Source organism: Bufo bufo, chromosome 10 (assembly GCF_905171765.1).
Source record: "Bufo bufo chromosome 10, aBufBuf1.1, whole genome shotgun sequence".
Taxonomy (NCBI): Eukaryota; Metazoa; Chordata; class Amphibia; order Anura; family Bufonidae; genus Bufo; species Bufo bufo.
This window is the reverse complement of record NC_053398.1, coordinates 25,597,344-25,669,432: the sequence shown is the minus strand read 5'-3', so window position 1 is coordinate 25,669,432 and position 72,089 is coordinate 25,597,344. Positions and strand designations below refer to the sequence as shown.

The 72,089-nt window shown below is 44.3% G+C and overlaps 1 protein-coding gene across 3 annotated transcripts; it reads left to right on the top strand.

Moving 5' to 3' along the window:
* The first annotated feature begins 16,374 nt into the window (after window positions 1–16,374).
* RCN1 (reticulocalbin 1) lies at window positions 16,375–40,102 on the top strand. Of its 3 annotated transcripts, none has more exons than XM_040410107.1 (7): window positions 16,375–16,451; window positions 18,085–18,333; window positions 22,532–22,725; window positions 23,950–24,128; window positions 26,161–26,221; window positions 37,543–37,742; window positions 39,906–40,102. In XM_040410107.1, the coding sequence occupies exons 2-7, from the start codon at window positions 18,113–18,115 to the stop codon at window positions 40,011–40,013; spliced, it is 963 nt and encodes a 320-aa protein (XP_040266041.1). In that variant the 5' UTR covers window positions 16,375–16,451; window positions 18,085–18,112; the 3' UTR covers window positions 40,014–40,102. The 3 variants fall into 3 exon arrangements, with proteins under 3 accessions (XP_040266041.1, XP_040266042.1, XP_040266043.1); XM_040410108.1 differs by lacking the exon at window positions 16,375–16,451 and adding an exon at window positions 16,481–16,502; XM_040410109.1 differs by lacking the exon at window positions 16,375–16,451 and adding an exon at window positions 16,492–16,509.
* Window positions 40,103–72,089: the final 31,987 nt, after the last annotated feature.

Genomic DNA, 72,089 nt, shown 5'->3' with positions numbered 1-72,089 from the left:
AAGACGGTCGTGCCGGAGGTCAGATACCAAAGACAGCCCCTGCAGCTGTCCGGCCAGTGCAGCAATAGGATCCATGGCTGTACTGAAACAGGCAAAAATGACGGTTTTGGCGGTTTATAATGTCACGCTCGTGTGTGGGAGGAAAACACCACACCGAACATAGGAGGGAAAGGGGATACCGGAATAAGGCCTGGAAACTAGGGACGGAAGATGGACACCTCCGAGAGAAAACCCTAACTCCAGTCCTGACAGACTACCAGTATGAACAGGCCCCAAAGGTAGGCAAGTTCATACACCGGAATACCTAGAATCCGAACTCACCCTGGAACTAAGGTCAGGACTGAGTCTACCTGTTCCTCCAAAGGGAAGGACGAACAGGAGTCTCCCTTAGTCCTAATGACAAACAAGAGGGAAAGGCAACACACACATATATATAAACAAAATACAAAAGGGAAAGGAATCACTTATCTTCAATGAAGCTTTGGTAGCACCAGGAACTCAGCCAAGAACCAAACACAAGCTAACCACAAGAAGCTATAAATCGCATAGCATAGTGGGAGGAACAACAATAAATAGAGAAGGTTAATCCCTTAAGGACCCTGCCATATTTCACCTCAAGGACCAGGCCATTTTTTGCAAATCTGACATGTGTCAGTATTATGTGGTGATAACTTAAAAACACTTTTAATTATCCAGGCCATTCTGAGATTGTTTTTCTCGTCACATATTGTACTTCATGGCAGTGGTAAAATTGAGTCAAAATATTTCATTTTTATTTATAAAAAAATACCAAATTTACCAAAAATTTAGAAAAATTAGCAAATTTCCAAATTTCAATTTCTCTACATTTATAATAGAAAGTAATACTTCCAAAAATAGTTATTACTTTACATTACCCATATGTCTACTTCATGTTTGGATCATTTTGTGAATGCCATTTTATTTTTCGGGGACGTTAGAAGGCTTAGAAGTTTAGAAGCAAATCTTGAAATTTTTCAGAAACCCATTTTTTAAGGACCAGTTCAGGTCTGAAGTCACTTTGTGAGGCTTACATAATAGAAACCACCCAAAAATAACCCCATTTTAGAAACTACACCCCTCGAAGTATTCAAAAATGATTTTACAAACTTTGTTTACCCTTTACCCTCAGTTCAGACCTGAGCGTTTTACAGCGCGTTCCTACGCGCTGTAAAACGCTCAACAAGGAAAAAACCAATGCTTCCCTATGGGAATGGTTCTCACCTGGGCGTTTTACAGCGCGTACGATCGCGCTGTAAAACGCCTGACGCTCAAACAAGTACATGAGCGTTTTTTTGGGCGTTTGTCGCGCGTTCCCGTACATAGACTTTCGGGAACGCGCGACAATGTGTGTTGACTTGTCTCTGTATGCGCGCTTGTAAACGCCCGTACAATCGCGCATACAGAGCGCTCCTTTCAGAACGCTCTGGTGTGAACCCAGCGTAATGTGTTCCACAAGAATTAATGGAAAATGGAGATCAGAATTTCACTTTTTTGGCAGATTTTCCATTTTAATCCATTTTTTCCCTTTTAACAAAGCAAGGGTTTATAGCCAAACAAAACTCAATATTTATTGCCCTGATTCTGTAGTTTACAGAAACACCCATATGTGGTCGTAAACTGCTGTATGGGCACACAGCAGGGCGCAGAAGGAAAGGAATGCCATATGGTTTTTGGAAGGCAGATTTTGCTGGACTGTTTTTTTGACACCATGTCCCATTTGAAGCCCCCCTGATGCAACTCTAGAGTATAAACTCTAAAAAAGTGACACCATTTTGGAAACTACGGGATAAAGTGGCAGTTTTGTTGGTACTATTTTAGGGTACATATGATTTTTAGTTGCTCTATATTACACTTTTTGTGAGGCAAGGTAACAAAAAATAGCTGTTTTGGCTATTTTTTATTATTTACAACATTCATCTGACAGGTTAGATCATGTGCTATTTTTATAGAGCAGGTTGTTAAGGACGTGACAATACCAAATATGACTACTTTTTTGTTATTTGTTTTAGTTTTACATAATAAAGCATTTTTGAAAAAAAAACTTTTTTTAGTGTCTCCATATTCTGAAAGCCGTAGTTTAAAATTTTTTTGGTTTGATTGGTACTATTTTAGGGTGCATATGACTTTTTGATCGCTTGGTATTTTGTAAGGTGACAAAAAATAGCTTTTTTGACACACTTTTTATTTTTTTATTTTTTTCACCTGAGGGGTTAGGTCATGTAATATCTTTATACAGCAGGTTCTTATGGAAGCGGCGATACCTAATATGTAAACTTTTTGTTATTTAAGTTTTACACAATAATATCATTTTTGAAACAAAAAATAATAATTTTACTGTCTCCATAGTCTGAGAGTCATAGTTTTTTTAAATATTTTGGGCGATTGTCTTAGGTAGGGTATCATTTTTGCGGGATGAGATGACGGTTAGATTGGTACTATTTTGGGGGGCATATGCCTTTTTGATCGCTTTTTTTAGCACAGTTTTTGTTATTATTTTGACGGTGTTCATCTAAGGGGTTAGGTCATGTGATATTTTTATAGAGCCGGTCGATACAGAAACAGCGATACGTAATATGTCTACTTTTCTTTTTTGTCCTATTTTTTACAAAAAATGCTTTACTTTATTTTGGGAAAAGGACGCTTTTTTTTCACATGAAACTTTTATTTTTTTGTAAAACTTTTTTTTTCACTTTATTTTTTGTCCCACTCTGGGACTTCACCTTTTGGGGGTCTAATCCCCTTTACAATGCTTTACAATACTTCTGTATTGTCATGCATTGGCTGTAAGTGTATTACACACTGTAATACACTTACAGCCTGTTTGCCTGTGAGATCCAGGGGGCTGGATCTCACAGGCTCTCCCGGAAGGTAGCCACGATGCCTAAGAAAGGCATTGGGCTGCCTTCCCTGCTAACGGGTCCCCGTCATAGCAGCGAGGGGACCCGATGGCAGCTCCGATCCCCGCAAGTACATCGCACGTGCCGCGGTCAGGGATGACCGCGGCACATCAAGGGTTAATGCGCAGATGTCTGTGACTTAAGGACCAGCGCCGCACATGTACGGTGATCGGGCGGGTGTAGAAGATGCGCCTGCCCGATCCGCGGCAGGGGTCCGGCAGTCACTGATAGCCAGATTCTGGCGCATCTGGGGATAGAAGGTGTGGCAAGCACTACAAACAACACAGACGTCATTTGATCCAAAAGGAAAACATGTCAGATCAAACCACGTGTTGCCAGTCTCAACACTCTCCTGCCACCTGTCACGGGAACGTCCATATGTCTCGGTACGTCCGTGACATCAAGTTAGCAGTTCCTAGAAGCATATTTTTTAGAGCCCAAAGAATGCCAGCACCAAAGCTTTGTGCGAAAGAAGCCCGTAGGCTCCTTTCACACGAGCGAGTTTTCCTTGCGGGTGCAATGCGTGAAGTGAACGCATAGCACCCGCACTGAATCCTGACCCATTCATTTAAATGGGTCTGTGTACATGAGCGTTTCTTTTCACGCATCAGTTCTACGTTGCGTGAGAATCGCAGCATGTTCTATATTCTGCGTTTTTCACAGAGGCCTGGCCCCATAGAAGTGAATGATAGGATCCCGAAATTCCTATATGGAGGGATCCTCGTGGGATTTTGATCATCCCATGTCATTTTGTGGTGGTTTTGGAGGGGGGGTTTTCCCGCCAAAAGTGGTGGTCAGGCTGGCTAAAATTAGCCATGTCTCTGGGTAGAGGGTAGAGGATTAGATATTCAGGTCACCTATGGAGGGTCGTTGCTGGACAGATTAAATGTTGATGCCCAGCAACAGTTAGGGCATTGGGCGATGTGTTATTGGGAGGGAGATCAATTTGTGTATATATTGCGGCAGCTGACAGTGATATTGCTGTCAGTCAAGCTGCAAGTGAGGAGCTGCACTCTGCCCGTTTCCTTGTGACGTCTTGCCTGCGTTCCGCGGTCTGGCCCGGTTTTCTTACCTGATGGAAGATCTCATCTCTGCCCTACGGTGACGTGCCGAGGATGAAGGAGCGTCCGCCTGGTTGGAGGCTTGCCTGTCGGATCTGACGTCTTCTATGCCGGTGTTGCCTGGAGTTGTCGGAGCCATGGATGTCGGGACATCTTTCTGCGCTGGGACGGAGTCTGCGAGCCCTCCTGATGCCTTACCTGCGCTGCGCTCTTCTCAGCATGAGAGGAGGCAGCGCACCCGTTTCTCCCCTTCTCCTCCTAGGTCTTCCACGGAGCGGCGAAGAGCGGAGAAGCGCCATGCACCTGATTTAAGATCCAGAAGTAGCGGGGCGGGAGTGACGTCACATGCGGTTGTACGGCAGCTTTCTGTGTCCCCCGGGAACTAGGACATCTTTAATGGTTCCGGCAGTCCCTCTCAGCCTGTGAGCTCTTTGGAGGAAAGACAGGTGGGGGATTCTTTATCTTCTCGCCGCGGAAGTGGACGAAGGCTCAGGACTCGTGGACAGCAGGGGCAGCGTTCAGCCCAGCAGCTCCACTCTGGTGTTGAGCAGCGGGCGGGTGCGTGCCAGGAGGGTCCCTCTTTGCCACCGGAGGTGACAGTGTCTTCCCTTCCTCGCAGGACTGGGGCAGCGGCTGATGGTGAGTGCCTTAGTGGCTTGGCACCGGTTCTTAAGTCATTGTCCTCTGTCCTTTCTTCTCTACCAGGTATGATGCCTCCTGATTCTCCACCTGCTGGGCCGACAGCTTTGGTGGATGATGTTGCTTCTGTGTGGCGGTCGGTCGGGCAGAGGGAGGATCGGGATTCTGACAGTAAGGGTTCCCTCCCTCTTCCGTTATTCTGTAAGCGAAAGGGGGTGGTGACTTGCTATAAGGAGGCTCTCCCTTGCGAGATATCTCCTTTAGGTTTTCATTTGTCCATGTCCGTAAAATAGAAGATATGGAGAAATGAATTTGTTTGTCCTTAAAATGTCCACTTGTGGTTAAGCTACTGCGTCATTTAGTTCTTCTCTGTTTAAAATTGAATATTTGGTTAAAAGCACGTCATATTCCAGGCATAGATAACTCGATTGCTGATGCCCTTTCCCGCTTTCAGTTTCAGAGATTTCGCACGTTGGCGAGTGGGGCCGATATGGAAGGGGAGGTGTGCCCTCCACATCTGTGGAACCTGATTTGGTCTTAGGTATGTCTTATCTGCAATCGTCAGTAGCCCCATCCACGTAGTCCGATTATGTCCGTTCGTGGAGTCGTTGGTGTAAATTCTGGAATGTAGAGGTTGGTGTCTTTTTGTCAGTAGCGAGGTCTCTGCTTTGGCATTTTGTCTGTCACTTTTTAAGGTTCATTTGGCTCATGCAACTGTTTTATCGGGTGTGTCCTTTTTTCTTAAGGTTCTGGGTGTTCCTTCTTTCCTGGATTATTTCACGGTGAAGCAAATTTTAAACGGTTCTAAGAGAGGTAGCTGTTCCTCCAATAGTAGATGTCCTATCTCACCTGGTTTATTGGCTGCTTTGTGTAAAGCTACAGCTGCAGTTTGCGTGAGTGATTATGAGGCTCTGCTTTTCTCTACTGTCTTTTTGTGCATGTTTTTGGTGCTTTTAGGATTAGTGAGTTGTTGCCAAAGAGCGGTAGGCCTGGCCTAGGGTTAATGCTTAAAAATGTACAGTCGTGGGCAAAAGTTTTGAGAATGACACAAATATTAGTTTTCACAGAGTTTGCTGCTAAACTGCTTTTAGATCTTTGTTTCAGTTGTTTCTGTGATGTAGTGAAATATAATTACACGCACTTCATACGTTTCAAAGGCTTTTATCGACAATTACATGACATTTATGCAGAGTCAGTATTTGCAGTGTTGGCCCTTCTTTTTCAGGACCTCTGCAATTCGACTGGGCATGCTCTCAATCAACTTCTGGGCCAATTCCTGACTGATAGCAACCCATTCTTTCATAATCACTTCTTGGAGTTTGTCAGAATTAGTGGGTTTTTGTTTGTCCACCTGCCTCTTGAGGATTGACCACAAGTTCTCAATGGGATTAAGATCTGGGGAGTTTCCAGGCCATGGACCCAAAATGTCAACGTTTTGGTCCCCGAGCCACTTAGTTATCACTTTTGCCTTATGGCACGGTGCTCCATCGTGCTGGAAAATGCATTGTTCTTCACCAAACTGTTGTTGGATTGTTGGAAGAAGTTGCTATTGGAGAGTGTTTTGGTACCATTCTTTATTCATGGCTGTGTTTTTGGGCAAAATTGTGAGTGAGCCCACTCCCTTGGATGAGAAGCAACCCCACACATGAATGGTCTCAGAATGCTTTACTGTTGGCATGACACAGGACTGATGGTAGCGCTCACCTTTTCTTCTCCGGACAAGCCTTTTTCCAGATGCCCCAAACAATCGGAAAGAGGCTTCATCGGAGAATATGACTTTGCCCCAGTCCTCAGCAGTCCATTCACCATACTTTCTGCAGAAGATCAATCTGTCCCTGATGTTTTTTTTGGAGAGAAGTGGCTTCTTTGCTGCCCTTCTTGACACCAGGCCATCTTCCAAAAGTCTTCGCCTCACTGTGCGTGCAGATGCGCTCACACCTGCCTGCTGCCATTCCTGAGCAAGATCTGCACTGGTGGCACTCCGATCCCGCAGCTGAATCCTCTTTAGGAGACGATCCTGGCGCTTGCTGGACTTTCTTGGATGCCCTGAAGCCTTCTTAACAAGAATTGAACCTCTTTCCTTGAAGTTCTTGATGATCCTATAAATTGTTGATTGAGGTGCAATCTTAGTAGCCACAATATCCTTGCCTGTAAAGCCATTTTTATGCAACGCAATGATGGCTGCACACGTTTCTTTGCAGGTCACCATGGTTAACAATGGAAGAACAATGATTTCAAGCATCACCCTTTTTTTAACATGTCAAGTCTGCCATTTTAACCCAATCAGCCTGACATAATGATCTCCAGCCTTGTGCTCGTCAACATTCTCACCTGAGTTAACAAGACGATTAATGAAATGATCTCAGCAGGTCCTTTAATGACAGCAATGAAATGCAGTGGAAAGGTTTTTTTGGGATTAAGTTAATTTTCATGGCAAAGAAGGACTATGCAATTCATCTGATCACTCTTCATAACATTCTGGAGTATATGCAAATTGCTATTATAAAAACTTAAGCAGCAACTTTTCCAATTTCCAATATTTATGTAATTCTCAAAACTTTTGGCCACGACTGTACACATTCATTCTAATTATGTTCTGTTTTTCCTTCCTAATTCTAAGATAGAACAGGCTGGAAGGGGTTCTTGGATTCGGGTGGGCAGAATCAGGTCAGGTGATCTCTGCCCGGTGAGTATGTTATCACGTTTCTGGTATTGCAGACCAGCGGGTGGTACATTGTTTTTTATTCATCTGGATCTTTCTCTGTTAACCCAATATCAATTTCGGACGGTTTTGTATAGATGTTTTAGGGAGTTGGGTTTAGAAGGTTTTCGCTTTACTTCACATTCCTTCAGAATCGGAGTTGCAACTACAGCAGTTCGATTCGGGTTGGGTGCGTCATTGATTAAAAGGATTGGTAGGTGGTCCTCTAATCGCTTTAAGTTGTATGTTCGTCCGTTTCCTGATGTCATCTAATGCTGTTTGTTTTTCTTAGGTTTCCAAGGAATCACCGTATGGATCGTCGGCCATTCTTTCGTTCATTGGGCCCAGCGGAGAGCATCAGAAAGATCATACGGTGATAACCTTGCATGGTCAACAGATGATGTCAAAGTTTATTGGAATGGAGTTAGAGGACTTCGTTGGGAGGGTGTTATTGATGTCATCTTGGAAATGTGTTCGCTGTATCCGGACCCTGATGTTATTATCTTTCATGCTGGCGGCAATGACGTGGGTAAGCTTGGTACCATGGAGTTGGCCTTCGGCATGAAACGCACTTTGGTTCGGGTGCGACAATTGTTTCCTGATTCCCGTCTTATCTTTTCTGAAATGGTTCCGCGATTATTGTGGCTGTCCTATGCGAATCTTAAATATCTAGATAGAATTAGGATCCGCATAAACAGAGTAATGGCGAGATTTATGGCCTTAGTTTGGCGATTTTTATATAGGCACGTGGACTTGGAGGGAGGTTTGCCCGGCCTTTATTTCTCTGATGGTATTCACCTGTCGGACATTAGCCTTGATATTTTTAATTTGGACTTTCACGCAATGATCGCGATAGCTATGGTTTTATTCTGGTATTTAGGCTGGTCAAATATGTGGTTATTAAGTTATATGGTCCGAGCTTATGGCTGGTCCAATCTGTGGTTATTTACTTAAATGGTTCATGGTTTTAATGTTCTAATTGGTTTAAGCTGTTCTTTAATAAAGCTGGTCGTGGCCAAATCTTTCCACCATGTCAAGTGTCCACGTGTCTTATTTTTTTTTATATTTATTGACGGTTAGAGAATAATGCTTTATACACTGATGACTATGATCTATAATCCCATTATGGGATCACGAAATTCCAATATGGAGGGATCCTCATGGGATTTTGATCATCCCATGTTGTTTTGTGGTGGTTTTGGCAGGAGTTTTTTCTGCCAAAAGTGGTGCTGTCTCTGGGTAGAGGATTAGGGGTTGGATATTCAGGTCACCTATGGAGGGTCGTTGCTGGGCAGATTAATGTTGATGCCCAGCAACAGTTAAGGCATTGGGTGATGTGTTATTGGGAGGGAGATCAATTTGTGTATATATTGCGGCAGCTGACGGTGATATTGCTGTCAGCCAAGCCGCAAGTGAGGAGCTGCACCTGCCCGCCCGCCACTTTTTTATCCGTATTGTCACGACTGCTTTATTAGAAATAGGGGTAAAGTCGCTTACTGAAATGGTGAGCGGACGAGTTTTATTCTGGTATTTAGGCCGAGCTTATGGCTGGTCCAATCTGTGGTCATTAAGTTATATGGTTCATGGTTTTAATGTTCTACTTGGTTTAAACTGAATTTCTCCTCCATTTCATGCACCATACCCACCTGGCCTGCTGCAATCCTTCCCATCCAGATGCACCAGAGTACTGGGAGGAAGTGGCTTTAAACTTTCTCCCAGTGCTAGGCAACCGCATGGGACTTGGGAGCCGCCGCACAGAAGTCCCGCCTCCACGCCGATCAGCTGGGACACGTTGCCGTCCCCACGCTGATCGGCTGGGAGCAGCGGCACCGCCCGGAAGTGAAGATTGGACACTCCGCTGCCCGGAAGAGAAGATGGGACCCGCCGCCGCTAATCTGGGACGCGGGACCCGCTGCATGACCATGAGGTATCGGCGACATTTGCACGAATACAAATGTCCGGTATCGGGACATCCCTAGTATCAAGGTTTTTCCCCTATAGACCATCAGCCTCTTAAAATACACTCGAAAAAATCTGGAGCGGATTTTGATGTGTTTACACAGCGAAGCCGAACTAAAAACCGTGCATATTTAGGGCCCGTTCACACAGTGGGTTTTACAGTGTAAAACTTTTGTGTCTACGGCCCCTTATGTGTGGCTTTTATAGCATTTTACGTGTGGATTTTGCACATACAAATCCACACCGTGTGCATATTTTCCTTTAGTTTATGCAAATTTTCGTGTGTTTTTCACAGTATTTCCACTCCAAATCTACACCAAAATTCGCATGTGTTACTTGCGGATTTAGTTTCATTTTTTTTTTTTTACGCAGTTTCGCCCCCGGATGCAGATCCTTTCACTTCAATGGGTCCTTAACCACCTCCGGACCGCCTAACGCAGGATCGCGTTCCGGAGGTGGCAGCGCTGCGCACAGTCACGCATATACGCGTCATCTCGCGAGACGCGAGATTTCCTGTGAACGCGCGCACACAGGCGCGCGCGCTCACAGGAACGGAAGGTAAGAGAGTTGATCTCCAGCCTGCCAGCGGCGATCGTTCGCTGGCAGGCTGGAGATGTGTTTTTTTTAACCCCTAACAGGTATATTAGACGCTGTTTTGATAACAGCGTCTAATATACCTGCTACCTGGTCCTCTGGTGGTCCCCTTTGTTTGGATCGACCACCAGAGGACACAGGTAGCTCAGTAAAGTAGCACCAAGCACCACTACACTACACTACACCCCCCCCCCATCACTTATTAACCCCTTATTAGCCCCTGATCACCACTAATCACCCCTGATCACCCCATATAGACTCCCTGATCACCCCCCTGTCATTGATTACCCCCCTGTCATTGATCAACCCCCTGTAAAGCTCCATTCAGACGTCCGCATGATTTTTACGGATCCACTGATAGATGGATCGGATCCGCAAAACGCATCCGGACGTCTGAATGAAGCCTTACAGGGGCATGATCAATGACTGTGGTGATCACCCCATATAGACTCCCTGATCACCCCCCTGTCATTGATTACCCCCCTGTCATTGATTACCCCCCTGTAAAGCTCCATTCAGATGTCCGCATGATTTTTACGGATGCACTGATACATGGATCGGATCCGCAAAACGCATCCGGTCGTCTGAATGAAGCCTTACAGGGGCATGATCAATGACTGTGGTGATCACCCCCCTGTCATTGATTACCCCCCTGTAAAGCTCCATTCAGATGTCCGCATGATTTTTACGGATGCACTGATAGATGGATCGGATCCGCAAAACGCATCCGGACGTCTGAATGAAGCCTTACAGGGGCATGATCAATGACTGTGGTGATCACCCCATATAGACTCCCTGATCACCCCCCTGTCATTGATTACCCCCCTGTCATTGATTACCCCCCTGTAAAGCTCCATTCAGATGTCCGCCTGATTTTTACGGATGCACTGATAGATGGATCCGATCCGCAAAACGCATCCGGACGTCTGAATGAAGCCTTACAGGGGCATGATCAATGACTGTGGTGATCACCCCATATAGACTCCCTGATCACCCCCCTGTAAAGCTCCATTCAGATGTCCGCATGATTTTTACGGATGCACTGATACATGGATCGGATCCGCAAAACGCATCCGGTCGTCTGAATGAAGCCTTACAGGGGCATGATCAATGACTGTGGTGATCACCCCCCTGTCATTGATTACCCCCCTGTAAAGCTCCATTCAGATGTCCGCATGATTTTTACGGATGCACTGATAGATGGATCCGATCCGCAAAACGCATCCGGACGTCTGAATGAAGCCTTACAGGGGCATGATCAATGACTGTGGTGATCACCCCATATAGACTCCCTGATCACCCCCCTGTCATTGATCACCCCCCTGTCATTGATTACCCCCCTGTAAAGCTCCATTCAGATGTCCGCATGATTTTTACGGATGCACTGATAGATGGATCGGATCCGCAAAACGCATCCGGACGTCTGAATGAAGCCTTACAGGGGCATGATCAATGACTGTGGTGATCACCCCATATAGACTCCCTGATCACCCCCCTGTCATTGATCACCCCCCTGTCATTGATTACCCCCCTGTAAAGCTCCATTCAGATGTCCGCATGATTTTTACGGATGCACTGATAGATGGATCGGATCCGCAAAACGCATCCGGACGTCTGAATGAAGCCTTACACGGGCGTGATCAATGACTGTGGTTATCACCCCATATAGACTCCCTGATCACCCCCCTGTCATTGATCACCCCCCTGTCATTGATCACCCCCCTGTCATTGATCACCCCCCTGTCATTTATCACCCCCCTGTCATTTAGCACCCCTCTGTAAGGCTCCATTCAGATATTTTTTTGGCCCAAGTTAGCAGAATTTTTTTTTTTTTTTCCTTACAAAGTCTCATATTCCACTAACTTGTGTCAAAAAATAAAATCTCACATGAACTCACCATACCCCTCACGGAATCCAAATGCGTAAAATTTTTTAGACATTTATATTCCAGACTTCTTCTCACGCTTTAGGGCCCCTAGAATGCCAGGGCAGTATAAATACCCCACATGTGACCCCATTTCGGAAAGAAGACACCTCCAGGTATTCCGTGAGGGGCATATTGAGTCCATGAAAGATTGAAATTTTTGTCCCAAGTTAGCGGAACGGGAGACTTTGTGAGAAAAAAATTAAAAATATCAATTTCCGCTAACTTGTGCCAAAAAAAAAAATTTCTATGAACTCGCCATGCCCCTCATTGAATACCTTGGGGTGTCTTCTTTCCAAAATGGGGTCACATGTGGGGTATTTATACTGCTCTGGCATTCTAGGGGCCCCAAAGCGTGAGAAGAAGTCTGGTATCCAAATGTCTAAAAATGCCCTCCTAAAAGGAATTTGGGCACCTTTGCGCATCTAGGCTGCAAAAAAGTGTCACACATCTGGTATCGCCGTACTCAGGAGAAGTTGGGGAATGTGTTTTGGGGTGTCATTTTACATATACCCATGCTGGGTGAGAGAAATATCTTGGTCAAATGCCAACTTTGTATAAAAAAAATGGGAAAAGTTGTCTTTTGCCAAGATATTTCTCTCACCCAGCATGGGTATATGTAAAATGACACCCCAAAACACATTCCCCAACTTCTCCTGAATACGGCGATACCACATGTGTGACACTTTTTTGCAGCCTAGGTGGGCAAAGGGGCCCATATTCCAAAGAGCACCTTTAGGATTTCACAGGTCATTTACCTACTTACCACACATTAGGGCCCCTGGAAAATGCCAGGGCAGTATAACTACCCCACAAGTGACCCCATTTTGGAAAGAAGACACCCCAAGGTATTCCGTGAGGGGCATGGCGAGTTCCTAGAATTTTTTATTTTTTGTCACAAGTTAGTGGAAAATGCTTATTTTTTTTTTTTTTTTTTTTTTTCATACAAAGTCTCATATTCCACTAACTTGTGACAAAAAATAAAAACTTCCATGAACTCACTTTGCCCATCAGCGAATACCTTGGGGTCTCTTCTTTCCAAAATGGGGTCACTTGTGGGGTAGTTATACTGCCCTGGCATTCTAGGGGCCCAAATGTGTGGTAAGGAGTTTGAAATCAAATTCTGTAAAAAATGACCTGTGAAATCCGAAAGGTGCTCTTTTGAATATGGGCCCCTTTGCCCACCTCGGCTGCAAAAAAGTGTCACACATCTGGTATCTCCGTAATCGGGAGAAGTTGGGGAATGTGTTTTGGGGTGTCATTTTACATATACCCATGCTGGGTGAGAGAAATATCTTGGCAAAAGACAACTTTTCCCATTTTTTTTATACAAAGTTGGCATTTGACCAAGATATTTATCTCACCCAGCATGGGTATATGTAAAAAGACACCCCAAAACACATTCCTCAACTTCTCCTGAATACAGAGATACCAGATGTGTGACACTTTTTTGCAGCCTAGGTGGGCAAAGGGGCCCACATTCCAAAGAGCACCTTTCGGATTTCACAGGTCATTTACCTACTTACCACACATTTGGGCCCCTAGAATGCCAGGGCAGTATAACTACCCCACAAGTGACCCCATTTTGGAAAGAAGAGACCCCAAGGTATTCGCTGATGGGCATAGTGAGTTAATGGAAGTTTTTATTTTTTGTCACAAGTTTGTGGAATATGAGACTTTGTATGAAAAAAAAAAAAAAAAAAAAAAATCATCATTTTCCACTAACTTGTGACAAAAAATAAAAAATTCTAGGAACTCGCCATGCCCCTCACGGAATACCTTGGGGTGTCTTCTTTCCAAAATGGGGTCACTTGTGGGGTAGTTATACTGCCCTGGTATTCTAGGGGCCCAAATGTGTGGTAAGGAGTTTGAAATCAAATTCAGGAAAAAATGAGGAGTGAAATCCGAAAGGTGCTCTTTGGAATATGGGCCCCTTTGCCCACCTAGGCTGCAAAAAAGTGTCACACATCTGGTATCCCCGTACTCAGGAGAAGTTGAGGAATGTGTTTTGGGGTGTCTTTTTACATATACCCATGCTGGGTGAGATAAATATCTTGGTCAAATGACAACTTTGTATAAAAAAATGGGAAAAAGTTGTCTTTTGCCAAGATATTTCTCTCACCCAGCATGGGTATATATAAAATGACACCCCAAAACACATTCCCCACCTTCTCCTGAGTACGGAGATACCAGATGTGTGACACTTTTTTGCAGCCTAGGTGGGCAAAGGGGCCCATATTCCAAAGAGCACCTTTCGGATTTCACAGGTCATTTTTTACAGAATTTGATTTCAAACTCCTTACCACACATTTGAGCCCCTAGAATGCCAGGGCAGTATAACTACCCCACAAGTGACCCCATTTTGGAAAGAAGAGACCCCAAGGTATTCGCTGATGGGCATAGTGAGTTCATAGAAGTTTTTATTTTTTGTCACAAGTTAGTGGAATATGAGACTTTGTAAGAAAAAAAAAAAAAAAAAAAAAAATCATCATTTTCCGCTAACTTGTGACAAAAAATAAAAAGTTCTATGAACTCACTATGCCCATCAGCGAATACCTTAGGGTGTGTACTTTCAGAAATGGGGTCATTTGTGGGGTGTTTGTACTGTCTGGGCATTGTAGAACCTCAGGAAACATGACAGGTGCTCAGAAAGTCAGAGCTGCTTCAAAAAGCGGAAATTCACATTTTTGTACCATAGTTTGTAAATGCTATAACTTTTACCCAAACCATTTTTTTTTTACCCAAACATTTTTTTTTTATCAAAGACATGTAGAACTATAAATTTAGAGCAAAATTTCTATATGGATGTCGTTTTTTTTGCAAAATTTTACAACTGAAAGTGAAAAATGTCATTTTTTTGCAAAAAAATCGTTAAATTTCGATTAATAACAAAAAAAGTAAAAATGTCAGCAGCAATGAAATACCACCAAATGAAAGCTCTATTAGTGAGAAGAAAAGGAGGTAAAATTCATTTGGGTGGTAAGTTGCATGACCGAGCAATAAACGGTGAAAGTAGTGTAGGTCAGAAGTGTAAAAAGTGGCCTGGTCTTTCAGGGTGTTTAAGCACTGGGGGCTGAGGTGGTTAAAGGGTTTCTATCACTTGGTATGACATAATTAGCTGTCAGACACTAGCGATCTGCTAGTGTCTGCTCTGGCCAACCATCCTACTATAATCACTTGTGGGGCAGCGGTTTTGCTAAAAAACTAACTTTTATAAATATGCTAATGAGCCTCTAGGTGCTATGTGGGCGTCATTAGCACCTAGAGGCTCCGTCTACCTTCATACACAGCCGCCGCCCAGCGCGTCCCTCCAGCCCGCCCATGTCCTCCTCCGTGTGACGCAGCGGCCGAATTCTCGCGCATGCGCCGTGCGCGGCTGTATTCGGCGCATTAGAGATGTCTGAGCTCGGAGCGGTCAGACATTCAATGCGCATGCGCCGCTGTATTCGGCGCATGCGCATTGAATGTCTGACCGCTCCGAGCTCAGACATCTCTAATGCGCCGAATACAGCCGCGCACGGCGCATGCGCGAGAATTCGGCCGCTGCGTCACACGGAGGAGGACATGGGCGGGCTGGAGGGACGTGCTGGGCGGCCGCTGTGTATGAAGGTAGACGGAGCCTCTAGGTGCTAATGACGCCCACATAGCACCTAGAGGCTCATTAGCATATTTATAAAAGTTAGTTTTTTAGCTAAACCGCTGCCCCACAAGTGATTATAGTAGGATGGTTGGCCAGAGCAGACACTAGCGGATCGCTAGTGTCTGCCAGCTAATTATGTCATATAAAGTGATAGAAACCCTTTAAATATGCGGACACACTTCGTGTGCTGCCTGCATCCGCAGTCCTGCCAAAATAGAACGTCCTGTTCTTGTCTGTTTTGCGGACATGGATACGACATTTCTACAGAAGTTAAAAAGTAAATGGCAGTATGCACCCAGCCAGGATCCGTGTTTTGCGGACCACAAAACACTTACGGCCGCGTGCATGAAAGTGACTGCAGTATTTTATACCGTATTTACGTACTGCCGAAGAAAACTGCACAGACCAATGAATGCATTTTTAAAAATCCACAGCCTTTTCATTATAACCATGGATTCTGCGCACAAAAGCTGCAGATCAGCTCCAGTGAATTACAATGGCGCTATAATACGGCGCATGATTCCGTGGGCAAAACCGCAGCAAAGACCCTATTTTTGTAAAAAATAAAAAAACACTGAGTAATTGCTAAAGGGCATAACTACTGTGACCTGCTGTTCAGGAGTCTAGAAATGCTGACAGGGCAGAATTGTTATGGGTAAATACCCTCAAAATGTCCACACAACCCACTGCAGTCTGGGCACTGCCGGCTGCATATAAACACCCGGGAAGCTGTATTATAGAACACAGCAGTCTGTTATTTGTGCGCCCTGTGATGTAAGACACGTGTGGTATTTGTCAGGGGGTGACCGGGGCCCCAGTGACCCGTGTGGCCCCCGCCAGTACTAGGCAGACACTACAGTTACTATCTCCAGGCTCCATTGCAACGTGGCGCGCTGGCCCCTCCCAGTCATTGAGTCTATCCTGACCAATCAGAAGCTGCGGAACAGCGGCGGCGGCTGAATGTGTCCTGGGACGCTATTGGCTGAGAGCGGGTTCCCATCCCTGCCCGGATCAAGTAAGTGCAAAGCTTGAAATGCTCAGTGTAGGTGTCTGGGTGCCCGGCCGGGTGAGCGGTGGGTGCGGGGAGGGGGTCTGAGGGCATGTCGCTTCAGCAGGGCAGGGTGCGTGCTGGAGTTCTGGTAGGGACTGCAGGGGTCTCCACCTGTAATGCTGCCTGGTGTACATCTGCATGTACTCACATAGGGAGTGTTCATGAATTTACCTGGTGGTCTGCACCTGAGTGTGCCCATCCTGGTCTGTGCCAAGTTGTGTCTGGTGGTCTGTGCCTCAGGTGGTCTGCATCCATGGTAGTTTGTGGCAAGTTCTCTGGTGGTCTTCAGTGGAATGTGCCCGTGGTGGTTTGGGCCAAGGTGTGTATGGTGGGCTGTGCTCGTGGTGGTCTTCAGCAGAGTGTGCCTGTGGTGGTTTTTAACGGAGCGTGTCGGTGGTGGTTTGTGCCAAGTTGTGTCTGGTACTCTACAGAGGAGCACTGCTCTGCGGTGGACTTCAGTGGAGCGTGCCTGTGGTGGGCTGTGTCTCAGGTGGTCTTCAGCGGAGAGTGCACGCGGTGGTCTTCAGCGGAGAGTGCACGCGGTGGTCTTCAGCGGAGAGTGCACGCGGTGGTCTTCAGCGGAGAGTGCACGCGGTGGTCTTCAGCGGAGAGTGCACGCGGTGGTCTTCAGCGGAGAGTGCACGCGGTGGTCTTCAGCGGAGAGTGCACGCGGTGGTCTTCAGCGGAGAGTGCACGCGGTGGTCTTCAGCGGAGAGTGCACGCGGTGGTCTTCAGCGGAGAGTGCACGCGGTGGTCTTCAGCGGAGAGTGCACGCGGTGGTCTTCAACGGAGTGTGCTCGTTGTGGTCTGCAGAGGAGTGTACCTGTGGTGGTGGTGTGTGCCAAGTTGTGTCTGGTGGTTAGGCCATGAATGTGGTCTGCAAATGGTTGTGTAGGTGGGTTGCACTTCACCTCGTCGGGTGGTCTGTGCCAGAGTTTTCTTTTAAAGTCTACATCTGGGCATGGTGGTCTACAGCTGGTTGCTTGCTAGTCTGCACCAGAGTATGCCCATTGTTAGTCTTGGTGGCCTGGTCTGGTGATGATGTGTCACCAGTGGTCTTCTGGTATTTTGTGCCCAATGCTGTGCCAGTGTTCTACACCTGGATGCGCCCGTTTTAGACACCTGGTTGCTTTTGACAGTATACTGTGTTGGAGTGTACCCGGCGGTTTGCCCCTGTGTTTGTCTGGCAGCCGGCATCGGAGTGTGCCAGTGATCGGTTTGTATGCTGTGGGGTCAAGCAGCATTGTAGAGGTGGCATCTCTGTGCTGCTCCCGAGGTTGCACACGTCATTTAGGGTTAGGACGAGATGTGAAGGAGAACATAAGCAAGTACAGACAGAAGTCCTGTGTGGTGATGCTGGTATGTGGGTGTGGATGGAAGCATGCAGACGTTGCAGGCTGATGAAGGAAACCCTTGCAGGTCCTAACCATGTATAGGATGTTCTATGAAGGTGCGGTTAGTAGATGTCTATGTATATAAGACCAGAAGATGCATAGTCCCAAATCAGGTTTTGACCTTCTTCTTGATCCACTAGGATCCTGTCTTCTCCGTTCCCCTTTCTCCTATATATAACGTATACCTGTATGTGCTCTTCCAGTTCCTGTGCTGCTGTGAGGAGGAGGGAGATGGAGCCTCCTAGACTTTTGTACCTCTTACTACTTTGTGCTGGAGAGATCCTCACCAAACCCACGTTCCGCAAGGAGAGGATCCGCCTGGACCCTGAACTCAACGCACAGATCCATGAAGAGAACCAGAGCTTCCAGATGGATCACGAGGCCTTCCTGGGGAAAGATGAGGCAAAGTCTTTCGACCAACTCACTACGGAGGAAAGCAAAGAAAGACTGGGGTGAGACTCAAAAGGCCGTGTTATAGAGAAGAGGATGTAAATTGCGCACAAAAATCTGGGCGGCAATCGTTGCGGCCGCTATTACAGCTCTGCAGGGATTGTCGCTTGGCTTTTTGTCCTAAGTTGCAAATGTGTCTTGCGTCTTAAAGGGGTGTCCCCGACTGGGACATTTCCGATAAGTGCAGGTCCCTCTTCTGAGACTCTCTTATCTCAAGAATATGAACAGAGAGCGCACTGCGCATGCGTAGGGTCTTCTACATTCATTGCTATTCAGATGGATTCCCGCTTTAATAAAGAAGCATGTCTGCCCAGATATAGGGTAAGCCATTCAGGAGACTGGAAAAGCTGGGTGAGAGTTCTTCGGGGGTAGACCTGTAGCATATCCACTGCGTGTGAACATATCCTGACTGTTTAGGTCATTTCTTAAAGGACAATTCCTTATCACGCTGTTCACATTGTTTGCAGTTTACAGCTTCCCTGTAATGTGATGCCCTGGAATTGCTATTCAAGCAGTTTCCTAGTACAGTATCCTCATGTACCATGTTATAGCCGTTCCATAGTTAGAACTTCCCTTTTCTCTGCATCCAAGTATTGGATTGGTTTTGCCTCTCTGCATAGTTGTGCTCTGTCCAGTGTAGTAAGAGTCAGAAGGGGCGTTAGGACAAGGCCCTGTGTGTCCACCCTCGGAAGTTCCTCTTCGGTGAGGTGTCAGATGATCAGAGGAGCGTCTCTTGCCATGCTGATAACGTGGCACATGCTCTTGTGAAGCTGTCAGTATTGGCTCCGCATCAGTGAACACCTCTCAATGGGAGGATTGAAGAGGGGACTTGGTGAGATGGTATCTGCAGGGCGGGCACCGCAGCGCTGCCAGCCATTCATTGTCCTCCAAGTTGAACGGTTCCTGCTACAGTCCATCATTTCATAATTGCAGAAGAAAATGTTCTCTTTCTCTCCTGAGTAGTTTTTTTTTTTTTTTGCTTTATAGTTTATGCAGAATAGCTGGCTGCAAAAAGGGAAGAAGAGCTTGCAATCCAAAAAGACACATGGCGCCATATCGTGCGTTCAGAGGGGAACGTTGCTTTTCTACAGCCATGTATTTGCTTGTATGTTTAAAATATCCTAAACTTCTCATGTTATCCAGTAAAATATAGAAACTGAGGGATTCAGTAAAGGGGACCTCTGCCTGAGGACATTGTAATAAGCAAATGTAAAATCTAGCATGTCAGGAATACATCTTCGTGACCTTCTTTAGATACCTTACCTTAAGATATTATTTCTACACTGCACACAGCAAAACCAGTTTATTCCTGGAGACCATTTTATTTATTTTTATTTTTTGTCATTAAATACTCCAAGGGGTTGTCCCATTACGGACACTTAGGGGGGTCATTTATTAAGACCGGCGTTTTAGACTTAATAAGCCCTTTAGCTGGCAGTGCATCCGCCAAACTTATATAGAGGCGCCAACCTCTACATAACTTTGGCGCATCCACCGGTGGTCTAAATGTAAGACGACTTCCTTGCTGGCTTAAATTTAGACCATTTTCTATGCCTAAAACAGGTGTACAACATGATGAACGAGACAAGCCTGCCGGCCCTTCCCATGCCCACTTTTTTTAGACCTGGCGTGAGCGGGGAAAAGTCACAGATTGCAGCGCAACTATCCTTTGCGCCGTAATCTGCGCCAGAAATGCGCCTAATATAAGCTTTTTTTCTGATAGTAGATGACCCCCTTAGACTCTATCCACTGATCTTCAGAGGTCTGACTGCTGACTGAGGATTGGGACCCTGTGTTCCCCCATTTTTAATGGAGCTAGGGCCATTGAACTAGGGCTAAAACGATTCATCGATGTAATCGAGGCAAAAAAATCCTCGATGCAGCTTTTCTGCATCGAGTATTCGGTTAAATCACATGACCACGGAGCGTGAGTGAAATTAAGCTTCTCACTCGCCGCTCCGTGGCCTCCCGTCGGCACCGCGCTGCAGGACCTTGCATTCACACATCGTCAGCGCGCTGGCTGACGCTGTGTGTGCCCTCAGGTCCCCAGTGCATGCTGCGATCAAGACGCGTCTCCTGCGGACTCCATGTGTCGGTGCACTCTGCACTGAAAGGTAAGTATAAAGTTAGCAGAGGCAGCAGGGGGGACGGGGGAAATGGTGGCACCTGTGATTTGGCATGTATAACGTTATTGGCGGGGGGAGAGGGGTTAATGGGGGCACCTGTGATTAGGCATGTATAACGTTATGGGGGGAGGGGTTAATGGGGCACCTGTGATTTGGCATGTATAACGTTATGGGGGGAGGGGTTAATGGGGCACCTGTGATTTGGCATGTATAACGTTATGGGGGGAGGGGTTAATGGGGCACCTGTGATTTGGCATGTATAATGTTATGGGGGGAGGGGTTAATGGGGCACCTGTGATTAGGCATGTATAACGTTATGGGGGGAGGGGTTAATGGGGCACCTGTGATTTGGCATGTATAACGTTATGGGGGGAGGGGTTAATGGGGCACCTGTGATTTGGCATGTATAACGTTATGGGGGAGGGGTTAATGGGGCACCTGTGATTTGGCATGTATAACGTTATGGGGGAGGGGTTAATGGGGCACCTGTGATTTGGCATGTATAAAGTTATGGGGGAGGGGTTAATGGGGGCACCTGTGATTTTGGCATGTATAAAGTTATGGGGGAGGGGTTAATGGGGGCACCTGTGATTTGGCATGTATAAAGTTATGGGGGAGGGGTTAATGGGGGCACCTGTGATTTGGCATGTATAAAGTTATGGGGGAGGGGTTAATGGGGGCACCTGTGATTTGGCATGTATAACGTTATGGGGGGAGGGGTTAATGGGGGCACCTGTGATTTGACACATTGAGGGGCTGATCTGGGGGAGTGGGGGACATGGTGGATGGCATGGAGGCAAAGGGGAAGGGGGACATCATGGCAATCTTGATGGAGGGGCTGATGGCAATGCCATCATGGGGGCACTGGGGGACATGGCATGGAGGGGCTGCTGATCTGATGACACTGGGGGAGTGGAGGACATGGTGGATGGCATAGGAGGCACTGGGAAAGCAATACGTTATTTTAAGAAGGTTTTTCTTGTTAGATTAATTATACAAAAATAATCGCTAGAATACTCGATTACTTAAATAATCGTTTACTGCAGCCCTACATTGAACTGTATCGTCCTATGGATTTGAGTGGCGTGGCAGTGTGGGGCAACTCAGCTGCCCTGTTCTCGTATTTGGCAGGGGCCTTCCGCGGTCGCACCTCCGCTGATTAGACACTGTGGATAGGGGATGTCTATGTAATGGGGGCAACATTTATTACCGTTACACTGTATAGTTGATGTATCTGAATGCCAGGACCCTCACCGATTATGACAACGGGGGTCCTGTGTCCTCCATTATTCCTCACCGAACCCCCTGCAGTTGGAGAAGCGTCAATGTTGGGGTAGTTGAGCATGGGCCCAAGTATATGGGATTGGCAGAGATTAGATAAGTGTACAGCGCTCAGCTGTTTCCATCAGGTCAAGAAACACATGGCAGAAGACCACAGGCCACATTGTCCATTCAAACTCAGCCTCACTGTAGTTGTGCATTGATAAGGGGCACAGACGCTCATCCTCGTCTTTCATGGCGCCCAGATTGTTGGGCCCCTGCCCTCGTGATCATGGCGGGTCCCAGCAGTTGGATACCCAGAAATCAAATACTTACTTATATGCTCTGGATAGATGATAAATGTCGATTCTGGCAAAACCCTACTGTCCGGGTCCTGATTTGATAAAAAAAAAAAAAGTGCTGGTGCCCTCCCTTCTCTTAGGGTCCTCTTACATTGGCAGATTCTCTGCCCATGACAAGCACCGGTTGACGACCTCTCATATACGTTACATTGGCAGCATACCCCTGATTACATGGGGGGGACTCGCTGCCGACAAGTTGGCATTTTTGCAGCCGGATGAAAGATGCAATGAGCTGGTAAACGAGTGGTGGACTGTTTACTCCTACGAACGTTAATTTGGTCGATTACCGGCCCCTTTGAAAGGCCCTTTAGATTGGTGCCAGCGCTGCTTCCCCATATTGCCACTGGGGGAGGAAGTCTGAAAGACGTGGCCGAGTTCACCCATCGCTATAACTACCACCTGTTGTCATATCCCAAGTATATTCCATTTATAATGTAATATGTTCTTCCTAGCAAAATAGTGGACAGGATAGACAGTGACAGCAATGGACTAATTAGCACCGAGGAGCTGACGGCGTGGATTAAGCGGGTCCAGAAAAGATACGTCTATGAAAATGTGGCCCGAGTTTGGAAGGACTATGACGTCAATAAGGACAACCATATATCATGGGAAGAGTACAAGCAAGCCACGTATGGATATTACCTGGGTGAGTTAACTATTGTGTCCATACTGTTGACGATCTGCTCATATATTAGGAATTTTCTTAAAGGGTTTGTGCCCCTTTTGGGCTCATGCATACGACCGTATGCCCTCCGAGACATACAGTCCGTGAGCGGGCCATATGTCCCGGAGCGGCATACATCGTGCGCACAGGAGCGCGCAGCATCATAGGTTACTATGATGCTGTGCGCACCGCGCCGCCCGCGAGACTATTGTCCCACACTCATATGATGTTATGAGTGCGGGACAATAGCCCCGCGGGCGGCCCAATGCGCACAGCATCATAGTAACCTATAATGCTGTGCGCTCCCGTGTGCGCGATGTATGCCGCTTCGGGACATATGGCCCGCTCACGGGACCGTATGTCTCGGAGGGCATACGGTCGTGTTCGTGAGCCCTTTAGACAAACATGCACTACATGGTTAGTCCATTAATTTCAGTGGGGTTTGTGTAATGCTTCATTTCTCCTGCAGTGGCGCTGCAGGGCAAATGAACACCTGCTGCCAGGTTCCCCACTTATTACAGCTGATCGCTGGGGGTCCCAGCAGTGTGATCAGCTTTACATCAGGTGGGGCGCTGCAAGAAATAGATATACGGGTGCCTTCCTCTTCTGCTCATTGCATTTTAATGTTTTCAACATTGCTGCTTGCACTCAGTAAATAGAAACACACTTATTTCCATAACATGCCTTGATTTGGCCCTTTTTCATACATATAGGGGGTCATTTATTAATCTGAAATAAGCCTAAATTAGGTGTATTTCAGGTGCAGATGCGACTTTTCCCCTCTCACGCCAAGTCTAAAACTGTGGCGTGGGTGGCAAAGCTGTCTTACATTTAGACTGGAGCAGGATGCCCCGAAGTTATGGAGAGGCCGGCGCCTCTTCATAACCCCAGCTGATCCTCCGCCAGCACAACGCCTTTATTAAGACCGTCGGCTAAATGTGCCCCGTAGTTTTCTTTTCGTGGACTCCAGACTTGTGGCTCTTACCTGTACTGATACAGCATAGCAAGTCCTCCACTGGATTGGGTCATGAATGTTTGTTTCCACTGACCGCAAGCAAGGAATTGTGAGATGGCTATAGTGTAACATGTTATACATTCTCATATTACCATCATTCGATAAGACTGGTCATCCCCTTGAAATAATGGCTCTTTTCAGTGAAAATGTCTGGTGATTGAGTTACGTTTTGTGTCGCCATTTCCGCGCAGCAAACCCAGAAGAGTTCCAAGACGCCGCCGAGCAGTTTAGCTTCAAGAAAATGCTTCCCCGTGATGAAAGGAGGTTTAAACAAGCCGACCTCAATGGGGATCTCGAAGCGAATCGAGAAGAATTCACTGCTTTCCTTCATCCCGAAGAGTTTGAGCACATGAAGGACATCGTTATATTGGTAAGAGCGCCCTCCTGGACTATGCTTAATATTTTATATTATAATATTAATAATTATACTGGAGTTTTGGGCATATTCCTTTAGGTTAATGTTCACTTTTTAGCTACATTTTGAATGGTTGTGAGTTTGTGCCTGAAGGACCGTTCTGTACAGCACAGGAATCCAGATATGTTAAAGGAATTCTCCAGGACTTTAACACTAAAGGACTATGCTTAGAATAGGGTCATAATTGTTTGACCAGCCCCAGAGGTTAGGCTCCCACTGATCATTAAACATTGAGGGACTATCCTAAGGATAGGTGCTCATTGTTCTATTTCTGGAGGACCCCTTAAAGGGATACATATGACACTTCCTTGGGATTGGGACTCCACACTGATGCCCTTTGGCAAGTGGGGCAAATCCATGACTTGGCGCCTTTGTTTTGCCCAGAAAGAGGGCTGTGGAGTCAAAGTCGAATACAACGGGTGCTGAGAGGAGGATCCTGGATCAGACAGAGGCACCAGAGTGATATTCCAAAATTGCAACGAAGAGTCTCTTCTGCAGCACTTTTTTTTTTTTTTTTTTTTTTTTTTTTTTTTTTACTGTTTTTCAAGATATTTTTAATGTGTTTTCAATAAAGGATATTTTTTTTTATGGAGTGCCGGAGAAGAAACTCTTTGTTGCAATTTTGTAATATCACTCTGATGCCTCAGCTGTCACCCAGTTAAGCCAGTACTCTCTGCTCTGCACTGATGAGGGGAAATCACCCCAAAACAACTGTCTGCAGATGAGATGCTGGCTTAGTTAACATCCAAGTTTCAGGGCCTGTTTAAAGGGTTGAACATTGACTTATAGGATAGCTACTTTACATCTGGTGGCATCAGAGGCAGAACTTGCTAAGAGCTCATTTGCATCCCTTCTCTCCAGAATTCTTGAGGAGCCGATTAAGGCGCTCTCCTTAAGGAGATAAAGTACCCCCCAAATTCTGATGCCTTACAATGCCTGAAACTGTGCTGCACATGCTCAGTAGAGAAGATCAGAGGAGGAAGTTCACTACTGAGAACAGAAAGAAGGAATTAAAGGGCTATTCTGGTTAGATTAGGTATCCACAGGATAGGAGATGAGATCGGTGGGGGTCTTACCGCTGGGACCCCCATCAATCTCGAACGCGGGCCCTGTACCCCCCTGCAGCCGTCTGAAGTGAATGGAGCAATTGGACGCTCATGCGCATGGCCGCTCCATTCATTTCTATGGGAATTACAGAGATGGCTCAGTCAGAGCGCCACTATCTCCGACATTAAATCCGAAATTAATGGAGCGGCTTCACACATACCCGACCAGCCTCTCTGTTCATTGCAGGAGGTATGGGGCACCCGTTCTCGTGATCAGTGGGGTTCCCAGCAGTAGTACCCCCACTGATCCAATAGTTATCCCCTATCCTGTGGATAGTGGATAACGTAATCTAACTGGAATACCCCTTTAAAGGGGAATAAGTAACTTTTCACAGGAGCCTGTGAACCCATATGTCCATCTGCCGGTCCACGGCTTGTTCACTTCCGGCATGGGCATGGTCACCTGCCCTGCTGTAGCCAATGACCGGCTTCAGCAGCAATGTGTCTCTTGTAGACGTTGGCTGCAGTGGAGCAGATGATCATGCCCATCCCGGAGAGGAAGCAAACAAGCCGTGGACTGGCAGATGGAGGACACAGCAGCCTGAGCCTAAAACCTTAATTACCTTTCTGCATAGGTGATAAATGTTAGATTGGTGGGCGTCCAAATGATCGGATTCTGGAGCTACTTGGGATTCTGCTCAGCTACTTCCTTCTTGTGCATAGGAGACTAATTCAGTTTAGAACAATGACCTGTTTAGCAGGCAGCTTACTGGCATTGACTCTTCCATACCTACCACCATCTTTTCTTTCTTTTGCACCCTTATGTTTCTTTGGTTTTGACTATATGAGCAAAATGATTTTGGCAAATTAGACTTGATTGGCAATTTGTTGTCGCTGTCTACCATGCTATGTATAACAAATATGAAACGTACCTTTTATAGGAGACCCTTGAAGACATTGACAAGAACGGAGATGGGTTTGTCGATGAAGATGAATATATCGGTAAGCTCTCGTGAATAGGGAGTAGCTCCAGCTCGGAGCTGTGACACCAGCTAAGGCCCCATTACAGACTACATGGACCTGACCTCATTAATTAGGCTGGGAACCATTCTGCCATATGAAAACCCGCCTAGACCTGGCCAACTATATGCCTACCGTTCATCTCTTTCTGAATGTGATCCTTATAAGGCTGCAAAGTGGTGCCATTTGTTGTCAATTTAAAGGGGTTTTCCAGGAACAGAAAAAAAATATCGCTTTCCCCCCAGGTACAGTGCCACTCTTATCACAGACTGTGACTGGTATTGCAAGTATACCAGCTGGCGCCACTCTTGACATGTCTGTTTTATTAAAATAACAATTCTGGAGCATCTGAACTATGCATTCTGTCGTTCCTCTGTTATCCTTCCAAAATATATTTCAATGAATCAACAACTGGATCTTAACCTTCTCCTTGTCAAAGGGTCATGTCCCGCACTGTCCGTTGCAACTGATTAGACCGTGTCAAACTGGGGACATTCATTCCCCAACTGATAACACCCAGTTTTCAATTTATTTATACGTTTCTAAGAGGAATAATAGAGGAGTGGTACAACACAGTTCTCAGAAAAGATGCTCCGGAATTATTACATCTGGGATGCAAGTATTTACTAAAATAGACATGTCTGGAGAGGGGACAGCTCCTCTTTAAAATGAATGGGTCTGAGATGCAAAACCACATAAAGCCCATTGACTGGTGTGGCACTGTTCCTACAGAAAAAAAACGGACGCTTTTTTTCATCATAGGCAACCCCTTTAAGGACACATTGTGTGTTCAGTTATGTTCCAGATTTAGGCAAAACTTCCGTTTTGCAATCAAGAATAGGCATCTCTACAATGGGGCCTGAGAAAAGTGCAGTGCGACCAATACCGTACCCCGACTGACGTCAACTACGTAGAACGAGCGAGATACGGTATGGTCACTGGGTTACCAAGGCGTGACGTTACGCCCTCCTGGAGGAGCGCGTAAGGTCAGTCTTGGTACAGTTTTCACCGATTTCTCCTGTCCACACGGGCACAGAGAGGCAACAAGCTGAGAGAACCTTTTTGCTGCCCCAGTGAAACAGCGCGTTTTCAGCCCGGGAAGACTGCCACCAGCTTCTTGTTTGATATAAGCCCGGTCCGCTAACGGGATTATATAGGGTAAGAAACCAACCCGCGGAAGCTTATTACTAGACCGAAACACGGACGTGGGGATTCGTGATCGAAATACAAGACAGCACAAGTTTAAATTATATATTTAATCGCCTTAAGGGCTCACTAGAAATAACACTATACACACAAAGAAGATATACAGTGGTCTGAGGTTCCAAATACAGATGGCGTGGTACAAACAGGGTTAAGCAGAACAAGTGGTTTAGGAGTCCTTTGGGTGGTGATGAGTTCTTAATGTAGTCACATGGAGGGCAGTGATGTCCGCCGGTTGCAGGTCCCCCTCTAAACACATGGCACAATGTGACCTCCCTTCAGAGAAAAGACCCGCCAGCTTGCTGGCACAAGCCTTTTAACCTGTAGCCGGCCCCTCCCGGCCTCTGGGCCCCCCCCCCCCCCCTCTGCTGGGCTGGCAGCAGATGAGCCACAAAACTAATTAGGGCTCATGGCTCCAGACCAGAATGTCGCAGAGAGGTGGTTCTGGGACCAATGAATCCGCCTGGGTTCCGGCTACCAGTAGAGTCCAAGCATGGTACCGTTATTTGGTTTCTGTGGGGAGATATGTATATCTCCCCTCCCTGGCATCCCACCACCAAGCTTTGACCACGGGCCTGTTCATCGTGACCACAGGGACACAAATATATATATGGTTTATGTCTGTGATTCCTTATGAACCCCCGGTTCCATAATGTCTGATAACGTTCATTGAACTGGGGAATGGCCTAGACCCCCCCGCAGAGAGGTTTTTCCTGTTCCATTAGGCTGCGTTCACACGGGCGAGATTTCCGCGTGGGTGCAATGCGGTAGGTGAACGTATTGCACCCGCACTGAATCCCGACCCATTCATTTCAATGAGGCTGTTCAGATGAGCAGTGATTTTCACGCATCACTTGTGCATTGCGTGAAAATCGCAGCATGCTCTATATTCTGCGTTTTTCACACAACGCAGGCCCCATAGAAGTGAATGGGGTTGCGTGAAAATCGGATGCGGTTGCAAGTGCGGATGCGGTGCGATTTTCACGCACGGTTGCTAGGAGACGATTATTATTTTCCCTTATAACATGGTTATAAGGGAAAATAATAGCATTCTGAATACAGAATGCATAGTAAAACAGCGCTAGAGGGGTTAAAAAAATAAATAATTAGCTCACCTTAGTCCACTTGATCGCGCAGACTGGCATCTCCTTCTGTCTCCTTTGCTGAACAGGACCTGTGGTGAGCATTCATTACATGAACAGGACCTTTGGTGACGTCACTCCGGTCATCACATGAACCATCACCATGGTAAAAGATCATGTGATGACAAGAGTTACGTCACCAAAAGTCCTGTTCATGTAATGTAATGAATGCTCACCACAGGTCCTGTTCAGCAAAGGAGACAGAAGGAGATGCCGGCTGCGCGATCAAGTGGACTAAGGTGAGTTAAATTATTTATTTATTTATTTTAACCCCTCCAGCGCTGTTTTACTATGCATTCTGTATTCAGAATGTTATTATTTTCGGTTATAAGGGAAAATAATACAATCTACAGAGCACCGATCCCAAACCCGAACTTCTGTGAAGAAGTTCGGGTTTGGGTACCAAACATGCGTGATTTTTCTCACGCGAATGCAAAACGCATTACAATGTTTTGTACTTGCGCGGAAAAATCGCAGGTGTTCCCGTAACGCACCCGCACATTTTCCCGCAACGCCCGTGTGAACCCAGCCTTAGCTTGGTTCCTAGCTGGCTGAATGGAGGTGAGAAATTGTAAACAACGGTCGCCTGCTAGAGGTTCTCTGCCATATGGCTGGGCTTTTGAAGCAGGGCCCTCCTTTGGAGTTCACTACCTCTGCTATCTGACAGCTGATGGCTTGTGTGGGAACATGGCTGACATCGAACAATAATCCATATTCCTCACATGCAGGATGCACATAAAACACGGGGTACAGTCATGTGCAAGAGGCCTAAGGCCATTTTCGGAACGTGCTTGTCTTTAATGCCTTTTTTTTTTTTTACTTTTTTGTTCCATGGCTGCATGTTGCCCTTTTGCTGTTGTTTTGTGCCATAAATCCATAGACATCCACAAATGTTTTTTTTTTTTTGTTTGTTTTTTTGCCTTTGCTTTAAAAATCACATTTCATTGTGTGTTGTGTTTTTTTTGTTTTTTTTTTATGGCGTTTTTACAGCACATTTTATTTTCCAGTGGCCTTTTTACAGATATCTAGCTTGAGAGTGACATCAGCGGGTTGGGGTGCATACTTTTCCTTTTTAAAAACGCATGGCTCGCAAAAAAAAGAAATAAATTTTTTTTTATTTAAGGATAGCATTTGCCATCAAAAGCCACAAAAATGCAGCAGAAACAAAAAAAATATTTAAATCTATGCGTTGTTTCTGCTATACATGTAATTTAAAAAAAATGAAATCCTATGTGAGACTTTCCTAGTGTTTGTGGCACAAGGTCTGGTCATTCAAGGATTCAGACTGTAGACCTGCCCGGCGACAAAAAAGTCGTTCCGAAACTGCGAAAAAAATATTTAATTGACGGCAGAACGAAAAGTTTGGAACTGCTCCCTGGATTTGACTGCTCACACTGAGAAGTCAAACCTGGCTTTTCTTATATATATTTAAATCCATATACATCTGATTTGAAATAATGCAGGTGCGCTTAAATTAGACCTATAATTGTGTCCCTTTTGTATATGATGAAATGAAGCAGAAATCCATCTGACTATAAGAGCAGGCGACCGGTCTCCCAAGATGTTTAATGGGCTATTGGCAATTAAAATGTTTCTTTGGTCAAAGTTCTCTCTCGGCTGGTGCTTACCTACTGCCCCGCTGTTATCCCAGCGAGCGTAAAGTAGTGCAAATTGTGTATATTGTGTTGTGTACAATGTCACAGTGCTATAGAAGTCAGCACCCCACTTGGTAATGACAGGATGTGTTCCCAGAGTGGTTTCAGTAATGGAGAGAGGTAAAGTAATTTAATTTAGGTGTTGATCAAGAATGTTGTTTTCGCAGCGGTGGAGAGACAGAAAAATGACATTCTGTTATTTGAGGTTTACACATTTTTTTTTTTTCCTGCGGCCAAATCAAAATTGACATAATGAGACCTTTTGGTTCTTCCCCCCGTTGCCAACCTTATGTGCATTGAATATATAATGATGTTGGATTTTTATATTTTATTTTCATTTTAGTTTATTATTATTATTATTATTATTATTATTTTTATTTGTATTTTTTTTTGTTGTGGAGTAAGCCTGTGAATAATGGCTTATTATTGGGTTTATGGCTTATTAGGGATTACAATTTCAGGGGCTTGTAGACGCAGATTGTCTGACACATAGGCTCTGCACGTTAAAGGGGTTCTCCAAGACAAGGCCGCTCAAGGAGCAAAAGTTTTAATAAAGAAATAAGTTTCACCTGTCCCAGGCTCTACTGGTCCAGCACCGAGCTCCCTGCTGGACCAGAAGTGTGACGTGCATGTAGACATCACCAGTGCTGGCCAATCGGTGGTGGCAGTACCCAACACTGATGAGGTGGCATGCATGTAGACAGCACGTCACACGTCTGTCCAGCAGGGACTGGAAGCAGAGGAGAAGGGAGCTCGGCACTGGACCATCTGTGATAGGTGAAACATTTTTTTTTCCCCAATCTTTTGCACCCTGCCTGACCATCTCAACAGGGGTTCCTGGTCTCGGAGAACATCTTTAAGTAGGTCACACCTAAGGACATGGTTGCCTTCTTACAGAAACTGTTCTGCACTTGCCCGCAGGCTATCTGTGGCATTACAGTTCTCAAATATGCAGTACCAAACGCAGCCTATGGACCAGTGTGTCACTGTTCCTGGAAAGTAAGCAGATATCTTTTATTTTTTTGTTAACCAATTTTACCTATTTATGACTTTAAAATGTTTGTCTGCTATTACCAGATACAACTGAGCGTTGGAGCCCGCTTCTCACAATGTCTAGCACCCTCCGCAGCCTTCCCCTTGTCACTCCCTGGGTGTCCAAATGTCACATCGTTGCGAGTGACTAACATACAAAATATTATCCATAATTTACCTGGGAATATGCACTGCTTTTTATGTAGATTTTTACCTTCAGAAGACCCTTTCCCCCTTGAACCCCCTACAGGCACAGGTCTACTGTGCCTGTAGTAAAGTGCGGCCCCGCGTAGTGATGTCTATAACAATATCACCAGCATCTTGAATCATCAGGTTTTTTTAATGACTAAATATGCTGGCAATACTGGAAAAATTTATCTTGGTTATTTTTTTAATGTAATATCCATATCCAGTGAAAGGTGCATTGAAGGATTAGCAGGGCGCAGTTTCCTCAATTTTGGTTTAATCTTTGATGTTTCTTTGGAAGCAGAGATTGATAATGTGGCCTAATTAAAGCTAATTAAAGTTATGAATCTGGGTAGCAATAATTTACGTGCATCATATGTCCAAGGACAAGAGAGTCACTTATAGAGAAGGATTTGGGTGTACTTGTTGATCATAGATTAAATTACAGCACAATGTCAATCAGCTGCTTCTTAGGCCTCTAGGATGCTGTCATGTATTAAACGAGGCATGGACTCGCGGGGCAAGGATGTAATATCACCACTCTACAAAGCGTTGGTGCGGCCTCATCTGGAATATGCAGTTCAGTTCTGGGCATCAGTCCATAGAAAGGACGCCCTGGAGCTGGAAAAAGTACAGAGGAGAGCGACTAAACTGATAAGGGGCATGGAGGGTCTTAGTTATGAAAAAGATTAAAATAATTAAATTTATTTAGTCTTGATAATAGACGTCTTAGGCTACTTTCACATTAGTGTTTTTTGCAGATCCATCAAGGATCTGCAAAAACGCTTCCGTTACAAAATACAACCGCCTGCATCCGTCATGAACGGATCTGGTTGTATTATGTCTTCTATAGCCATGACGGATCTGAAACAATAGAAAACTGATCCGTCCCCATTGACTTACATTGTGGATCCGTCTTGCTCCGCAATCAGCGTTTTTCTGTCCGCGATGGGGACGCAACCAAACGGAACGCATTTTGGTGCACTCCATTTCGTTCAGTTTTGTCCCCATTGACAATGAATAGAGACAAAACTGAAGCATTTTCTTCCGCTGTTGAGATCCTATGACGGATCTCAATAGCGGAATTGAAAACGCTAGTGTGAAAGTAGCCTTAGCGGGGACATGATTAACCTATGCAAATATATAAATGGGCCGTACAAAAAATATGAGCGAAAAGCTGTTCCATGTAACATCTCCTCAAAAGACAAGGGGGCACTGCCTCCGAATGGAGAAGAAAAAGTTCAGTCTCCGGGCATGTCAGAACTTTTTTACTGTAAGAACTGTGAATCTGTGGAATAGTTTACCTCAGGACGTGGTCACAGCAGGACAGTGGATAGTTTAAAAAAGAGCTGAGATGAATTCTTAAAAGTAAATTACATGAATGCTTATGAAAATTTCTAAAATTCACACCCCCACCTATCCCTTGGTTGAACTTGATGGACATATGTCATTTTTGAACGGTATTAACTATGTAAGTGTATTTATTGTTCTTTTATTAGGAGAAAGGGAATCTCCCTCATGTTGGAGCCGCCTGTAGTGTCCCTACCTACAGAATCTCTGTAAATGTCCAGAAATTTCCTTGGCCCACAAGAAAAATCTCTGCTTTAATAGGTGGTCAGTAGACAGGGAGGAGGGGGATGTAGCTGCAGATTCTCTTGCTTTGTGTCTGTGAAACCGCATGATGATGTAAGTGGTGAGGAGATCCAGATGGGAGAATATGGGAGCGGAGGCAGATGGATATGACACCATAGTAATAGTAAGGTCTTGTCTGGGCTTGTTCCTTTGTACCTGTGCCGCATGTTCTTCTGTTGGAGACACTAATGAAGAACAACCAATTTAGGCTACACTCCATGGGGTTCATGCCTACAACTTATGACATAGCCATGCTACATTCTAGTTGGCAATAAGCAATTTGTACCTCAGTGCTAATTGTCTTACTATTTGCTTTTTTAGGGCTTAAATGAAGTCTACCACGTCCCCTGAACTGGCAGGTCAAGTTTTTATTTGCCTAATTACTATTTGGCAAGCATCGTTTATGGTACATGGTTTTACCACCCAATGCAGTAGGGTCTAGTGTATTCTTCCCTCTCTAAGTGAATATTCCACCCCCTTATGTGCTAATATTGTAGTTCTTCTGGAGAGAGTCCTGCTCATGTTCACCTTCCCGTAGCAAAGAGGATGGAAACAGATCTTAATCTGCTGTTGGGTTATTAATATAGAAGGCTATTATTGTTAAAGTGTACCCAAACTTTTAAATACACTTTATAAAAATCTGTTGCAATATACTTTTAATTATTTTTTTTACTTTTCCATGCAAAGTAGGCACCTGAAGTTCAAGTGCCTATTGCGCCATGGAATCCGTATACTGATACACCTCTGACATGTCAGCCCTGTACCGAGTTGGTATGGAAGGCTTTTAGCAGAGAAGAGCCATCGGAGGCAGAGGCTTACATAGCACATTGCTGCTCCCACCTGTGCCCACCAAAGCCTGGCATAGCACATCAATGATGAGAGCAGAGCTGTTACAGGCAGGGGCGGTGATGTGAGCCCCGTCCTCTACACTGCTCAGTGCGACCCTGGTGGAATCCGTACACCAGTAGTGCACGGACATGTCAGCGTGTACAGATTCAATAACACTAAAGGCACCTGAACTAAATGTGGCTATTTCACATGGAAAAGTAAAAAAATAAAGTATATTGCAAACATTTATATCACATTTAGAATATATTTTAATAAAGTGTATTTAAAAGTTTAGGTGCACTTTAATGTGAGTATTACTATTATCGTTTTATAACTTTTTTAGAAGGATTTTAGGTGGCTGGAAAACTCTATTAATCCATGATTGAACCTGACAGAAAGTGTGTCATTTCCCTGCAGCATCATCACAGGGGGAATGTAAAGTCTTACACCATTCCCTTTGAAAACAATGTGCTGTCTGTGTATTGTACAGATGTGCCAGGTCCTCCTCTATGAAAACACTATATGGTCGCCATGCAAAACAGCCGGCAATCTCAGAAAATTTTACCATTCTTGCTAAACCACTTTGGTTGGTAGGAAGCTAAGGCTACCCCCCCCCCCCCCCCCCCCCCCCCCCCCCCTTGGTTCTTCACCAGAGCCAGCTGCTGAGTATGTTAGCAGAAAACTGGTGCAAGCTTGCTAGAAGCAGACCTAATACAATCAGGGTGAAAGGAATAGTAGACAAGCAGGGTAAGAAACCAGAAGAGACAGATAGCCCAAAACAGCAGATGAGGGGTAATTCCAGAAACTAGCCATGGTCCTAATACCAGGAGGTTCAGAAGCTAAATCGGTGGACAAGGGGTTAATCCAGAAAACAAGCCATGGTCGGTACACAAAGCAGGTCTAGAGCTAAGGTACAAAGCACAGAGGGTAGGATACATACACATTCACTCGCAGCTGCCATGGCTGAGTAGCAGACTTAAATACCCTGCCTAGCTCTGGGATTGGACGCTGAGCCAGGAAAGAGATTGACTCGGCTTCCATCCTCAGTGATGGGTCGATCAGCCGTGGCTTGACTTGTCAGCACAGACTTGCACAGAAATTTGGTAAGCTCATTCATTTTATTACTTGGTATCTCACAAGAAGAAGCCTTCTGTGGTAATCGTTCATGATGAGTTGGATTTAGTGGTTGGCGACGTAGAAATCCGATCTGCGGGCTCTAATTTTAGAGACAGCCCCTTGAAGAGAGCTATTCATTTCATCCTCTCATCCCACCCGCCGTGAAGATGGCCATGACTAATTTTAAGATCCTCTCTCAGTTCACTGTAAAGTGGTATAAATATAACTCTCATCACACACAGCTCCCAACCTGCTAATAAGAGACCTTTGCCGCATGAAACCTTTAGCCGGCCTCTCGGAATACTACACGCTGGGTTCGCACCGTTTGCAGTGTTTAGAAAGTTTAAAGTGAAGATTTTGTCTAGGATTAGAAAAATCTTTTTAATTTTTTGTCCATGTCTGGTATTGCTGATGTATGGGCCTGAGCTGCACAGGAACACCCTCTACACAGTGGATATAGCCTCCTGCTTCTGGCTCTGTCAAATGTTTTGTTTCCGGCAACGGTGGATGCCGAAAAGAGCTGATCAATGGGGGTGCCGGATGTCTGACCCCCACTGATCTAATAGTAATTGACTTGGGGTACTTTCACACTTTTCTTTTCCGGCACTGAGTTCCGTCACAGGGGCTCAATACCAGAAAAGAACTGATCAGTTTTATCCTAATGCATTCTGAATGGAGAGAAATCCATTCAGGATGTCGTCCGTTCAGTCACTGAACGGCGTTTTGGACGGAGGAAATACCGCAGCATGCTGGGGTATCATCTCCGTCCAAAATTCCGGATCCAGCATTATTTTACATTGAAATGTATTAGTGCGCAGTATGACAAACGGAGAAACGGATCCGTTCTTGCAATGCATTTCTAAGACTGATCCGGATCCGTCTAGAAATGCTGTCCGTTTGCATGCAGATTGCCTGATCCGGCAGGCAGTTATGGTGACGGAACTGCTTGCCGGATGACTCTGCGGCAAGTGTGAAAGTAGCCTTACCATGAGGATAGGTCATCGGTATCTACAGGCTGGAATACTCCTTTAAGGACCAGCAATTTTCATCATAGTTTCAGTATTGCATTCGAAGAGCCATAACTTTAACATTTTTCTGTTTATGTAGATGTATTAGGACTTTTTTTTATTTAATTTTTTCCGGCCCCCTTAGGGACTTGAAGCAGAGATCATTTGATTGATTTTGTAATGCTTTGGAACATGTACCAAAAAGAAATAGCCAGTCAGTGTAGCACTGATAGGAAGCCTATAAGGCTGCTCCACTGGCATGGCTTAATAGGCAGATTTTGATATCAGGCATAAGGGTGGTCGTTATGCCCCCAGGCTCCATGGCAAATATCAGCAGCTCGTGATCACATTACAGGGAGCTGCTGGGGCTGACAGAAGGAGCCCCTTCCCTCTTAGTTGCTAAAGTCTCTGCAATCAGAATGGGAGGGTTCCATTGTGTATTACTGCCATTGGCCTGCTCATACGCGCACGATTATCAGGATGAGTATGCTGCCTGCCCATGAGGATGGTCAACAAGTTAACGGCTATGTACACCTTCGGAGGCAGTTTTTGTTTATGATTGCATTTTGCTCATTTTTGGCTAAAAATCATATTTTAATTTGGCCTTTTATTAAAAACATTGAGTCATTCTGTCGCAAAGGGTTAACCGTTTTTCTCACTGTGTGACTGGTACTTTTACATCTAATAAACCTTACCTCTAAACTACTAAGAGGTCATAAACACTTGTTTAAGCCACATTCTTATCAGTAATATAAGAACTGAACTGTAATGAGTGTTTATAATGTCAGAGATAAGGAGCCCATCCGCTCCCCAGATGACGAAAAGACAGAAAATCCACAGGAAGCTACTACAGCATCTCAGCTATATGCAGAAAAAAGGATTCCATATTTTTAATATTAATAATAAGACCAATAAAAAAAAATATTTTTAGCTCAAAAGAAGTATAATGCAATAATAAATAAAAAAAAATCCCCCCAAAGGTGTACACAGCCTTTAAGGGAACCTGTCTTCAAACAGGGACAATCCTGTCAATAACACAAAGCCAGGCAGGGAGAAACTAGGAGGGAGATACTTCTCCCTGCTTGGACACTTTAATATCAGGCAGGAAACTTTCAGGAATGTCAGCGATTCTGACATAGCCTCATCAGATCGTAAGAGATGAATCTAATGATATATGCAGTCTGTACTGTAAAATCTGGGGGCAGATACTCCTTAAAGACAAAAAGTACCCAGGTAGGTAGTATGCTAATGCAAATTTTCTGCTACTGGAATTTCACAGCAGGTAAGATCTCTGTGGCCAGACACTGAATGTTGCAGAAGTCTCACAATAAAGATGCAGTTGACTGTATGTCACCAAACTGTGTTCTGTGTATTTTTAATGTTTTCAATTTTGGACTACTTGTGCTGAATATCTTAATATTTATCTGTGCATTTATATATCTATATCTATATCTAGGAAACGAATATTTGTGCAGATAATTGACTGCCCTTTTTGTCTGCAGCGGACATGTTTTCACATGAAGAAGGTACTCCAGAACCTGACTGGGTAGCCACCGAAAGGGAACAGTTTTCCGATTTACGTGACCTTAACAAGGACGGAAAAATGGACAAAGATGAAATCCGACACTGGATTCTCCCTCAAGATTATGACCATGCTCAGGCTGAAGCCAGGCATCTGATGTACGAGTCTGATGGGGACAAGGTATTTCACTTCTACAGCGACTGGACCAGTTAGACCTGTTTTTTTTTATTTTTTTTTATGGGATTGTCCCATAATTAAATATTAGATTTCCCTGTTAGATTGCACAAAATGTAACTTTTTTTTTTTTTTTTAATTGGAGTTATATTTTAAATGCTGGTTTAAAAACAGTTGTTGCATGCGTGTTTTTAATTTCCTTTCAGAACACATACCTAATGTGTCCAGTTGGTCTTACTAAGCATGTGTGACCACCAGTACTGAACACAGTAGGTGGATGTTTTGACTGGAAAGCAAAAGAACACTAGGGGGCGACATAACAAGTATGTGGGCAGCAGTACCATCTTTTTTTTTATTTTTTTTTATTGGATTCCAGTTGAAAAATTAGTGTTTTGCATGCTCAGAGTAGAGAAATATAACATTTATTCATGCAAATACCATTTTACCAATAGTTAATGTAAATATTTTAATCATTTGAATTGAGCCACGGTCACGTTTTATTCCAAATTTATGGAACCGATACAGATTGCTGAGTGCAACTTTTTCAGTCTCATTTGTGCATGGACTGCTGTATTCAAAGCGGGGGGTAAGACCCCTGTTTTTGTGATTTGTTGGACCCCTAGCAATCAGACATGACCCATCCTGTGTATACTCACCTTATCAATTGCCCTCTAATATTGCGGCAACACAGTGATGACGTGTCAACATGGCGTGCAACTGCTGCAGTCAATACCTGGCTGCACTGGTGATATGTCAACACCACTGCACCCAGTGGATCAGGGGAACAGACCAATTGGGGACTTACAGTAGGATGCATCAGTATGGGAGTGTCAGAGGATTGGTAAGGCTACTTTCACACTTGCGTTTTGTGCGGATCCGTCATGGACAGATCCATTCAGAACGGATCCGTTTGTATTATCTTTAACATAGCCAAGACGGATCCGTCTTAAACACTATTGAAAGTCAATGGAGGACGGATCCGTTTTCTATGGTGCTAGGACGGATCCGTTTGGCTCAGTTTCATCAGACGGACACCAAAACGCTGCAAGCAGCATTTTGGTGTCCGTCTTCAAAACGGAATGGAGACTAAACTGATGCATTCTGAGCGGATCCTTTTCCATTCAGAATGCATTAGAATGCAAACTGATCCGTTTTGGACCGCTTGTGAGAGCCCTGAACGGATCTCCCAAACGGAAAGCCAAAGCGCCAGTGTGAAAGTAGACTAAGGCCCCTTTCACATGGGCGAGTATTCCGCGCGGATGCGATGCGTGAGTTGAACGCATCGCACCCGCACTGAATATCGACCCATTAATTTCTATGGGGCTGTTCACATGAGCGGTGATTTTCACGCATCACTTGTGCGTTGCGTGAAAATCGCAGCATGCTCTATATTCTGCGTTTTTCACGCAACGCAGGCCCCATAGAAGTGAATGGGGTTGCGTGAAAATCGCAAGCATCCGCAAGCAAGTGCGGATGCGGTGCGATTTTCACGCACTGTTGCTAGGAGACGATCAGGATGGAGACCCGATCATTATTATTTCCCCTTATAACATGGTTATAAGGGAAAATAATAGCATTCTGAATACAGAATGCATAGTACAATAGCGCTGGAGGGGTTAAAAAAAATAATAATAATAATTTAACTCACCTTAATCCACTTGATCGCGAAGCCCGGCATCTCTTCTGTCTTCTGTCTTCTTTCTTCAGGACCTGCGTAAAGGACCTGTGGTGACGTCACTTCGGTCGTCACTTCGGTCGTCACATGGTCCATCACATGATTCATCACCATGGTAAAAGATCATGTGATGGATCATGTGATGACCGGGTATATCTTACCCAGCCTAAGGGGTAAGATATACCCATATGTGTGAGCTTCACTCCTGGCTTCAAGACAAGCATGGCAGGTAACTTCATATCCGGAACAGGATCCACACAATTATATCCACGGGCATCCTATTTTCTTCTGCAGCACACATCTTGATAATATCTCGATTTTAAAAATAAAAATAAAAAATTATATAAAAATTAAAAACATAAGTACAAGTGTTTACGTATCACTGTGTACATCACCGGCACATTTGTAATGCATTTTATTATGTGCTTTATTGTAAAAACTCTATTTTTATTTTATTTTTTTGTTATTATAACTTTAAATTTTTCTGATTGCAGGATAAAATGTTGACCAAAGACGAGATCTTACAGAATTGGAATATGTTTGTGGGTAGCCAGGCCACAAACTATGGAGAAGATCTTACCAGAAACCACGATGAGTTGTAATGAGATGAAAAGAACTGTGATTTATTTTTTTATTTTTTTCTTCTCGTTCACTTTACTTACTATACCATAGTATTTGCACCATCACAAACTTATATCCATTACCTCAGAATGGGTAGAATTACCCAGTGTTTTAGTGTTGGCAAGAAAGCTATGAACTAATTTTTTTTTTATGTGATTTACAAAAAAGCTATAGTGTGTTGTTTTTTTTCTTTTTTTTTTCTTTTTTTTTTCTTTCTCCCCAGTATAATGTATTAAAACTGTAGTGGCCGTAAATGGTTTAAACTTATTTTGTGAATACCAAGGTTTTTTTTTTTTTAATGCCTTCAGCCTTGTACAGAAATTTCTTTATAAACGTATGGTCTGTCAGATTTACAGATATAGGATTTTAGGTTTTTTTTCTGTTACCGAAATATTGGAGCTGGAGATCTGTATGTAACAATATCACATTAACACCAGTATTTTATTAAAAGTGTTTTTTTGTAAGAAATAGTTTGTCTTCAGTTCTTTTAAAAATACATGGTAAGCAAAGCGGATCCAAATCGACTTTATAACTTGAACAGATTTGACTTAGGGCTTTATCTAATTGGCCTCCCCCGGTATTTACCCTTCAACTCTGTACGGGGATCTGGACTTTGCTGCAGGGCAACTACCAGACCACACTACCTCTTAGAGTAGTTTCTTTTCAAGTGATGGCTAACCCATGGAGGTCAAGAAACACCAGTGTACAGAACCAAGAGACCAGATGAAACTATAGTCGGGAAGAGGCCGAGGTCAGGACATGCGGCTCAGGGTCAGAATGGAGATCAAGCAGAGGTCAGATTGGATAGCAAAGGGTCAAAATCCAGGAAACGGTTAGAAGTCTGTACACTGAATATGTTGCTCAGGCACCTTCCTTTAGGGCAGTGGTCGGCAAAGTGCGGCTCGCGAGCCACAAGCGGCTCTTTAGACCCTTCAATGCGGCTCTTTCCCACGGCGACCCATCCTGCACTACAGAGGAATCGAATCTTGCCTGTGGGACGCATTTGCGTTCCACAAAGCAAGCGCATCACAGTAGGGTCTACTGTGATGCGCGTGCGCTAATACTAGTTAGCAGACATGCCCTCTCTTGCTTTGTGGAACGCAAATGCGTCCCATAGGCAAGATAACTAGTATTAGCGCACGCGCATCACAGTAGGGCTGGCAGTACGCACCTCCTAATAGACGTCGGAACGAGGAGGAAGTGACGAGGGTATTGAAAACTTCCCGGGCAGTGAAATCTGCCAGAGACAGAACACCGCTGCAGGCTACAAGTCAGAGTCAGTGTACCTCCTTCTACCTCCTTTCAGAGTCAGTGTACCTCCTTCTACCTCCTTTCAGAGTCAGTGTACCTCCTTCTACCTCCTTTCAGAGTCAGTGTACCTCCTTTCAGAGTCAGTGTACCTCCTTCTACCTCCTTTCAGAGTCAGTGTACCTCCTTTCAGAGTCAGTGTACCTCCTTCTACCTCCTTTCAGAGTCAGTGTACCTCCTTCTACCTCCTTTCAGAGTCAGTGTACCTCCTTCTACCTCCTTTCAGAGTCAGTGTACCTCCTTTCAGAGTCAGTGTACCTCCTTTCAGAGTCAGTGTACCTCCTTTCAGAGTCAGTGTACCTCCTTTCAGAGTCAGTGTACCTCCTTCTACCTCCTTTCAGAGTCAGTGTACCTCCTTCTACCTCCTTTCAGAGTCAGTGTACCTCCTTCTACATGGTGACTCAATTATTTGGCATCAGCATTTACTTGGCATGTGTTTAAACAGCAAAAGTAATGTCTGCAGACAAGTTTAATAAAAGTAAAAAATGATAAAGATAAAATGAAATAATAATCAAGATCCAAATAAAAGAAAATACATATAAAAGTATGTAAAAACACACTCTGGGCTCATGCCCACGAATGTAAGGGCGCCGTGCCTGTGCTGGGGACCGCAAATAGGGGTCCGCAATGCACGGACACAGACCATGGGGCAGCTGCATGAGGATCGCGGACCCATTCACTTGAATGGGGTTCGCGATCCGCACCCGACTGCCCGCACCGCAAAAAAGTAGCGCATGCTGAAGTGAATGGGCCCATGATGCGGGCTGCACAGCTAGTCCAGCAGCCCCGAGAGGCCGGTGGGTCTGAGCAGTTGAGCAGAGTAGTGGCTATAACATAAAGTTATAGCCCTCCCTTTCACTGTGCCCTCTCAGGGTCACTTCTCCTACCAATTCCGTGCTGTTGGTCATTGTCACATGACTCATGCCTCTGCTTTTACACTACTGGAAATGCGGTCTCCAGTAGGTTACCCAGTGTGTTGCTGCTACTGGTCCCCAGGAAAGGAAGAAGGTTTTTATAGGCTGAAGGACCTCTATCCTGAAAATAGGACTGCAGGTCCAGTTAGTGGTACAAGCATGGCCACCATCAAATTGATATATAGTATATTAATAAATGTAATAACTGTTCAGTGGAACTTTTTGATGCATGCAAATATTAATTTTTCATGAACTGTACAGTAAATATAATAATTCATGGTGAAACCACTTTGAAGACCACATAAATAGAAAGCTTGACCTTAGTACTACTATAAAGGGAGGGTATGATTTTACTCCTATTGTTTAAGTCTGGGTCAGAACCCCTGTTGGTGCAGTATTCAGCTGCCTCTTTCACACGGGCGTTGCGGGAAAAGGTGCGGGTGCGTTGCGGGAACATGCGCGATTTTTCCGCCCGAGTGCAAAACATTGTAATGCGTTTTGCACTCGCGTGAGAAAAATTGCGCATGTTTGGTACCCAAACCCAAACTTCTTCACAGAAGTTCGTGCTTGGGATCGTTGTTCTGTAGATTGTATTATTTTCACTATCAACTGTAATAGCCACAGTAGTACTATATGGCGGCCACTTGAGTCCATCAGCGTGGTAGCTTCTTAGGCTCTTCACTTTAGCTGGCAGAGGGGAAGAGGGGTTACGAGCAGGTGGCCCTCCTCTGTGACTTCAAGATGCTTTAATAATGAGAGAATCCCTTTAAATACATGTTTTGAGTATATAATACATTATTATCTATTTTGTATTGCTGTGCTTCATGTATTATTAAATAAAACCAGATGCTTCTAAATATAATTTTTTTTTCTTTTTGTCATCTTTATTTTATTTTTTATTGTCATTGTGCAAGGAGGGGGAGTAGATACACTGTGACCATCACCTGTTTTATCATCCAGGTGACCATCATCCTGTGTTATCTAAATACGGATGTTAACAGTGATTGTGATCCTGGCTGGAATAATAGGATGACTGCTGAAAAATGACAGAACAGGAAGCGTTGGGCTTGAGTGAACACAGCATAGTCAAAGGGGAAAAAAGGTGCCAAAAAATTCTTAAAAAATGTGTTTAACATAAAAACCCAATTTAAGCACCAGGGGTGGTCATTTATGAAAAGATATACACGTCTTTAAGGCGCAGATTTTGTCACAAAGGTAGAGGCTAGCGCCTACCTATCAAGCTGCAGCGGACAGGAACTAAGACCAGCATCTAAATCACCGGTCTTAATAAAGTCCCCAAAGGTCTTTTTCTAGCGACACAGTCCCTTTAAGTACTGAGAATCTACCCCATGCTTGCACTGCTATACTATAGTTTTTCAGAAAGTCAGGATGAGAACCATTATTTAGTGATTAAGATATTCAGTGTCCTTTTCAGTACAATTATGTTTTATTCTCCCCCCCCAGTATAATAAAATATTTTGTGATAATATACTGCATTTGTTGCTTGCAGGTAAATATCGGGTCATCCAGCCAGAGTCAATTTAATTACGCTGTAGCTGTCGCACAATTTATGTCCCTCTCTATCATTTGTAAATTGCATACATAAAAATTAAGTCCCTCTGAGAAGCAAGATAAAGTAAGAATAATTGGTGGAAGCATTAATGTTCTGATAAACGGTCTAATTTTAATTAACTACATGAAGGTAACGACTTTCTCCACCCGCGGAGCAGATGTGCTACCAGAGCCTGATTTGTGACGGATAGAGATGGGTATTGTTGTAGTGCTGTAAACAATGCTGATCATCTAAGCTGTCTAGTAGTGTTGGGCGCGAATATTTTAATCGCGAATATCGGCTCTTCGAGAATTCGGGAATATTTAGAATATAGTGATATAAATTCATAATTCGAATATTCTATTTTTTTATTTATTTTTCATCAGTAACCTCCCTTCTTGCTTGTGGACCAATAAGAAGGCTGCAATAGCTTTGTCTGAGCTTAGCAACATCCCTAGCAACCAATAGGAAAGTTGCCTACCCCTTACTATATAAGAACCTCCCCAGCAGCCCTTGTATGCAGTATTTTGCAGTTCTGAGAGAGAGAGAGAGCTGTGTCATTGCTGTGCTCTGTGCTTTCCTGTGTCATTACATTAGATAGATTGTGTGTGTGTGTGTATATATATATATATATATATATATATATATATATATATATATATATATATATACACTGCTCAAAAAAATAAAGGGAACACTTAAACAACACAATGTAACTCCAAGTCAATCACACTTCTGTGAAATCAAACTGTCCACTTAGGAAGCAACACTGAGTGACAATCAATTTCAGATGCTGTTGTGCAAATGGGATAGACAACAGGTGGAAATTATAGGCAATTAGCAAGACACCCCCAATAAAGGAGTGGTTCTGCAGGTGGTGACCTGACCACTTCTCAGTTCCTATGCTTCCTGGCTGATGTTTTGGTCACTTTTGAATGCTGGCGGTGCTTTCACTCTAGTGGTAGCATGAAACAGAGTCTACAACCCACACAAGTGGCTCAGGTAGTGCAGCTTATCCAGGATGGCACATCAATGCGAGCTGTGGCAAGAAGGTTTGCTGTGTCTGTCAACGTAGTGTCCAGAGCATGGAGGCGCTACCAGGAGACAGGCCAGTACATCAGGAGACGTGGAGGAGGCCATAGGAGGGCAACAACCCAGCAGCAGGACCGCTACCTCCGCCTTTGTGCAAGGAGGAACAGGAGGAGCACTGCCAGAGCCCTGCAAAATGACCTCCAGCAGGCCACAAATGTGCATGTGTCTGCTCAAACGGTCAGAAACAGACTCCATGAGGGTGATATGAGGGCCCAACGTCCACAGGTGGGGGTTGTGCTTACAGCCCAACACCGTGCAGGATGTTTGGCATTTGCCAGAAAACACCAAGATTGGCAAATTCGCCACTGGCGCCCTGTGCTCTTCACAGATGAAAGCAGGTTCACACTGAGCACGTGACAGACGTGACAGAGTCTGGAGACGCCGTGGAGAACGTTCTGCTGCCTGCAACATCCTCCAGCATGACCAGTTTGGCATTGGGTCAGTAATGGTGTGGGGTGGCATTTCTTTGGAGGGCCGCACAGCCCTCCATGTGCTCGCCAGAGGTAGCATGACTGCCATTAGGTACCGAGATGAGATCCTCAGACCCCTTGTGAGACCATATGCTGGTGCGGTTGGCCCTGGGTTCCTCCTAATGCAAGACAATGCTAGACCTCATGTGGCTGGAGTGTGTCAGCAGTTCCTGCAAGACGAAGGCATTGATGCTATGGACTGGCCCGCCCGTTCCCCAGACCTGAATCCAATTGAGCACATCTGGGACATCACGTCTCGCTCTATCCACTAACGTCACGTTGCACCACAGACTGTCCAGGAGTTGGCAGATGCTTTAGTCCAGGTCTGGGAGGAGATCCCTCAGGAGACCGTCCGCCACCTCATCAGGAGCATGCACAGGCGTTGTAGGGAGGTCATACAGGCACGTGGAGGCCACACACACTACTGAGCCTCATTTTGACTTGTTTTAAGGACATTACATCAAAGTTGGATCAGCCTGTAGTGTGTTTTTCCACTTTAATTTTGAGGGTGACTCCAAATCCAGACCTCCATGGGTTAAAAAATTTGATTTCCATTTTTTTTTTGTGTGTAAAGAACAAAGTATTTCAGAAGAATATTTAATTAATTCAGATCTAGGATGTGTTATTTTTGTGTTCTCTTTATTTTTTTGAGCAGTGTGTATGTATATATATATATATATATATATATACATACAGATAGTGGGAGATAGTCAGTGTAGGTTAGATAGTGATATAGTGTAGCTGTCCATACATGCATACATACATAGAGCTGTGATGTTACAAGTTGACAACAATACTTAGTGCACCAATCACTAATAAATAGTCAGACCTGTTAAAATGTGAAGTTGCACGTATTGCGCCAAAATATTTGCATCATTAGTGCCGATTTCGCAATTGCAAATATATTGGAGCACTCTATCTACATATAAAGCTATTGTAATGTTCTGCCGTGCCAACCATTTTCTCCAGTCTCAGGAAACTTCTAGCAGCTTGAAAAATTTAGCTTCTTCCGGCTGTTTGATCCACTCTGAGAATCGTGCGTGCGCTGGCTTATAACGTCATATGGGGGAGGGTTCAACCGACCCATCACTCAATGACCCTTGACGCTACATCAGCAGCGCACGTACGAGACATAGGTGCATCGATACATTAGTGCAAGATATAAAAACAGTGATGACATAAGTGAAACAAAAGTTACAAAAAAGTGACACAAAGCTGGCATGTATACCAGGAATGATATCTGTGCCCACAAAAGGTGAGCTAAGTACAAAAATGAGCTGCTAATTCCCTATGATAAATGATATATTTCAAAAAGAGGCACATTCATATAGCATCCTATTCAATGAATACTGATAAATCATTGCGCTCGTTCAAACCCAAACAACCAGTGGCATCGGTTTTGATAATATACCGAGCTATCCTTAAAGAGGTTATCTCATGATTAACGTAAAAAATGAAAATCGGACATCATATAGCACATGACAATCTTTGTTACAAAGCTAGAACCAGCCCTGTACCTCACATGGATCCAGAGATCTCCCCATTCATTGCTCTGCTAGATTTATAACAAGCTGGCAGCTCAAGGAGAGTGTCCTTTCTGCCACAGTTCAGGGGGCGTGTCCATTCTGCTGCAGCTCTCTTCCCTATTCACAGCTCAGGAGGCAGTTGAAGGATGAAACTGAGCATGTGCGGCCATCTCAGTTTGTAGGACAAAGAAATAAGAAAATAAAAAACAGCAGGTGGCGCTATATAGATATATTTTATTGAATAATTCAGTGGATATGCTAAATTTTTTATTACATGCCATTATAAAAGTATTTAGATGCAGGTGCTCATTTGAAAACTAGAATATTATTTGCGGAACAACCCCTTTAAGCTTTGGGTGCCAAATGAGCTTATCCCACCTTTCTCTGTGGTAAGATAACAAACAGCAAATTTGATTTGCCTTTTCAATTGAAGGTATGAAGGGCCTAGCAAATCCCCCGGGTCTGCTGGATTATTAATCAGAGAAGATTATATATGATGTATTGTATATTAGAGCTGAATAGGTAAGGTAAATCTACATATACACTGGAGCTGTCTTTGAAGGCCATGCACACCTTTTGGGGCAATTTTTATTATTGCATTATACTTATTTTGAGCTAAAAATCATTTTTTCACTTGGTCTTTATTAACAATATGGAATCCTGTTTTGTGTACAGAGCTGAGATGCTCTACTACCTGCCTGTGGATTTTCTGTCTTTTCCGTCATCTGAGGAGCAGACAGACTCCTTTATTTCTGCTCTCTCACATTATAAACACTTATTACTGATAAGAATGTGGCTTAAATAAGTGTTTATGACCTCTAGTCATAAGGGTAAAAGGGCTTAGAGATAAGGGTTATTAGATGATCAGCTGAAATTGAAAGTACCAGTCAAACCGTTAGAAAAACCGTTAACTTGGTGACAGAACGGCTCAATATTTATAATAAAGGCCAATTGAAAAAAAAATGGGGTTTTTTTAGCCAAAAATAAGATGAATGCAATCATTAAGAAAATTGCCTCCAAAGGTGTACGTAGCCTTTAAGTCGCCATTTGTCTCTAATATGAAACCTACAAAGCCGTTATCTACATGTTTAGCTACTTAGGTTTATTTTAGAATCTAGAATATTGTGCGGAAATGTTAATTGACATGGAACAAATTGAATGTGACTGAAAATTTGAAGACATAAATGTTTCATGAATATTTATTGGAAGCTAAATACACCTTCTTCTAGATTGTTTGTATACAATGTATGCTGTTTTAATAGGTATTTTTTGTGTTCCTGTCTTTTTTTTCTAATTTAAAAGGGTCCAAACTTCTGCACTTATTAAGTTTTAATATATCTTTTTAGGGTTGATGCTTAAAATTTTCAGAGTTAAAGTTTTTTTTCCTGATTTTAATATTATTCCCCATCCACAGCGCGCATACGTGACCTGTGGCTCTATTCCTATTGTGGAATGCAACCCGGTTCTCTGGATCGGTGGGGCTCAAAGGAATGGTTATCCATGTAATGTTTGGACGGGTCCAAAAAGCCACATAAGAAGACACCGGTATTACGCTTGACTGATTTAACAAGTATGTGCTAGGTGGATTTTATTTTAAAAATTTTTAACTCCCTGCCTTCCCGGTGCCATAACATTTTTATTATTCCGTTCACATAGATGTATGAGAGCTTGCTTTTCGCAGGACAAGTTGTACCTTCTAACGGCACCATTTTATATTGCATATGATGTAATGGAAAGCTGGAAAAATTTCCAAATAGTGTGGAATTGGGGGGAAAAAAAATATGATTACTCCACAGTTTTATGGGTTTAATTTTTACAGCATTCCCTATGCAGTAAACCTGAACTTTCATTCTCTAGGTTAGTACGATTACAGCGATACCGCATTTGTATATTTTTTCTTGTGTTTGAATACTTGAAATAAAAACCTTGAAAAATCGTTAGGGGGTTAGAATATGGCAATGCAAAGAAAAAATAATCGATTTTTCAAGGTTTTTATTTCAAGTATTCAAACACAAGAAAAAATATACAAATGCGGTATCGCTGTAATCGTACTAACCCAGAGAATGAAAGTTCAGTTTTACTGCATAGGGAATGCTGTAAAAATTTATGTCTACGGAGTAAGGGCTCTTTTTCTGCAGGGTGATCTGTAGTTCATATTGATACAATTTTGTAGTGCGTCTGACTTTTTGATCACTTTTTTTTTTTGGTATGTGAAGCAACAAAAATCCATTTAGTTTTTTTTTTTGTAATGCCATATGGATAAATACATTGATAGTTTATAGTACAGACATTTTGGGATGTGGCGAAGACAATGATTTTTATTTTTTTATTGTCTATTTTTAATATGGAGAAAGCGCATGACTTGAATAAAAAAAAAAATGTTTAATTTTTTTTACACTCATTACATTAAAGGATTTGTCTCACTTCAGCAAATGTATTGTGATTTTCCATATTTTCTCCTTTCTTGGTTTGATTTATTTTTCCATCACATAACACACTGCTAGTTTCCAGGAGTTACGACCACTCTGCAATACAGCAGCGGTGGTCGTGCATGCACAATATAGGAAAAAGTGCCAGCCTATATGCACCTCTATGGTCCTGGCCACCAGGAAGATGCGAGCATGGCCACCGCTGCTGTATTGCAAGGTGATCACCCCTGGATACGAGCAGCATATATTGTGATGGGAAAATGAATCAAGCTAGCAAAGAAAGCAATATGGACAATCACATTAGTAAGTGCCTTGAATTAACTTTGTCTACATGATACCTGCCATTTGCTATAGTGAGGCAACCCCTGTAAGTCCACTTGAATTACCATTGCAGCCTATGTGAGTTTTATTAAGTTTCCTATGGGGCTCAGTCACAGGCACATCGTTGTTTTAGACACTGGAGCCGCTAGCAGGTTCAAGGCTACCACAGAACATGAATGGCTCCCTTGATCTCAGGGCAGGGAAGACGTTCGGGCCCTGGGAGCACAGCGTTCCCGGAGTTACACCACTCAGATGTCGTGGTTGCAACTGTCCACAGTATCTGAGGGTAAAATGTCAACAATTGGTGTTATAGCCGATTGCAGACAATGCCTCCGGGTGTTTGCTGTGTAAAACTGAGCAGGTACCATATTTAAAAGACTGCTGTGAGGAATATGGATCATTATTTAATGGCAGCCATGATATTCATCTGATTCACCTTTTTCATTGTACCTGCAAAATAAGTTCTCACTCCAACCATCTGCTTGTCAGATATGAGAGGTAGTAAACTCCACAGGGGTTCTGGCTGCAAGGAGGCCACATGAGTACGAATTCACACCTCAACTAGCCAGTACAGAGGCCAGCTAATCCTACAGGAAAACCTCTCTGTAGGGGGTCTCAGCCCTTGCCCAGATCTATCATTTCCCCCCAGACATCATGGAATCGGCGGTTCATAAGGAATTATGAATTGCCCGTCCATCCCAGACATAAGTCAAATATATTTATGCGATCCTGGGGCAAAGACGAACATGCCCATGGTCATAGGTTGGAGGTCGGGTGCCAGGGAAGGGAGATAGAGGGGAAAAAAAAGGAGACAATGCGGCAGCACTCTGCAAATCAGACAAAGTACAACAATGCTTACAAAAATTATGGTGCTAATACTACGCTTATTTATAAAAGCGAGATGCTTGGTCAATGCATTTTGTACAAAACCATCTAAGCCCGTATGCCAAACGTCAAGGCGATCTCTGTTACACGGGTCCTAACACTAAATACTACCTGTTATGCGCCATAATGACCGCCATAAAATTCAGGGAGTGTTGGACCCACATGCATGTTGTTGGTACCTGCATCCCTTGTAATGGAGGCCATTTTGGCACAAAAAATGGAAAAAGGCAGAGTGGATCCAACATGCATGTGGGTCCAACACTCCCTGAATTTTATGGCGGTCATTATGGCGCATAACAGGTAGTATTTAGTGTTAGGACCCGTGTAACAGAGATCGCCTTGACGTTTGGCATACGGGCTTAGATGGTTTTGTACAAAATGCATTGACCAAGCATCTCGCTTTTATAAATAAGCGTAGTATTAGCACCATAATTTTTGTAAGCATTGTTGTACTTTGTCTGATTTGCAGAGTGCTGCCGCATTGTCTCCTTTTTTTTCCTCTAGGTCTTTGCCATGGCGGCGTGCACCTGCGCACTGGGAGGTGCTGACTAACCCTCTTTTTTTTTGCAGGGAAGGGAGATATACATATCTCTCCACAGAAACCCAATAACAGTACCATGCTTGGACTACTTGTAGCCGAAACCCAGGTGGGTCTGTTAGTCCCAGAACATCTCCCTGTGACCTTCTGGTTTGGAGCTATGAACCCTAAAGGGTTTTGTGGGTCATTGAGCTGCCAGGATCAGCAGGGAGGGGGGGGACCCTTCCCAGAGGTGGTTGAGGAGGGGCCAGCTACAGTTTAAAAGGCTTGTGCCAGCAACTGAGTGTGTCTTTCTCTGAAAGGGGGTCACATCGTGCCATGTGTTTGGAGAGACCTGGAAACTGCTGACATCACTGCCCCCATGTGACCGCAGCCAAGAACTATTCCACCATCATAACCAAAAGGAACATTCATCTACCCGGTAACTGACTTGTACTCTGTGTAATCCTGTTTGTACCATATTACCTGTATTTGTAACCTAAGACCATTGTATGTATTCCTTGTGTATATTGTGTTATCTAGTGTGCCCTTAAGGAGATTAAATATATAATTTAATCTTGTGCTGTCTGGTATCTTGATCACGAATCCCCATGTCCATGTTTCGGCCTAGTAATAAGCTACCGCGGGTTGGTTTCTCACCCTATATAATCCCTTTAGCGGACCGGGCTTATATCAAACGAGAAGCTGGTGGCAGATTTCCCGGGCTGAGGAAGCGCTGTTTCATTGGGGCAGTGACCAGGCTCCCTCAGCTTGTTGCCTCTCTGTGCCCGCGTGGACAAAAGGAGTTGGTGTAAACTGTACCAAACTTACATGCTCCTCCGAGAGGGCGTAACATCACATCTTAGTAACCAGTGACTATACCGCGTCTCGCTGGCTCGACGTAGTAGACGTCTGATGTCAGTCGGGGTACGGTATTTGTCACAACTGCATCTGGACTTAGAGTTATGCCCAAGTAAAAACTAACACCTGGATCTGAATACTCCCCTATCACTGCCCCTAACAACTCCCAGCTAATTTGTAGCTCCTCCCACCCAGCTACTTACATAGACACTCCCCTATCACCGGCCCTAACATCGCCCAGCTAGTTTATAGCTCCTCCCACCCAGCTAGTTCCATAAACACTCCCCTGTCACCACCCCTAACAACGCCCAGCTAGTTTATAGCTCCTCTCACCCAGCTAGTTACATAGACATTCCCCTATCATTGCCCCTAACAACCCCCAGCTAGTTTATAGCTCCTCCAACATGCTCATTACATATACACTCCCCTAACACCACCCAGCTAATTTATAGCTCCTCCCACCCACCTAGTTACATAGACACTCCCCTATCACTGCCCCTAACAACACCCAGCTAGTTTATAGCTCCTCCCACCAGCTCGTGACATAGACACTCCCCTATCACCGCCCCTAGCACCACTAAGCTAGTTTATATCTCCTCCCACCCACCTAGTTACATAGACACTCCCCTATCACTGCTCTGCCCATGGACATGGTCAAGTGACTTACAGGAAGTAAGAAAGAGCTGCATGGACATGGTCATGTGACCACAGCCTGTAACGGGAGATAGGAGCAACAAAGGTAAGAGAAATATATTGCAACATTACATCTAACTTTATAAATAATTATTTTAAAGGATGTTGATGCAAACCTTCTTTAAGGGCAAACATTTCACCTGGAGATGTGTTTTCTTTTTCTCTTTTATTAACCCGGTGACACCCGATTGTCTATATTTTCAGATGATTATAGGGAGGTGTTGCGGTTCAGTTTCACAAGGCTGAAGTGAAGACTGTGTGCAAATTACACAGATTTTTATAATTAATGCCATGTTTAAAATGTTACAAGTTATGACAGCTTTTATTACATTCATTACATCTCAGCACCGAGGACTCAGATTGGAGGAAATATAGACTCGGTGCCTGAAGTCGACAATTGTCTAAAAGGTTTCTTATTGTCTCGGAGCGGTAATAATACGATAGAAGAGTGACTCCGCTTGATTGAAACTCGAGAATATTTACAAGCCGCCAGTCTTTAACCTCGGGCAAAGGCCTACGTTAATGAACACATTTATAAATTGAACACATGTTAAAATCCCATTGAGTAAGTCGCTTCATTGCCGTTATGGGAAAAAAATTGACCAGGTTAGGTAGAAAAAAAACTCCTTATTTCCCTCGGTATGATGTCCTCTGAAATATGGAACGCGGATGTAATTACTGGCTTAATGCTATTTTTGTTATCATATCAGCAAATTATACGAGTCCTGCCTATGACACTTATTTCAGGGGAAGAATTACACTCGTGAGTCATGCTCCCGGGGGACAATAAGGCTGTGCGGAGGTTGCTGATAGTCTTTTGATGAAGTGATGCTGTGCCTGAATCTGCATTGCTTAAGTCGTTCTTACAAGCACCATAGATGTTCCAGATTATGGGGAAATGACAATGAATTGGTCCGTCGCAAATGGGCTGGCATTGCTTTTATTAAAAGAGGGCAGACAGATCTGATTATTAGTAAAGCTGCTACTTCAAATAATGTATTGATGAATTGCATAATCTAGTTAGTATTGTACTAGTACAAGTAGAGCGGGTGGCGGGGAATTCATTTATTTTTTTTACCTTATTGCTCACCCATTTCTATAGGGCAAGACCCCTAATTAAGGCATTTAAATCCCAAGTAGTGCATATGACTAGTGATGAGCGCATCAAAGTCCATGAAGTCCACGATCCGAATTTCAGGATAAATTTGATTTACCGCAAAGCCGAATTTCCTCGTGCTTCCAGGTAGCGAATCGATTTAACCTGAAATAGTGTAGAAAACAAAAATAGGGGGTACAATGATGCGGGGAGGCGCTATCACCGCTCCCTGTAATTGCATCCACTACTTACAAAGAATTGAGCTTCTTGACTAAGTAATTTGTCACAAAGCAGCCGAATCGAATTTTTGCATACTTCGCTCATCTCTACATATGACCCCTGTATCACTACCAATCCCCTAAATAAATATAGACCCCAAATCAGACCACTAAATAAGTACAGACACCAGACCAGAGCCCCTAAATAAGAATACTTCAAATAATACTTCATTCACTGTACAAGAGAACCCTCAGGCTATTGTTACCCATTTATTATCTACTTATATAACTTATGTATTAAAACAATCACTTTATTAATTCATTACACTAAGATCAAATACTAGATTAAAAACTCGTCAGGTCGCCCCTCTATCTGTCACTTGTGGATGATAATATTTTTCCAGGTAGTGATCCCCCCGGTGTGCGCATCTGCCGGCGATCTCACTGTTTTACTCTTATTTCACTTCCTGTATTAGTGATATAACTCTCCTAGTGGTTTACAGCCATTAAAAACTATTGGTTATCGCCTCCCGACTTGTTTCACCAGATCCCTGGCGTCCTCAGGGTTATAGGGCAATGGTGAACACGAGCGCTGTGCCTGGAATGATATAGCCTCAGTTTGAGGGCTTGTCATGGTTCAGTAGATATAGTCTACTCTCCTTCATGCGCTCTTCCAAAAACATGCGCAGGAGAGCATGAAGGAGAGTAGACTAAGTCTGTCCAATGACGCTAAGGCAGGGAGAACGTCCCTGCCAAACACAGCACCTTCCAAAGGAAGGGAGTATGACGTCTTGGAGAGTGATTGGCTCAACCATGACAAGCCCTCAAACCGAAGCTATATAATTCCAGACACAGTGCTCATGTTCACTATTGCCCTATACCCCTAAGGATGCCAGGGATATGTATCCGATAATCAATAGTCTCTAATCTAAATAAAAATAGGCCCAAGATCAGACCCATATAAATATAGACCCCAGATCAGACCCTTAAATAAAAACAGACCCACAACCAGACCCCTAAATAAATATAAACCCCAGACCACTAAATAAGTACAGACAACAGACCGGATAGGCCCAATAAGTATAGGCCCAAGATCAAAGCCCTAAATAAATATAGACCCAAGACCAGACCACTAAATGAGTATACAGCTCAGATCCTCTAAATAAATTCAGACCTCAAACAAGACACTCTAAATAAATGCAGACCAGAGACCAGAAGTAGTACAGGCCCAATATCAGACTCTCTAAATAAATATAGACTGAGAACCAGAGCCCCTAAATAAAAACAGACCCCAGACCAGTCTCCCAAACAGACCAGACTCTGAGGATACTCACCTGTCCTCATTTCTGAAAGAGAAGAGATGAGTATATATACACAGGCATGGGATTCGGCTGGTTCCTTCAGGTTCTCCAGACCCGGTTGTTAAAATTACAGCCAGATTGGAGAACCATGTTACCGGCTGAATCCTGATCTGGTGCTCTGGTGGTGGCAGCTGGAGATGAGCGCTTCCATTCCATAGTTTTGCAACTTAGGCTTTTTAAAAGTTGGGTGGACGAAGGATCCCCGAAGCGCACATTGGGGTTGGCGCCATCATGGCACAGAGATATATTATAGGTAATTGTAGGCAGGGCCGGTGCAAGGATTTTTGCCAACACAAGCGAAGCTCCATTTTGGCGCCCCCCCCCCCCCCCCCCCACGCAGCTCCCCTGCCCCTGGTCCCGATTGCAGCAGCTGGCTTCTCCTCTGTGTGGTCCTGGTATCTTCTCTCTGCTTCAGACAATCGCTGGTTTGAGGACCGTAGTTTTCACCCTCTAAGACCCACCTAGGTTTTAGAGGAGGATAATAAGAAAAAAATATTTTCCACCTCAGGTCAGACCAGCAATCAAGCAATCAGACCCCCAATGTTAATCAGACCTTAGCTCACAGCCGCAATCAGACCCTTAATGTTAATCAGACCTCAGAACAGACCCCCATGTCAGACATCAGCCCCCCCATCTCAGACATCATGCCGCCATGTCAGCCATTAGCCCCCCATGTCATCCATCAGCCCCCCATGTAAGCCATCATGCCCCCATGTCAGCCATCAGCCCCCATGTCACATTTCTCCCCCTCCATGTCAAATCACCCCCCTATGTCACATCAGCCCTCCATGTCACATTTCTCCCCCTCCATGTCACATTTTTCCGCCCTCCCCCAGGGTGCGCCCTAAGGCAGAGCAAGCGGCTGCCTTATGGTAGCACCGGCCCTGATTGTATGATACTTCTTTGTTACTATTGTAGCCAGTATTTGCACTTACAATTTTTCCTGGCCCTTTTGATGATCATTGTTACTTGATATTGCCCTTGTATCCCCTCCAGTGATGTCGCCATCTTACATAGGTACACAGTGACACTGGTCTCTGATGTAGTAATCATAGATTTTTTCGGCAGTATTTTTTGGTTGTGGTATGTGTGTGTTGCATATACACTCACCTAAAGAATTATTAGGAACACCTGTTCTATTTCTCATTAATGCAATTATCTAGTCAACCAATCACATGGCAGTTGCTTCAATGCATTTAGGGGTGTGGTCCTGGTCAAGACAATCTCCTGAACTCCAAACTGAATGTCAGAATGGGAAAGAAAGGTGATTTAAGCAATTTTGAGCGTGGCATGGTTGTTGGTGCCAGACGGGCCGGTCTGAGTATTTCACAATCTGCTCAGTTACTGGGATTTTCACGCACAACCATTTCTAGGGTTTACAAAGAATGGTGTGAAAAGGGAAAAACATCCAGTATGCGGCAGTCCTGTGGGCAAAAATGCCTTGTGGATGCTAGAGGTCAGAGGAGAATGGGCCGACTGATTCAAGCTGATAGAAGAGCAACATTGACTGAAATAACCACTCGTTACAACCGAGGTATGCAGCAAAGCATTTGTGAAGCCACAACACGCACAACCTTGAGGAGGATGGGCTACAACAGCAGAAGACCCCACCGGGTACCACTCATCTCCACTACAAATAGGAAAAAGAGGCTACAATATGCACGAGCTCACCAAAATTGGACTGTTCAAGACTGGAAAAATGTTGCCTGGTCTGATGAGTCTCGATTTCTGTTGAGACATTCAAATGGTAGAGTCCGAATTTGGCGTAAATAGTATGAGAACATGTATCCATCCTCTGATGGCTACTTCCAGCAGGATAATGCACCATGTCACAAAGCTCGAATCATTTCAAATTGGTTTTTTGAACATGACAATGAGTTCACTGTACTAAAATGGCCCCCACAGTCACCAGATCTCAACCCAATAGAGCATCTTTGGGATGTGGTGGAACGGGAGCTTCGTGCCCTGGATGTGCATCCCTCAAATCTCCATCAACTGCAAGATGCTATCCTATCAATATGGGCCAACATTTCTAAAGAATGCTATCAGCACCTTGTGGAATCAATGCCACGTAGAATTAAGGCAGTTCTGAGGGCAAAAGGGGGTCCAACACCGTATTAGTATGGTGTTCCTAATAATTCTTTAGGTGAGTGTATATGGTGTATGTATATGTAAAGATGTGTCGTGACGCCGCGTGTACGCCGTTGAGTAGGGAACCTGTTGTTAAAAATTTGAATCCCACCCCTGTATATACACTCCTCAACTTTTTTAAAATTTAGCTTTCTGACCATGAATGAAACCATTCTTATATACATGTGGATGAAAACATTCTGATTTTGTTGAAATGACATAGCTACAGGGCTCTACCTTGTATAAACTATGTATAAAGGGAGTTCAAGTGCACGCTCCCATGGCTGCAATGCAAATGCAAACAAGGACTACAAGTAGCAGCTTACTTTATGCACAAAGACACATGCAAACATTGAAAACATGAATAAATGTAAACTGCATTACTGCTATTCTTACTACTGTATGTGAAAATTAGAAGCTCTTTGCACACATTTTTGTTCAAGAATAGGTCAGGCCCATCTACCAGCGACAAGGTGACTTCTATCAGACAGGACCTATTCTAACAGTCTTGCCTCTCCTGGGTTTCTGGCCTACAAAATTCAGGGCAATCTAGAATCCAGCTTTGTGATTTATAGCTGTTGGCCAATCAAGCGTTCACCCGACTGCTGTCTAATGTGTTTGACCACCCTCAGATGACGTTATTCATAATTTTGGGCAAATTTATATGAACATTTGGAAAAGATGATCTGCACGCTTTCTGTCTGTGTTGTGTCTGCCAGAAATGTATGCAGTAAGGATGGGTTCACATCACGTTTAATGCCTCAGTTTGACGTATAAGGATACAAAAACGCAGCACAACACGTTTTTGTATCCTGCAGAGTCCAGTAAAAAAGTGTGTGTTTTTTTACAACGGGACTGTATACAAGTATACTTTTTTTTTTTATTACAATGGGACTGTATGGTGAACGAATGCCACTGTATGGTATCAGTCTAAGCCCTCTTGCACACAGCCGTTGCCCGACCGTGGCCGTGTTGCGGCCCGCAAACAGCCCGTTCCCTAGAACATGTTCTATTTTTTGCGGTGCAGATGGATCACGGACCGGCCACCGCTCGGACATTGCCCGTGCATTGGGGACCGCAAAATTGCGGTCCCCAATGCACGTAACAGCCGCGCAACGGCCGTGTGCATGAGGCCTACGGCTACTTTCACACTAGCATTAATATTTTCCGGTATTGAGATCCGTCATAGGGTCTCAATACCAGAAAAAAAACGCTTCCGTTATGTCCCCATTCATTGTCAATTGGGACAAAACGTAACTGAACAGAACAGAATGCTCCAAAATGCATTCTATTCCGTTCTCATAGCGGAGAGCAGCATGCTGCGGTTTGCTTTCCATTCTGGGATGCGGAGCAAGACGGATCCATCATGACCCACAATACAAATGGGGACGGATCAGTTTTCTCTGACACAATCTGACAATAGAAAACGGATTCGTCCCGCACTGACTTTCAATGGAGTTCATGACGGATCAGTCTTGGCTATTTTAAAGATAATACAACCGGATTCGTTCATAACGGATGCAGACGGTTGTATTATCAGTAACGGAAGCGTTTTTGCTGAACCCTGCCGGATCCAGCAAAAACACTAGTGTGAAAGTAGCCTTAGGCACCCGTTTAACATATACGTTTTTTGTATAAGTTAAAAGCATAAGAAAAACGTGATGTGAACCCACCTTAACCTGTTATTTTTCGCTGCCCCACCCAATAAGTGTTGCATTCGAGAATACCTGCCATCGGCTGAACACCATATACAGAAGTTCAACAGTTCAGCTTGGCTCAAACATGTTTTATGGACTGCTGCCAATCTATGAGGAGACGCATGAAGGCTAAGGAAATGCCAGAGGGAGTCAATCACCCTCCACTCTGACTCAACACAGAAAGCCGAAATACTTGGAGGATCATTCTAAGGGCTCATTCACACGACCGTATGTGTTTTGCGGGCTGTTTTCCTCGGATCTGTTTTTCCGTTCCGTTTTTCCATATGGCATATACAGTAATTACATAGAAAAAATTGGGCTAGGCATAAAATTTTCAATAGATGGTTTCGCAAAAACGGAACGGATACGGAAGACATACGGAGTACATTCCGTATGTGTTCCTTTTTTTTGGAGGACCCATTGACTTGAATGGAGCCACGGAACGTGATTTGCGGGCAATAATAGGACATGTTCTATCTTTCAACAGAACGGAAATACAGAAATGGAATGCATACGGGGTACATTCCAGTTTTTTTGCGGAACCATAGAAATGAATAGTTCCGTATACGGAAAGCAAAAAACGTTCATGTGACGCCCTAAGGAGTACTTTACTGGCACCATACAATTCTGAAAAAATTAAGAAAAGTTGATTTGGGGAAACAGGGATGTGACCTATCCAGAACAGAACCATCCAGGAGATCATTAAACATAAGTGGGTTCATTTATCAAACTGGATTAAAGAACTGGCTTAGTTGCCCATAGCAACCAATCAGATTACACCTTTCATTTTTCAAAGGAGCTGTCAAAAATGAAAGGTGGAATCTGATTGGTTGCTATGGGCAACTAAGCCAGTTCTGCTTTACACCAGTCTGATAAATGACCCCAAAGGTTTCTTACAGGGTGGCAGTTGGTGAAGTCATGGTAAAACTGGGGCATTACCATCACATGGTCTCAGTGTTTCGCTCTATAAATCAGGTTGCAGGATATACTAGATAATCAGACTTCTTGCGGTGGTTAGAGGGGTTTTCCTAGGTTCTGGTATTGATGAACTATCCTCAGGATAATTCATCAACATCAGATGGCCAGGGGTCTGACACCCAGGACCCCCGCCGATCAGCTGTTTGAGGAAGCAGCGGAGTTCCAGTGAGTGCTGCAGCCTCCTCCAAACACAGTGCCCTCCATTGCCTAGTGGCTGTGCTTGGTATTGCAGCTCAGGCCCATTCACTGGAATGCACTTGGGTCATGTGACCGGTGAACGTGACGTCACTCACCTAGGAAGAGGTAGCAGCATTCTGGTGATTGGTGGGGGTCCAGGGAGTCAGACCCCCGCCGATCTGATATTCATGATCTATCCTGGGGATAAGTCTTCAACATCAGAATCTCGGACAAATCCTTTAATTAGCTGAATACTATCTTGAATAGTTCGGAACACTGACTTTGCCTTATGACTGAAGCTTGAAAGGGTATATGACATAGCAACTTGTCAGACGTTTTGATCATTGGGGGTCTTGATGCTGAAGCAAGGGGGCAGAAGTACTCAGCAAAGAGCTGTGCCCCTTTGCTTCTTTTGGGCTCTGCTTGGATATCTATTTCTCTGCCTCTACGTTTTAGCCATTGGTGAGGAACTTAGCACCCGGATCCCAAGTGATCCAAACATCTGACATGGACCTGTGACACTGTCAGAAGTTAGGTTCCCTTTAAACATCATCCTCACCTTTAAAAATGTCAAAGCATTTCTCTGGAAATTTCAGTACTCAGCAGTGCGGTAGTAAAATACTGTAAAATAAAATTTTCCCAGACCCAGGCAAAGTTTGTGTGCAGTGATCTCCTGACACGAGAGCTCCTTACATTTTATAGCTTAGCTGTCAATCAAACCATGGTCCCACCCACCTAAAGTTGCTCAGCACTGTAAACACTGGTGACAGCACTTTCCTTTGTAGAGGTCCTGTCCCCTCTCCTGACATGTTTCCTCTTAGTAACTACTTGCACCCGCCATATAATAACAATTCTGGAGCATCTTTTCATTAAACACATGTTGTGCCTCTATTATTCCTACTAGAAGTGTAAGAATGAATTGCCAACTGGGTGTTGCCAGTTAGGAGTGTGCCCTTGCACAGTCTGATCATGGCAGAATTGATTGGACACCCACCCCACCCCATCCAGTAACACCTGAACCCTACAATAATAAGTTAGACCATGTTCACACCTTGCATTGTGATACGGATGTTAGTACATGCGATTTCACCACCATCAGAGCTTTCCTTACAGTATACCTCCAGTTATAAACAAGTTTTTTTTTTTTAAATAAACAGTACAGGTGAATTATTTTAAAAAAAACAACTTTGTAATATATCTTATTAAAGAATGATTCTTCTTCCCGGGCTTCTCAGGCGGCTTTCCTCCACTTTCCCTTCACTCAGCCTCTTATGTCTAGTAGCTTGGTCTCTGTCTCCAGCCTCACACACAAAAGACTATGAAGAGAGGAGGAGGCTACTGCCAGCTAGTAGGTGATTTATTATCTCACTCTAATCAGTGGTAGAGCCTTATCCTACTAGATATAGCAGAGTCAAAATTGTCACTTGTAGCAGCGCAAAGAAACTGCAGTTTGTGTGTGTCTCATCCACTGGCCTTCTCCTGTTCCCCCCTACTCTCTTAATAAATGTTAGTGTTAAAAGCAAGAAAGAGCAAAGCAGCCTAGAAGCATTTTTCTTTAACAAGATATATTACAAAGTTTTTTATAGTCACCTGTTCTATTCATTTATGGAATGTTTTCTTATAACTCAAGGTAAGCTTTGAAGAAACAGTATCAGGAAATGCCCTTCTATGGAAAAGCATGTGATTTTTTTTATGTAAAAGACTACCTGACACTGTAGACGATGTTGACTAGATGAGATAGGGCCCTTAATTCTTTAGATCCGCTGGTATGCCCAGTCCTCTTTAACATTAACATTTTTTTTGGGTGATTTGTTATATTTGTAACCCATCACCACTGACAAATACAAGTGTCTCACTACTGAGACAAACATCATTTCAAAGTTATCAGCATGTAGTACCACATTACAGACAGCAGGTGTCAGTGTTCCCGTCAGTGCCTATAGGATCTGTTCAAGAGAGAACTCTTATAGCAAACAGTAACAACAGTGCCACCTACAGGCAGTGACATAAAATACCGTTAAGCCTCTAAAAAAAAGAAAAAAGAGAAAACAAAAACAGCAATTTGAAGTAATATCAAGCAAAACATCCGCGCACACATAGCATCCCTGTTTTCTCTTTAAATCCAACCTAGATGTGTATCTGTCAAGTTAAAACATTTCTGTTGTCCCACGAAATGACAAACCTCGCAATCAAAATTGAAAGAGAATAAAAAGAAATGTAAAACAAATAAGCCGGCGAGAGAAAACACACAAACAATGAAATAACAGAGATGTCATTTACAATGCACGGCAAAGACAAACATCTGCCAGATCCGAGAAGGCCTAAGAGACGGGAATCCATGGAGACAGAGACATAGGGAAAGATCTGTACGCCTTCAGCAGTGTCACAACCAAACGATGCAAAGAAATGTGACAACTTTAAGGTGTACGGACATCTACTCAAAGAAAATACATGCGTTGTTGTGCGACGCGCGTTAACTCCTCACTTGCCGCAAAGCGCTGCGTTGCAAATATTAAAGGGGTCCTACGTGAATATACAGTAAGGCCTCATGCACACGACCATTGTTTTATTCCGTGTCCGTTGTTCCGTTTTTCGTGATTTTCTGAGGACCCATTGACTTTCAATGGGTCCGTTGAAAACTCGGCTAATGCACCGTTTGTCATCCGCGTCCGTGATCCGTGGTTTCAGTCCGTCCCAAAAATATAACCTGTCCTATTTTTTTCACGGAAAACGGTTCGCGGACCCATTCAAGTCAATGGGACCGTGAAAAAAACGCGGAGGCACACAAAATTGTCATCCGCGTCCGCGCGTCCGTTTTTTTTCCTATCATTTTCATGGCAAACTTGACTTCAAAAATAAAGGAAGACACACGGAAACAAAAACGGAAACGGATCACGGAACAACGGAACCCCATTTTGCGGAACGGAACACAACAACTGTCGTGTGCATGAGGCCTAAGAGGCCTGCTAGCGGATATCAGCAAGATATAATACTTTCCAATATGTGCTTTGTCAACATGACGTCACATCCCATGTAATTCATGTGTCCCTTTAAATCATGTGTGTTCAGAGAAATTTGTTTCAAGATTATTTGCATCCAATATTTTTGTAATAAAACAGTAGGCATCCTTGCAAACAGCCCTGCCGTTTTGTGTATACAGCTACCATGCAAACCCATGTGCATCACGTAGATGCAGCTGCTGCTTCATGGTTACTGGCTGCATACAAACCCAGGGTGCTGTCTTATTCTTCAATCATGTCTTGCTCCTCTCCCTTTGCTTCTGGGTTTTTGGATGGTCAAAGGCTTTTTGGAAAGTTGGATCTTGTCTCATAGGGAGCCACTTCCAATAGGTGGCGCTAGTGATATGGTTCTCTTCCTTGGTAGATACCTATTTGCATATTTGTTTTCCATTGAGCATTGCCAGTAAGTCTCCATACAGGACTGGTCTCTTTAAGGAGGTTCAGCACCCGGACTAAGCGCCAGACTTTTTGGTAACCTAATTTTAAAGGGGTTGTTTGATCAGAGACAACACCTTTCAGAATGCAGGAACTGAGACAATCAGCTGATCGCCTTGGGCCACGCTCCTGGCACCCCTGACAGACTGCTGATTTTGCTGGAGAATAACTGCAGCCTGCTAGGCATTTCCTCTGTTGTACTATATGGCGGCCCCTTAACTGAATATGTAATGCCAGTACTTTCCCCCTCCTCCTGGCTGCCTGCAGCGTCAGGATGTACAGAGCGCACTCAGACCTGATGCTGCAGGAGGTCAGGTGACTGCAGCGCCGGCTTTGAGAAGAGAAGACAGCCAGGACAGGGAGAGTGGCGACAGGAGAGGTAAGTTACGGTACTTTATTATTTTACAGTCTGATATGGAGGTCTAATGGGGGTCTGGAGTGGTCTATGGGGGGTCTGGAGGTCTGACGGGGGGTCTGGAGGTCTGACTGGGGGGTCTGGAGGTCTAATGGGGGTCTGATTGCAGGTCTGACTGGGGGGTCTGGAGGTCTAATGGGGGTCTGATTAGAGGTCTGGAGGTCTGACTGGGGGGTCTGGAGGTCTAATGGGGGTCTGGAGGTCTGACTGGGGGGTCTGGAGGTCTAATGGGGGTCTAGAGGTCTAATAGGGGTCTTGAGGTCTAGTGGGAGTCTGGAGGTCTAATGGGGGTCTGGAGGTTTGATATTGGGGTCTGATATGTGGGTCTCGAGGTCTAATGGGGATCTTATATGGGGGTCTTATCTGAGGTCTGATATTGGGTCGGGATCTTACATGGAGGTCTAATGGGGGTCTGATCTGAGGTTTAAAGCTGGGGTCTTATATGGGGTCTGGCATAGAGGTCTAAAGGGGGTTTAGTCTGAGATGGGGGGATTCGTTTAGGATTTTATATGGGGGTCTGATCTGAAAGGAAGGGGGGATTTTTTTTATACTAGCGCACAATATAAAGGGGTCTTTTTGTACTGACGCACTATCTGTGTGGTACCAGTATTTTCAGGGGGACTGTTTCTGCACAGTGGACACAGTATTGGGGGTGGCAGGATGCGGTGTTGAGAAGGTGGGAGGATGATGGAAAAGTAGGTAAGTAAGATGTCTGTTTGTTAAACTCTGCAGAGACGAGGCGCGGCTGAAAGAAGGCACCATGGCGGTCTGGTCTAACAGGAGAAGAAGAGGAAAGAGAATATCTACATCAGAGAAGAGAAGTCACTGGATGTAAGAGGTACATATGTGGCGCCGTATGACCCTGTATGTTCTGTAGCGCTGTATGTAATGTTTTCCAAGTAGGTCTTTAATATGTCTTTTCATATGAGCGCTGCCCTCTCTTCAAACAGCTGGGGGCACAGAGGGCATTACTACTATGGAGGGGGCACAGAGGGCATTACCAATGTGAAGGGGGCACAATGGGCATTTCTACTATGGAGGGGGCACAGAGCCAGAGGGCATTACTACAATGATGAGGGCACAGTGGGCATTATTACTGTGAAAGGGGCACAGTAGGCATTATTACTGTGAAGGGGGCACAATGGGGATTTCTACTATGGAGGGGGCACATAGGGCATTACTAGCACAGTGGGCATTACTCTTATTAAGGAGGCACAATGGGCATTATTACTGTGAAGGGGGAAAAATGGGCATTATTACTATGAAGGGGGCACAGTGGGGATTATTACTATGAAGGGGCACAATAGGGATTATTACTGTGAAGGGGCACAAAGAGGGCATTACAACTGTGAAAGGGGCACAGACAGGGTATATCTGTTGTGAAAGGGCACAATGTGGGCATAACTACTGTGAGGGGGCACACATCTGTACAAAACTACTGTGAAGGTTGTACAATGAGGATGATACTACTGTGAGGGGGTACAATTTTTGTAAAGTATTGGGGGGGGGGGGGTGCCAGAGATAGAACCCGCCCCGGGTGCCAAACACCCTAGGCATGCCACTGCACCCACCCACTGAGCTCTATACCTCCAGCTCCATATGTCAGAGAAGGTTTTACAAATATAAAAAGCTAAACAGTCTAGGCTACATGGAGGAAATGGAGGGAGAAGGACTGCATGTGTTACAGAGAACACCTGAGATGTGTTTATTTCTTCATTAATGATCGAATTCTAGCTGCAAAAAGCCCCCACTAGAGGGAGCTAGCTGCATATGGATTTATACAGCATGACTTCAACTCAATGGGAGCTGCATAAATCCATCTGCAGTTATCTACAGCTAGTGGCAGGTAATTGCTATGATAGTATTGCTGAATATAGTAGGTGCATGGGTCACATTGTCGTCAGTGTATGTAAGACCCATCCCTGGGAACACCCCAACTCACATTTACAGAATCACTTTCCATTTTCACCCTGGGATAGGCAGAATTTGCAGGGAATGTCTTCCGAAAATGAAAGACTGTTCCAACAAATTTGGGACTGTTGACAACTCTGCTGATGCAATTATGTAACCCCACTGGCTGTAACCTGCTGGTGTTGGTTTTATGAAGGTCTGACTGTCCAACCCAATATCACTGCTGTATTTCTATTTAAAGGGGTTCTCTCATCTGAGACATTGGTGGCATATCGCTAGGATGCCACCAATGTCAGAGAGGTGTGGGTACCACCTCTGGAACTCCCACCTATCTCCTGAAGTGAGCGGAGAGCAGCCACCCTACATTCATCTCTATGGGTTTCCAGCAGTAGAAGTGAATGGGGCAGTGGCCACACTTGCGCACGCTTGCTCACCTATTTTCGGAACTCCCATAGAATTGAAAGGAGATCATGCAGCACGTGCTTTACTTCCAAGGGCTCCTTTCTGCAGTAAGGTGTGGATTATCGAGTTGGGAACCAGACCTACCTGACATTGGTAGCATATCCTAGCGGTGTACCACCAATGTCTAAGATGAGACAGACAACCCCTTTAACAGTGAAGTATTCCATAAAATTGAAATGGGGAACGACAACATTTATGATGGACCAGGTGAACAGCTATAGGGGATGCAGAAGTAGCAATCTTACCTGGACCCTGGCACCTGAGAGGTCCACAGACCACTCTATCACATGAAAAGTCACCAGTATTATCAATGGCACGTTGGAGGTGGGGGGCCCCATTACAGATTTCGCATTGGGGGCCAGAAGCTTCGGGTTACGCCTCTGCAATGGACAATATTATCAGTGAAACTAATGGAAGTAATGCAGTAGATACAAAGTGAGTGACCCTATACATCGTCAGTGTATGCACCATGCAAAGCTCTAAATCATACACCTTGGAAAAGATCCTTTAAAACAATATCAAAGCGTAATAAAAAGGAATAAACTCTTTGTATATTCACCTGCCATATATTTGTGGCCAGCCATATTCATGGAGGCAATGCACCCTCTAGTGGTGAACTGAGGCATTGCCCTTGTCATTGATTGACAGGCCGCTTCTGTACCACACTTGTCCGGCTATCAAATCCTCCTCGTTACATCATGAATTTTGATAAGCTTATTAGCCAGCAAGGCAGACAGGAGGAGAAAGATCCTCTCACTTGATGACTAAACAATGAGGAGTAATATATTTTAATTTAAACACCATAAACCAATTGAGTGCTTAATTAACTTTAACCGTCTTTGGGGGAATGGAGCCAATTTGAGAGGGTCAAAAGGAGTTGTTTCAATATCAAACAATTTTACATTGCCGATCCATTCATTCAGCCTACAGCGACTGATTAACACACAGAATTAACATGTTAGTAAAAATTCATAACCGAATCTCCGGGGAAATTAAGATCCGCATGCTCACAGTGTGATTAGCACATGTATTGTTTTTCCAAAACAATATAATTTAATGGCTTCTTACAATCACAGAAAGAGATTCTCAGTTCTGGCTTGCACTGATTATTTAACATGCCGTTTTGGTAATAGAGAGGAATTTCAAAGGAAAAAAAAAAATAAACCCTTCCTAATCGTCCCCTGGATACATAACCCGGGATATTTCGCCTCCGCTTCAGTAGGACGATGATACAGCCTTGTGTTATTTGTTCTACACAAATGGTAAAATCGCAAGAGCTCAGCCCTCGGCTTGGCAGCAGTGAAATGCCGGCGGATGCTTGTTGGGAGGAGTGATATCACTTTAAAGCGTTAACCCTGTGCTGTTTTTTTAGGGGGGCAGCTCATAGGAACAGAAGACGTCTTAAAGAAGCACTCCCACAATTTATTTTATTGTCTGACCTGTTAGAAAGATACATGAATGATGTAATGTGTAGTGAAGGTACTCTTTTTACCAGTAACTGTGAGTTATAACCTACCTTCTGATCCTCAGCCATGACCAGCACGTTGATCTCCAACTGACACAGGGCAGGTCAGTTACTCATTCCTACGAGACTGACATTGAGGCTCCCATAGGAAAACATATAGAAACTGGCTTCCTGTCCACACATAAGATACTGTGTTAATTGGAAAGCCGGAGTGCTGGTCACATGACACAGCTGAGGATCAGAAGAGAGGTTATAACTCACAAATACAGACACTGATATAAAAACATTGCATTACAGTGTACAACATGTTCCTTTGTAACAGGTCAGAGATATAAAAAATTTAGTAGGAGTGCTTTTTTAATGGTTTTCCTCTTAATAGTCACCATATCTTCATGAGTTAGTCTTCCAGTCATGGAAAACATGACACCCCTGGATCATGGGTGCACAGCACCTACTAAACACAGCAGATAATCTGGATCAAGCGATGACCTATTGGGGAGTATTCAATATGGGGAATCAGCTTGTGACCCTATGTAACTTGTCATATTTTTATTCCTGTCACTTGAGTATCATAATTTAAAGAGGACCCCTCACCTCTCCTGACATGTCTGTTTTAGTACCTACATACCCCATGTAATAACAGTTTTGGAGCATCTATTCTTATGACACTATAATGTGCAATTCCTTTATTACTCCTGCTAGCAATTACCAATAACCTGCTAATAGTTTGCAATGAAGGTCCATATGGGTGTTACCAGTTAGGGAGGTGTCCCTGGACCGTCTGACACTATCCAATCAGTGCTGCCAGGGTCAGACTGTGTAGAGACACACCCCCACTGGTAACACCCATCTGGAACTTCATTCCAAACTGTTAGCAGATCATTCATAACTTCAAGCAGGAATAATAAAAGAGCGGCACAACATAGAGTCATAAGAATGGGTGCTCTAGAATGTTGTTGTTACAAGGGGACATGTCAGCAAAGGTTGCAGGTCCTCTTTACTTCTGTTTTGTACGGTTCTGTGTCCCCATGGCCGGCCTTTGAGGCATGAGAGGTGTGCGACGTGCATAGGGCACATCACATTTTTCCCCATGAGTTAGCGCTAGTGCCCACAAATTAAGGCACTGGAGGGACTTTGAAGGTAAATAGGCTGCAATCAGGCGTCATCTATCCATTAGAAACTCTGAGGCAGCTTCCAGTCCTGGGCAGGTCTGTCTCCTCCTCTGTAGATGCTCTTATCCTGCCTGCCCCTCCTCATGTACCCTGCTGCCTTCTAGTTTTTACCACCTTCTGTTCCTAATTGAACATCTTGTAACTGTCAGTAGAGCCCATCCCCCTCCTCCAGCAGACCCTTCCATACTGGAGTCATCATTCCACTTTTCACGAAGGAAGATGACAGGTGGCAGGAAAGTCCAGCAGTATCCAACTGTGGTAGATGCTAAAGCACTATTCTCTTTTCACAGCAGTGAAGTCTTTTGTCATAAATGAGCAATACCTTACTGACATTATCTTGTATAGTCTTTATACACTCACCTAAAGAATTATTAGGAACACCATACTAATACGGTGTTGGACCCCCTTTTGCATTCAGAACTGCCTTAATTCTACGTGGCATTGATTCAACAAGGTGCTGATAGCATTCTTTAGAAATGTTGGCCCATATTGATAGGATAGCAACTTGCAGTTGATGGAGATTTGAGGAATGCACATCCAGGGCACGAAGCTCCCGTTCCACCACATCCCAAAGATGCTCTATTTGGTTGAGATCTGGTGACTGTGGGGGCCATTTTAGTACAGTGAACTCATTGTCATGTTCAAGAAACCAATTTGAAATGATTCGAGCTTTGTGACATGGTGCATTATCCTGCTGGAAGTAGCCATCAGAGGATGGATACATGTTCTCATTCTGTTTACGCCAAATTCGGACTCTACCAATTGAATGTCTCAACAGAAATCGAGACTCATCAGACCAGGCAACATTTTTCCAGTCTTCAACAGTCCAATTTTGGTGTGCTCGTGCAAATTGTAGCCTCTTTTTCCTATTTGTAGTGGAGATGAGTGGTACCCAGTGGGGTCTGCTGCTGTTGTAGCCCATCCGCCTCAAGATTGTGCGTGTTGTGGCTTCACAAATGCTTTGCTGCTTACCTCGGTTGTAACGAGTGGTTATTTCAGTCAACGTTGCTCTTCTATCAGCTTGGATCAGTCGGCCCATTCTCCTCTGACCTCTAGCATCCACAAGGCATTTTTACCCACAGGACTGCCGCATACTGGATGTTTTTCCCTTTTCACACCATTCTTTGTAAACCCTAGAAATGGTTGTGCGTGAAAATCCCAGTAACTGAGCAGATTGTGAAATACTCAGACCGGCCCGTCTGGCACCAACAACCATGCCATGCTCAAAATTGCTTAAATCACCTTTCTTTCCCATTCTGACATTCAGTTTGGAGTTCAGGAGATTGTCTTGACCAGGACCACATCCCTAAATGCATTGAAGCAACTGCCATGTGATTGGTTGACTAGATAATTGCATTAATGAGAAATACAACAGGTGTTCCTAATAATTCTTTAGGCGAGTGTAGTTCTGGACCTTCTAGGATGGCCTTTCTCCTTCTCTCGGGGTACTCTGGGGGAAAAAGTTACTTCTTTGGCAGCTGACGTCTCAGAGACAGAGGTTTTCAGGACTTAAGCTGGGTATGCAGGAACTCTCACACACATGTTCGTCCTGTAGCTCTGTTCAGACTAGACTCCTAATCAGTTGGTGGCCAAAGTCCATCACCTTGGTAACCTAACCAGTCTGCCACTGTTAACAGTTTGGTTGCCTATACATTGTTATTAGGTTTACATACAGTGTATAGACAGATAACTGCTTTATGAACAAATCACATTTAACTTGGTAACATGAACTCAACCCTTTTAGCAGTAGTTAACCCTTTGCAGTAGTCCTCTGGGGTACTTCATATCCAGGTTCTTTGCTGAGGAAAGGCCTAGATGTCACTCTCTCTATCTCAGAAGAATGGTACCCTGGCCAAAAGGCTGGTGGCCCAGGGTCTGTGTCTTAGTCATCCAGATGGCCCTCTGGTCAAAGGGCTGGTATCCCCATCTCAGTGTCTTCTACTGGTTACTCGTGCAGTCTGGCAGATTATCTTCTACTAAGCACTGGTCCCTATCTGTAGACCACACTCTAACTGCTCTCCTTATATATAGTTTCTAGATTAACTGGAATTTTCTAGTGGGAGGGTTAGAGTGGAGAAGCACAGCTTAAACAGAAACAATGTTGCTAATTCAGTCTGTCATAGATTTGTATAGCATTTCAATACAAGTGCAATTTAACAATGTGATCAACAAACGCTTGCGCCAACGTCTTAGCATTGGATAACTCAGGAAAGGGAATGAAATGCGCCATTTTGCTAAAACGGTCCACTACCACCAGAATCACAGTCTTCCCCGAGGAACGAGGCAGGTCCGTAATGAAGTCCATGGACAGATGCATCCAAGGACGGGAAGGAATGGGTAACGGGAGGAGAGAACCCGATGGCCGTGAATGAGGGACCTTGGCACGAGCGCAGGTCTCGCAGGCTGCCACAAAACCCTCAACCGTCTTACGAAGAGTCGGCCACCAGAGTCTACGAGCAATGAGATCCCCTGTGGCTCTACTCCCCGGGTGCCCAGCAAGGACAATATCGTGGTGCTCCTTAAAAACCTTGTGTCATAAAGCGAGAGGCAGAAACAACCTCCCAGGAGGACAAAGATCAGGAGCCTCTGCCTGGGCTGCCTGAACCTCTGCCTCCAAATCAGGATAAAGAGCAGAGACGACCACCCCTTCAGCCAAAATGGGGCCCGGGTCTTCAAATTCCCCCCCTCCCAGAAAACAACGTGACAGGGCATCCGCCTTCACATTTTTAACCCCAGGGTGGAACATGACAACAAAATTAAACCTAGAAAAGAACAAAGACCATCTGGCCTGTCTCGGGTTCAGACGCTTGGCCGATTCCAAGTAGGCCAGATTCTTATGGTCGGTAAACACGGTAATAGGGTGTCTGGCTCCCTCTAACCAATGGCGCCATTCCTCAAAAGCTAATTTGATGGTCAACAACTCACATCGTAATTTCTCTCTGCAGAGGAGAG

Bases quoted from the DNA above. Each gene is read 5' to 3' on its own strand.
- RCN1 (XM_040410107.1), top strand. From the start codon at position 18,113: ATGGAGCCTCCTAGACTTTTGTACCTCTTACTACTTTGTGCTGGAGAG. The intron at 22,726-23,949 runs GTGAGTTAACTA...ATTTCCGCGCAG, and splicing joins CACGTATGGATATTACCTGG to CAAACCCAGAAGAGTTCCAA. The intron at 24,129-26,160 runs GTAAGAGCGCCC...TACCTTTTATAG, and splicing joins TGAAGGACATCGTTATATTG to GAGACCCTTGAAGACATTGA.